Genomic DNA, 71713 nt, shown 5'->3' on the forward strand with positions numbered 1-71713 from the left:
GTTATTGGAATGCTGATTCGCATACTTTCTTTTTATGCGTTGCCTGTCTAATCTGTCTGCGGCTATTCTTACTGTGAATGGAGCCCGAATTTGCTTTTACGGCTAAATAGTGTTCATTGGCTTCCTTTGCCCGACGATACTTAAAAAAATTCATTTTCCGCGAACCCTATTCCCGCAAACTTTTGTCCTTGACTGTAGAATATATTCAGTAAAACTCACTAGTGCTGAGGCAACTCTGATGCTGAGGTGAAGGAAACACCATAGTGGGGGATAAGCTTAGTATAGCCATGGCTTTCGGCATTAGGTGACAGTAGGTAGTGCGCATAATCAATATCCAGCTTAGAGAATGGTTTGAAGTGCGCTGGAAAAGACTCACAAGATATACAGCGAGGCCCAGGCTGGTTTGTCCTTCGTCTTCATTTCAAATAAACTACTCCGAAAAATCCATTTGCAGCTTAGGGAACCGCTTGACATCATCCAGCCTGTTTAAAATATTTTGTGTTTGTAGAAATTCACTGCTGTGGAGAGATATAGCTTTGTCTTTAATGTTATCGATTCAGCCACCTTTCTTCGGCGGGACACAAAAAAAATATCCGCTCAGAAAAATCAAACACACGATCAATGGACACCTCTTCATCCATTTTCTCCAATTAGGCATCGATAAGCCGAAGCTATTCTAAGCAGAATGATTGCGTCTTAGATTCACCTGGTCCAGTATTTCTTAGTGCACTCTGCTCCATCGGAGGCGTTGCAGCTGCCTTCGCGTGTGCCTCCGCACCCATTGGAGAACCAGTACCAAGGTAACTTGTACAGTGATACGGGAGGTACTACGCCTCGGCGTCGACACCTTCTTTTGGTGAGGGGGTACATTTTTCTTACCCGTCAGCAACCCTCCAGAGGGGCACCGAACCTAGCTTTGCACTAAACCTTCGCTCGCACACCAGTAGACAATTTTGCTCGCCCAGTAACTTCGAAATGGACCTCGTTAGTGCGATACGCTGCTTCTTTTTCTCATCATTGTGTTTCCGCAACTGAAAACATATAGCCTTGTAGAGGTCAATGTGGAGGTCACCCACGAGGCGATCGCGGCCGCGTTTATGTGAGGTGCTGCCTGAGAGGAGATAGTGGCAGAGGAGCGGAGGCAGCATCCGGCCGAGGCCGAGGTCCAAGCGTTCTCCTTCTCGCCAGCCAGCGTTCTCTAGCGCGTGCTGGCCACTCTCCTTCCTCTTCGGCATTTTTCCAATGTCGGCCACGCGGGTCGCTGCAGGGCTTGGAAATCAGATATGGGCATCAGTGATGTACAAATGGATTGCCACAAACTGCTTCCCAATGCGCCAACAGGTCCGAAGGAGTGGCTCAGGCGGGCAACCCTGGCTGAGGCGTTGCGGCCGAGCTTTCGAAGGGTGTCGAGGGACGCGGGTGAGGGATGCGGGTCAGCCTGCTAAGTGGACCCAGTGCCGGTGGTGCTGGGGCGACAGCTGGAGGGCAGCGCACGAGGCGCGGTGCAGCAGAAGTACCTAGGTGGGCGACTACGGGAAGCACAGCGAGGTGCAAGGCTGGGAAATGGCTGTGGTGGACTGCATGGGGCTGCTGGTACATGCTGAGAGAACACACATTACCATAATCATATCATCTGCTAAGAGATCTCTAGGCTTCCTGAAACGGCATCTTCGCCATGCACCGCAGCATTGAAACTTCTAGCTTACAAAACCCTTATTAGACCTAAACTCGAGTACGCCAGTCCCATCTGGAATCCACACCAAATATACCTAAAAAGTGCACTCGAATCAGTTCAAAACCGCGCCATTCGCTTCGTTCATTCTGCATATTCATATACGATCAGCGTTCCATCTCTAAAGAATAATTCTGGTCTCGAAAGCGTTGAAGCTCGCCGTCGCGTCGCCTGCATATGTTTGCTCCACAAGTTTTTCCATAGTACTCTGAATCAAACACCTTACATTTCTGATCCGACCCGCATATCTCACCGCACTGCACCCCCGTTTCAGATCGCCCGGCTTCTATCGCGTACTGCAACTTTTTCAGGTTCCTTTTTTCCCCGCACCATTGTTGACTGGAATACCCTCCCCAGCGATGTTGCCGCCATCACGTGCCGATCTTCATTTTTATCAGCTGAAACCACTTGTATTGTACTGCAATGACATGTATTTATTATTGTTGAACATATTAACCCACCCCTTATGTAATACCCCCTGAAGGGGTCCTTAAGGGGAATAAAGTGAAGTGAAGAGTACCGTACTCTGGGACGGGTCCCATATACCGTTAGCCGCACACGATGGCTGTACGGACTTGCAGCCACGCGTACGTACGAACGCTCGTCACGCAGCGGTGAGGGCGTCCCATGCTCTTCCAGGAGCATCTTTAGGGGAAAACGCGAGTGAAGAGACAGCACGTGACAAGGGCTCCGCTATGTGACGCACACTATAGCAGACGTGGCTAGCGGTCTGCGGGGAAGCGCAGTTCAGCTTTGGCTCAGGTGCGGCCCCTAAATTCGTTGTTCGGCAGTGGCTTCGAGGATAGCATTTTCGAAACTTATATAGGTATTGCTTACAGTGGGCTGCTTGCCTCTCAATTAATGACAAGCGTAACCCGAAGAGAAAGCAAAGTAAGTAACTACAGCCAGAGAGTTAGCACATCTTAGCCTTATTCAGATGATCACCAAGCCGGACATTGCTATGCCGAGAAACGCACTCTTAGCGAAAACTGGTTTTGAACAGTTCCGAACAGGCTTACGTGATGCATCATGTACGCCTATATACTTCAACAGGTCGGCGGACAGATACTGAAAACATCACTTCAATTTCTGACTAAACATGGTCCAAACGGGCCTAAACTTTGTTGCTTCATTCGAACTGAATGGCTGCTCACGCGCGCCGGCTGGACGTGTAGCTCACACGCTGAGCTTCTTCGCGGTACGCTGATGATGACAGCGTCTCATGACAAGCACCCATTACCACTTCGACAGCTTCTTCTTTTGTTACTGGTGGTCGTCTTCTACGTTTCGATCTGGGCCGCACTTGCTTTTTTGACGTGTCGGCAGCATCAGTCAGTGCTGTGCTAGGGATCATTTTTAAGTACATAGCGTCTGGTGCTGTGCCTTCCTGTGAACTGCATACATCCCCATTGCAAAATATTTCAATACTGCAAGCTGCGAAAAAGTTGCCCCAAAAATGCAAGCAGATGAATTAGATTCAATCACCAAGAAGACTTTTGCTGCCCATTGATACGGAGCTGCCATGCTCCTTCTTAGGTTGCCATCCGGTATTCCCTAAATCTGGAAGCTGAATACTTGCAGGGTTATGCGGATGGAAGGGCTCTACCTCATGGGAGCGCAGCAAAAGTTTCAAATGCTTCTGTGGGGCACACTGACGGTTCCCAGGAAACCTCAAGAGATATAACTTGTTGGTTTTTGTAAAATGAAGGCCACCCTTACCATCTCACGTTTCGGTGTACATTTCAACCATGCCGTGAGAGAAGGCATGAAGGAGGAAGTAAAAAAGAGAAAGATGTGCCGATGAGAATAATTTCAACCACCTGACGATCCTTAAAGACCACTTAAACCGCTCAGCACACGTGTGCCCTTGTGCTTCACCTGCGTCGAAACGTGACTGAGAAGGGAATGCAGTTCCCGGCGTACCTTAGTCAAAGAATTGTGCGCAAGAGTAACGACCGGATATCATACACAATCCAATGCCTCCAGCAATTTAATGCTTAAACACGACCTTCACCGGCATATCTTCATGAACACCCACTCTCAAGACAATACCTTGGTGGCCATCCAGCCCTGAAAATCTTGTTCCACAGCACCACTGCGAAGGAGAGAACCTATATGACTCCCTTCAAGCTCGTGTCCGTCAGAAAAGCTACGACCACCCTCGACGCTATGCTACCACAATAACGAAGCAAGCCTAGATGTTGCCGCGAACCTACAGCGTGCGAGAGAGTCCGACAGCTCGGCCAGCGACCCTTTAAGATTCAGCAGCGAACCGATTCCCGACGCTACAATTTGCATCAATCGAACATGAAATAGCCCGGTTGGCATGTAGAGCAGCGGGCAATGACTAGCCGCCCTGGCCTTTGTGAAAACCATATGCGCTTTTAGCCGCCGCGGTGGCTCAGCGGTTATGGTGCTCGGCTGCTGACCCAAAAGACGCGGGTTCGATCCCGGCCGCGGCGGCTAGAATTTCTTTGGAGGAGAAATTCTAGAGGCCCGTGTACTGTGCGATGTCAGTGCACGTTAAAGAACCCCAGGTGGTCGAAATTTCCGGAGCCCTCCACTACGGCGTCTCTCATAGCCTTAGTCGCTTTGGGACGTTAAACCCCATAAACCATAAACCATATGCGCTTTTATTCCGGGCCATCTAGGACGATTTGACAACTGCCCGAACAGGACTGTAAACTTATTCCTGACGGACAAACAGCATCCCAGAGCCAGCGCACACACCCAACAGTGTTGCATGCCAAGCGTCTTAAGGCATATTGGAGACAAAATGTAGACTTGTGTCTGCATTTTGAGTTTTCTTCTGCCTTCCTTTCTTTTACTTTCAAGCAATGGTCCAAAACTTTCCTCCAGAGGACTGCAGTGTCGGCGAGCGCTCTGACTAGATAATGTGTTTTGATTAAAACCGTTTTAGCGCTCTTTGCAGTGTTTTCTACACGAAAAACGAACAGAGCGGGCTTCAAGTACTGTGATGAAGTGGACATTTCAGAGCCCGGCTCTAAAGCCCTAGTTCATGGCTTGTACGTCGTTGTCGTTGTCGATGTGACCGGCAGAGCCATAGGAAAGCGGAGAGCACGGCGAATGATTATATTTGGGCGATAACGAAGAGACGGCGAGAATGAATAGGCAACGGAGGGATAGCGGTAGAAGAGAGTAAGGCGGTACGAAAGGTCTATCTAGAGCAGGAAGGTACGGGAGCGAGAAGGGTCGCGCTTATTTACCACCGGCTGTTACGTATTGACTTCCTAAACCAGCCTTCATGCTTAGAACGTGGACCGTAACCACCTGCGCGAAAAGCGACTGCGGTCAATGCGGCAGCAGGCAGCTACATCATCAGTCTCTCCGATTCAGACGTCACATGCTGGTGATGGTGGTAAAAACTTTATTGGATGCTCTGGGGCGAGGTTTAGAGGAGAGTGAAGGGTTTTACCGCTCCCTTGTCTGGTTGGTAGTCCTCATTCGGGCACACCAATGGCGGTAGCCGCTGGCCGCGCTCTTTGAACCAGAGCCCTCTGGAACTCCAGGTCCGAGCAGTTGGACAAGGACGCCTCCCAGCCACTCTTTCGTTGGCGGATTTACTATCTTTATTCCCGGAGTGTTTCTGAAAAATTGGCGGGGATTTAACCATGGTTACACCCAAATGTCGAGTGAAAGTTCTGCGCGTGGCTTTGCAAAGGTTTAACTTTGCATTTCGACGTTTTTTAGAATGAAGGAAGAACGTCTTGCGATCTGTAAAGTAATTTGCCACCGTACACATCTCACTTACACAGTGCACGCCGGTTACAACACGTTCAAAGGCCAAATCTATGCAAGTGTTCTACTCAGTGGTCGGCATGCCCGGACACAAGGTTAGCGTGAGGTTCAGATCTTTTTTTGCGTTCGACGAAGCGTTGTCCTTTTTGTGCATTCCTAGACAGACTGCCATACACGCCAATTTTATATAAGCCCGGAAAGAACTGACGTCATCCTCAGACACCTTGTTCTGTATCCCAACCGTCATATGGGGTAGGCGGCGCGGCTGCAGCGGGCGCCGTGGCATCATTTAGAGTGGTAGACTTTTTGGCCATTTCAGTGCGATGAAGACCGCCGCCTGACGCTTGCTGCGGCGGGCTTGCGTGGGCATGTTTGACTGCTTCATGTCTTCGTGTTATATACCTTAATACGAAGGCTTGTCAAAACACGGTGCTTGGGGTTTACCTGCGCCGGCGTCACTCTTCTCTTCGGTCTCTTCCGAAGTCTTTATGTTTTCCTCGGAACTGCGACGGGATAGGAGGAAGATATACTTGATTTCCGCGGACAAATGTAGCAGACGGTGCAGGGTTATAGCCCCATCAAGTGGCCATGAGCCCCTGGCGTTCGGCGACTTCTTGGGTTCTTTTTACTACACGAATCTGTGTGTCCGAGTCGGAACTCAGCAATGTGGCCTACCACTAGCCTGGATTAGAGAGCTGCAAACCTCGAGGAGCGGCGTCTTGAGGGCAAGCCCAGAGTATGTGGGAAAGAGTGGGATGTTGGAAACATAGTTGACAGGAAGGGCAGTAGACGCCAGGCTATATGCGGCCATATATCGCGGGGTTAGGGAAGGTGTTCGTTTGGAGTTGCCTCCACGCAACCTCTTGGGGTTTGGTGAGGGAACTATGTGCGGGGGATATAGAAGTCTGCCGAAGCGGTAGTGCATGGTTATGTCATGATATGTAACCATACGATCTCTCGCCATCCGCAGGAGGGGTGACACCACATCCGTGTCGACGAATCATCGGGCATAATTGTGGGCCGCCTAGTTCCCTGTATGGTATGAGTGCGCAGCGACCCAGATCAATTGGATCGGGCGGAGTTGGAGGTTGATGGAGAGGAATAGGGATAGGGTGACAGGGGAGACCCGGCGTTTGGCGAAATTACGAATCGCAGATTTATTGTCGCTATGGCCGCCTCTTCGGCCTCTTCAGGCGATCTGACGGGAATGGAGCACGTAACCAGTGGCCGTCCACAACAGTTTACAACCGCTACCGAAAAAGCTTTGGGGTCGGCGTATTCGGTGGTGTCGACATAGACCGCTGTCCTATCTGTTAAATACTTTTTGTGCAGAGGCTTAGCCCTGTCCTTGCGGCGAGCGACATGATACTCTGGGTGCATGTTTTTAGGAAGAGACGTAACGATAAGGTTACTGTAGATATGATGCGGAAGCTGGGCCTTGTCGGCGACGGTCGTTTCGAAGCGTATTCCAAGCTTGTCGAGTATCTGAAGCCACGTGGAGGTGTGGGTGAGACGCTCGTACTGAGAAGTGAGATGAGCTTCTGAGAGCTCTGTCACGGTGTTCTAGACCCCTAATGCCAGTAGTTTCTAAGTGGGGGTAGATGAGGACCCGCTTTGTATGCCTGTCTAATAAGGCCGTCAACGCGGACCCGTTCCTGGCAGCTAAGGTAGAGGTAAGGGAGGGTATATGTTAGGCGACTGATAACTAACGCCTGAACAACACGTCGGAGGTCAGCCTCTCGCATGCTTCTACGTTTATTAGCAATGCGGCGAGTTAGACAAATCGTCTGCGAGGCAGAGACTAAGTTTAGCCAGAATGTAGGTGTTTTTCCGATTGCTCTGGATGGGGAGACCCAATACCCTAATGGTGGATACTTCGCGTATAGGCTGGTAAGTAGCAGTAATGCTGATGGCAGGATGGCTGTGGAGGCCTGGTTGACCTCGGATGAGCAGCAGCTCGGACTTCTGAGGGGAGCCGGACAAGTCGGCTCCGTCTACATGGCACTCAACGGCTTCGACCGCTTGTTGAAGAGTGGATTCACCCTCAGCATCGTTGCCTGTTGAAACCCAGAGGGTAATGTCATCTGAGTATAAGATATGGGATAGCAGGGCGATGGCGTGTAATTTAGAAGGTAGCCTGAGCTAGGCGTCATTGAATAGAAATGGGGAGAGAACGGGGCCCTGGGTGGTGCCATTGCTACCGAGGGTTATAGGGTCTGGAGGAGAGAGCCGAAGCTAAGGTCAGCTTTCACCAGAGAGGAAAGCGCGTGTATACTCGTAGGTACGGCGACCAGTATTCAGTAGGGAGAGGTTCGCGAGAATAGCTCCGTGCGAGACGCTGTCAAATGCTTTAGTTAAATCAAGCCCTAGAATAGCCTTTGTGCCCGCTCTAGTAGTGGGGCACAGTATCTCTCGTGAGAGGTGGAGCATAACGTCTTGCGTAGAGAGATTTGAGCGGAAGCCCATCATGGTGCCAGGTAGGAGATGGTTGCCTTCAACGTGATGATTGAGACGGTTGAGAATGACGTGCTCCATCAGTTTTCCAGCACAGGACGTGAGGGAGAGGGGCGGAGGTGTTCGAGAGCTAGTCGTTTGCCTGACTACGGTATGAAAGTCACGCGTGCATATTTTCATGCTGCGGGTATTTCACCCTTTCTCCAGCAATCATTCATAACGGAAATGACGGCCTCAATGAACGGGTCATCTAAATTACAGAGAGTTTTGTTGGAAATGCCGTCCGGTCCAGTGGCAGAGTTAAGCCGTGCTGAGTCAGAGCGAATCTTGCCTCAGCCTCCAAAATCTCCGCATCGAGGGCAGGGTTGGCACCAACCATGAAGGGCGTAGAGGGTCCGGGGAAGTAGTATTGAGATAGCGTACACGAAGTTCATCGAGAAAATCCTGGTCTTAGCCGCGGTGTTGATGGACTATGCGGGAAATGCTGTCTTGTTGGGAAGTTTTGCAGCCGTCTGGGTCTAAAAGGTATCGAAGGAGGAGCCAGGTGCAGGTTAGCCCTAGCTGTTAACGCATGTTGTCAAAAACGTGACCCCATTGCTGGGTAGTCAGTGCGATAGTGTGCGCCTCAATCTGTCTATCTGAGCTACTCGACGCCGAAGCGTTCTACTGTGGCGCTGTTTTTTCCAGCGGTTTTGCATGCTTTTGCGGACCTGCCATAGGTGCAGGAGACGGATGTCTCTATTGGATTAATCAGCCGTGATAGGAGATTCTTTAGTAGTAGCAGAGACATCTGCCTGCAGTTTGGAGACCCACTCGTCCAGGTTATTAATCCGGGTAGGGGCGTTCTGAGCTCATAGAAAACGAAACTTGTCCCAATCCGTGATTAGGGTCGGGCGACCTTTCCGATGAAACGGGGCCCTGCTGAAGGTGGTCGCGAGGAGGTATCGGTCGCTGCCGAGGGTATTCCCAGTGTTGAGCCACCGATCCATCAGCACGTTCTAACAGAATGTCAGATTAGGTGAAGTGTCAACAGGCACGCTGTTTCCTACGCGGGTGGGAGTGTGATGGTCTGTAACAAGGGTGAAGCCCAGTTCCTTTGCTCGTAGCCACAGATTGTTACCCTTTCGGTTGGCGGTGCGGTAACTCCAAGGCATTTGAAATCTCCTACAATTAGGAGACTTGAATGGCGCGCGAGCTTGTTGACACAGGAAAGAAGGGGGGTGAAGTCGCGTCTTGTCTTTTGGAGAGCTATAAAGGTTGAGAATGAAGGGACTTTGGTCGCCCCTTTTACGAGGGAGGAGTTCGAGCAAGACGCACTCGACGTCAACGTCGTCTAAGGAGTGTTGGGCGGCCGTCAGGTTGCGTTGGATCAAAATAGCGGTGTCGGGAGCGGTGACATCTAGGGGAGAGTATGGTTTATAGCTGGGTAGTTTCACTGGGCCATGAGTTTCCTGGAGGGCGATGATATCAGGGGGATGTCCAATTTTTGGACATCCTGCTGCAGGTTGCCTCGCTTCCGGCGAAACCCCCTGCAGTTCCATTTCCACGTATTAAGTAGGTGGTGGGGCGCCATAGTGAAGTGTGGGTAAAGCTAAGGGAGGTTTGAGGGTTGGCGCGTGCGGAAAGTGACCATATGGATTAATTCACCCCGTGTGGAGGGCGGTCGTTGCGTCTACCCTAGCTTCAAGGCCGGTGACGCGTATTTGGATTTGTTGCATGAGGGTATTAAGTTGTTGTTGGATTTGGTGCTGCATTTGTTCTTGGAACTAGAGAGTTTGTTATTGGATTTGTCGGCAGAACTCAGCAAATTTTCCTTCGAGCTTAGCATCAATTTTAGCATCTAATTTTTCCTCTAGGGGAGCCTCAAATTCCTCGATGTCGGCAAAATTAATGTCGTGTTCTGAGCAGGATGTAGCTTTCCTCTTAGAAGATGGACTGGAGGTAGTATTTTTGGGTTGCGCGGCAGCAGATGGGGGCGCTTGAGGTGAGATGGTAGGAACAGGTTGAAGTGGTAGAGTGGTATTTGTTTGAGGTGGTGGATCAGCTGCAGTGGGTAGAGGCTTTAAAGAAGCGTTTTCTTGTTGCAGTCTATGGTTGCTAGCTTTAAGGGCTGTTATCTCGTCGCGCAGGGCTTGAAGCTCTGAATCGCGAGACTGAGAGTGCTGAGAGTGAGTAGCGACAACTGCTCAGCTCACCTGATTTTTCGTGGAGGGCTCTCGGTGAGGAGACGACTTGGAGTCCAGATGTGGGATGGACCGGAAGCGATTCCGGCTGGAGCACCGGTAGTAGGAGGAGGTGCGGTTGGAATCCATTTTGGCCGAGGTGTTTTCTGCCCCTAGGCGACGGGTCCGGGATCGGGAACGATGGGAGGTGGAGACATTGTCTGATGTAGCTTGTAGGTGGCGTTTCAGTACGACAGGAGGCACTTTGTACCGGCGTTTACACTTGGCGGAACCAGTCTGGTGAGGACCAGAACAAACTACACAAGTGGCGGTGCATTCATGGGCCTCGTCGGGGTCGCAAGCTCCGCAGTGAGGACACTTGGAGAGCTTGGGAGACGGGCAAACGTCCTCTCGGTGTCCCGTTTTCTGACAGTTAAGGCAGGCTTCCACTTTACTCTTGAAGATGTAGCAGCGCACAGCACTGCCGGCGTAGAAGACTTGGCGAGGGACCTTTGTCCCTGCGAAAGTGATAACAATAGATTGGATCTTGCCTAAACGGCGGGCGTAGAGAATGCATTGTTCTGGATTCTGGGATATCAAGTACTCCATGATTTCCTCCTGGGTCTCATTCACGTATTGACGGTGGTTGATACCTCATGACGTATGCGCCTGGTGGGGCCCAATAGGTGGCAACTAGGTAGCTTGTCGGACCCAGGATGATTTCCTGGAGCTTCGTGTAAGTGATGGCGCGGTCCCGGTTCGGGGTGCTGAAGGTGAGGGTGTTGTAAACGAAATTCACCCGAAGGTGGTCCTCTGCGGTATTAGAGTAGGTCAAACGAAGGCGTGAGGTGATTGCTCTGGGCAGAGCGTGCCACCCCAGCCACGCAGATTCAGGCCCCCGCGAGGGCGAATGATGACTTTAAAGTCTTCAAGAGGGAAACGTGGCAGCGACGGAGCGCCACGAGGTATCTCACGTGACGTGGAGGGAGGTAGCTGATGGGACGCGGTATGCTGTGCGGACGCGGAAGGCGACTCCATCAGCGGTCGCTTGGGAATGCATTTCGATGAAGCGGCGGTGTCGCATTCGTAGTAGCGGGCTACGTAGGTTCAGTCCGTGTATATATAATCTCGAGGAGCTAAATCCTCCCCATCTACGGTGACGACGTCCATGCTTGGCGAAGCACAGGACCCGGCTACGAAGCGGAGCCTACGCCAGCGGCGGTAGGCTTAGCGAGGCTGGCGCTGGACTCGGTGGAAAGAAGTGTCCATGAAGGTCACAAAAATGGAGTGCCGGTTCCAAAAATGGGCTGGGCAGGTGCCGGACACCTTCATGAACTTTGGGGGGCACAATAAAATTCGGCGGAGGGTCAAAAGTTGGACAAAGTAGGAAAAATGGTCGGAGGCGGAAACAAACTCGCTGCAACGCGTTCTCGCAGGGAGAAGTAGACGTGGGAGAGTACGCCGCAACTTGGCAAGGGTGCCACCCTGCCGCTGTACGCCACTGAGGAGCGTTCGCTCAGTGAGATACTTTAGAAGCCCTGTCGAACAAAGCGGCAATGCTTCGCATTCCACTCTCGAGGGTAGCTTGATCGTCGTCCATATTTTCTGCTACAATACATATGGAAATCAAGCTTGACCGACGCACCGCAGGCGTCGGTCAAGCTTTTTACCACGTTGTACAGTGCATGCGGTGTTTCAAGGACATGATACCTGGTATTGCACCTAAACCTGTGAGTTATACGAAATAGGCTTTTTGAGTTAGAACAGAGCTTCCTTCAGCATAGCAGTGTCAGCGGTGGTGAGCATCAGAGAGCAGCTAAGACGGGTTAACTAGAAGGGTGGTTAACTACTGCTAAATAAACTCCTTACCTATTGCAGTTACGCTTCACAATTATTGAGAGGCATGTACGCCACCGTAAGTAATATTCACGTCACATTCAAGAGTTTCGAAAAACTATGCTCTTTACCCCTGTAGCGCAAAGAATTTTGCGCCCGGTAACGACACAAGGCGAGACAAAGCAGCTGGAAAACGCGCTGGCCACGCCTCCGAGAGGTGTCGCTACAGTGCCCAATATTCCAGAGCACTGTAGTGTGGCTCAGCAGCGCGCCTGTCTGCAGCGCCCTGGTGGGAGCGGTGATTGGGCCAGCTTGTTAAGAGTGCGCCGCTTTTTGAGCTCCTCTGATGGCATTTAATTCATGTTAAACCCGCGATTAACCGTTATCTCATGAATATTAGTCGCCGCCATTGGCAGGAGCCCCTTTTCTTGAGTAGCGTTTGCCGCTTCCTTCTTCATTTGTATAAGACTATAGCATAAGACAGGCGGCAACCCAGCGACAGCTTTCATTCGACTTAGCGTGCTGCATGTGGCAGAGCGTAAGCACTTGGTAATATTTTCCTAGCGGATACTTATCAGATGAGCCGCCACGCTGGCTCAGTGGTTACGGCGCTCGGCTGCTGACCCGAAAGACCCGGGTTCGATCCCGGCCGCGGCGGACGAATTTCGATAAAGGCGAAATTCTAGAGGCCCGTGTACTGTGCGATGTCAGTGCACGTTAGGGAACCCCAAGTGGCCCAAATTTCCTGAGCCCTTCACTACGGCGTCGCTGATAGCCTGAGTCGCTTGAGAGCCTGAAAACCCGATAAACCTTTTCGGATACAAAGTTACGGATTGTTTTCGAATATGCTTCTTTATGCCCTGCTTTAGGTTCACCACGCTTTCAGGATAGTACTCTCCTATCTTTCCTGACACTAGGAGCTGGAATGATTGAATACTTGAAAACATTTTATTGAATGAGAGCGACAGCAATCATGCAAGCATTGCGTAAAAAGGACGTAGAATAAATCTATGTAATGCTGCTGCAGAGCATCTGCGCCGCGACGAAGTTTTCTAGCTCTCTGTGCAAGTGAAGACTGCACGTCGAGGCAATAGTACAATACAGGAAAACTTATGAAACACGAACTGGAAAGGGTTTAACGTTAGAGGACGCAATCCAGGCTTACAAGAGGTACTCAAGCCTTTTGGAGTTGGAACACTTGGGGATGTAAGTAGAGTCCAACCTACATATATTCAACTCCTAGGGGAACCCGAAGTAGTTTGATATTCCTGTGATTCATATATAAAAATGGCTTTAGCTATGCTTATTAGGAATGCTAGAAGAGGAATGAATTGCCCCGACGCAAGTGACGCGACCGTTTCATGGAGAGAGAGAGAGAGAAAACTTTATTTACAAAGGAATTCGGGGCACGCCCCAGGGTCCCCGCACGACCCCACTGCACTCAAGTGTTTATGTTCCTGAGGTCCATAACACTGGCAGCACGGCCGGTGGCGATGGTCTGCACGGCCGGGTCCTCCGAGTGCAGCAGGGTCTCCCAGTCCTCCCAGGTCTTGAGGTTCTCTAGGTCCCGCGGGGGAGGACCCGCCGGGCAGAGGGAAAGGATGTGGAGGGAAGAAGCGAAGGGTTCTGGGCATAGGACGCAAGCAGGAGTGGGGAAGGAGGGATGATAGTGGGTTAGGGTAAGGGGCGAGGGGAGAGTATGTGTTTGTAATCTGCGCCAGAGTGTTGCGTGTCTGTTATCTAGGGAGGGGTGGGGCGGCGGGTAGAGCTGGCGACAGGCTCTGTATGCCTGGGTCAGCTCACTGAATGAGTACATGCGATCCTTCGTGAATCCCCGATCCGAGGCCACCTGAGCCCGGCTTAAAGAACCTCGGGCTAAAAGGTTGGCGGCCTCGTTTCCGGGATTCCCGGAGTGCGCAGGCACCCATATCAGCTCCACTTGGCGGGGCGGGGGTGCATCGGGCGAGTCCAGTATGCCAAAAGCAGGGACATGAACTCGGCCTCGAGCAGAATTAGAATCGCAGTTTTAGAGTCAGTTAAAATATACCTGGCTTCCGTGCGGGTTATAGCAAGTGCAATGGCGGCTTCCTCTGCAGCCTCTGGGGACGTATCTGGAGGGAGAGGTAGTGTGAGGAGGGTGGATGAAGAGGAGTCCACCGCAGCTGCTGTCGCTTCATCACCCGTGCAGGCAGCGTCCACCCATACGGCGTCCGGCTGGGGGCCGTACGCTCGATGGAGTGCCTTCGCACGGGCTCTGCGGCGCTGCTCATGGTGGGACGGGTGCATATTCCTCGGGAGCGGCCTGATGAGAAGCTCTCGGTGAAGGGATCGTGGGATGGCGAGAAGGGTTGGGTCGTTGGCCGGTATTTTGATTCCCAGGGAGTAGAGGATATACCGACCTGTGAAAGTTTTTGTGAGCCTGATGTATTGGGCCTGTCGGTGGGCCTCCACCAGTTCCCCGATCGTGTTGTGGAGGCCCAGGCCTAGTAATCTGTCTGTGGGTGTGTTCAGGGGAAGATGAAGTGCTACCTTGAATGCCTTGCGAATCAAAGCATCCAAAGCGTTTATGTCATGTTTGGATAGTTGGAAGTATGGGGTAGTGTACAGTACACGGCTGAGGACAAAGGCATGAATGAGGCGACATAGGTCGCGCTCCTTCATGCCTCTATGATGTCCCGAAACCCTGCGGATGAGGTGCGATATCGCGCCTGCAACCTGCTTGAGTTTCTTGAGGGTAGTGGTGTTTTTGCCATCGTTCTGGATGTGCAAGCCCAATACACGGAGGGTGCCAACCTCAGGTACTGGGTAACCATTCAATTCAATGGCAATGGGGGAGCGGGGACAGCGGTGGTTCTTAGGCCGGATGAGGAGCAGTTCGGACTTCTCTGGGGAGCAAGACAGTCCGATGGTCCGTGCGTAATTTTGGGTGACGGTGGCTGTTTCCTGTAAGGTGTTCTCTATGTCGCCGTCACTGCCGTGGGTGGTCCACAGGGTGATATCGTCGGCATAAAGAGTGTGGTTGAGGTGGGGAATAGTTGCCAATTTCCGGGCGAGGGGTATGAGGGTTATGTTAAAGAGAAAGGGGGAAAGGACAGACCCTTGAGGGGTGCCGATACTCTGAAGTGTGTAGGAGGTGGAAGACAGAGGGCCGAAGTGTATCTCAGCCGTGCGGTCAGTCAGGAATGCTTGAATGTAGGCATACGTGCGCACACCCACATTCAATGGGGATAGAGCAGTCATGATCGCCTGATGTTCAATGCGATCAAAAGCTTTGGAGAGATCCAAAGCTAAGACTGCCTTGGTGTGACCTGGAAGAAGCGGGTCAAAAAGGTCGTGTATGAGTTGCAGCATGGCATCCTGTGCGGATAGATGAGGGCGGAATCCCACCATGCTATGCGGGTAGAGATTGTTGTCCGCCATGTGACTTGTGAGTCTCGCTAACACAACATGCTCGAGGAGCTTCCCGAGGCATGAGGTTAGCGAAATCGGGCGAAGGTTTTGAATGGTGAGTGGTTTGTTGGGTTTTGGTATAAATATTACCTTCGCGTGGCGCCAGGACTGCGGGAGGTTACCCTCCCTCCAGCACTGGTTGAAGTATTTCGTAATGTGGGTGATCGATTGGTCATCCAGATTACGGAGCATGGAGTTTGTGATTTGGTCTGCACCAGGTGCGGAGTTGGCGCGGAGAGTCAGGAGGGCCGCTCTGACTTCCGTCTCCGTGATGTCGGTGTCGAGTGTTGGATTTGCTTGTCCTGTGTAGTGCGGTAGAGGTATGGGGCCGCCTGGAGATGTGTACATGGTTTGAAGTGTGTCTAGAAGGGTGTCGGGATCGTCAGTGTGTTCATGTGTGAGGCGTGTCACGTGGTGCTGTGCTGCTGATTTGGTGCGTGTGGGGTCAATGAGGTGTCGGAGGAGTTGCCATGCACGTTTGCTGGACAGGTTTCCGGCGATGCCGTCACATATCTGTCCCCAGTTGGATCGACAGAGCTCCTCAGAGTGCTGTTGGATTTGTGTCTGCAGCGCGGCCCGCCGCTTTTTAAGCGTTCTGTTGTGTTTGTTGCCTTTCCAGCGTTCCAGGATGCTGTGATAAGCCTCCCAGAGGTGGGCTAGGCGTGTGTCAAGGGTCGATGTTTTGGTTGTAGTTTCAATGTGTCGCGTTTTGTGGTGAACGTCATGCTTGAGTGATTGCACCCATGCATCGATGTCTGCGATGGGAGTGTCTGGGAGGGCGGTGCGTGCAGCGCGAAAGGCATCCCAGTTAATGAGTTCGTGTGTCATATTTGCGTGACGGGGTGGTTTGTATGGGACAGTGATTTGTATAATGTAATGATCACTGCCCAGTGTATGTTGTGTTCTGTTCCAGGTAGCGCCGCGGATACAGCGGCTCAGCGTCAGGTCCGGACTGGTGTCCATGCTGACACTGTTGCCGATTCGCGTAGGCGTCTGAAACGTGTTGTGCACAGTGAGTTGGAGGTTCTGCAGGAGCAGCCAGAGCCTGCGACCTCGATGTGTCGTGGTTGTGTATCCCCAGTCAGTATGCTGACTGTTGAAGTCCCCACCGATGAGTAGGGGATGTTTCCCTGCTAGATGGTGTAGCTTTCGCAGAAGTGATTCTAGCGGGGCCATCGGCAGGGACGGGGGGTGGTATATGTTTGCTATAAATATAGAAGGAAGTGAATGTGTGTGACGTATAATTTCCCTGATCACGCAGGGCGTCTCAGACGTAATGTGATGAGTTTTGTAGGTGAGGCTGCGGTGGATGAGTGTGGACGCCCTGGGTGTGTTAGTGGTATCCGAGTGTGTAGATGTGTAGCTGGGGAGGGTTGCTCGGTGTGCAGTCTCCTGGAGAAGAAGTATGTGCGGCGTGGGTGTGATGGTGGGAAGGAGAAGTTGCAGAGGTGCGCGCTTTGCCCGGAAGCCGCGGCAGTTCCAAGTTATAATGGGGAGATAATTAGTGTTCCCCCCGCCATATTGGATGGTGGGGGGATTGAGGAGGGTATTAAGACGGGTGTCAATTGGTATGTGTGGCTCAGGGAAGGTGTTTTGTGCTTGTGGAGGTAGGATGGGGGGAGTGGAGGGGGTTTGAAGTTGGGTGAAGCGATGGGTAAGATTATGCTCCACGAGCACCGTCATCTTGGTAAGCATAGCGTCCATGCGCTGCTCAAATTTTTCGGTGAGGGCGGCGGCAAGGTGATTGAATCTGGCCTCGAGGCGGGCGTCTAGCTCCTTTAGTTTATGCTCAAATTTTGCTTCGAGTGCTGCTAATTTAGCGTCTATTTCTGGGGGCACGGGAGGGGGTGTGGCGTCTGTGGTGCGCTGTTTCTTTGCAGGAGGGGTGCTCGAAGTGTCTGTGGATGATGAGCTCGAATTAATGACAGGGGGTGCGGGTTGAGGGGGCATGGAGGGGGCGGGGGTGCTTAGGAGAGAGGAAAGGCGGCTTACCTCGTCACGCAAGGCCTTGAGTTCCTGGTCTCTCGGGTCTGCCTGGGAGGACTGGGGTGGTGGGGGTTGACGGGTGATTTTGCCGGAAACACGGTCTGCCCAGGTGAGACGCGTGGCGTTCTTGCTGCCATTCTGCCGGCTTGTAGAAGGCGACCGGGAAGCCGTCGAGCTGCGTCTGCTGGCTGTGCCTGGTTCATCGCAGCGGGAAAGCCGTGATGTACCCGGAGGAGAGAGAGCGTTCTTCGGGGACGCTAGTTTGCGGCCCCGTCCCTTGCAGTTCCCGGTGCCGGTCATATGAGGGCCTCCGCAGAGAATGCAGCTGGGGGTGCATGAGGGCACATCTTCCTTTGGGTGGGACTGCCCACAGCGGGGCCACTTATGGGATCTTGGCTGGACACACACGTCTTCCCGGTGACCAGGGACGCGGCAGTTAGTGCAGGCGTCTATATGCCCTCGATAGGGTGTGCACCTGTGGAGGGCTCCTCCAGAAAGGACGGCGCGTGGGACAGGTCCAGCTCGGAAAGTGATTAGGATGGAACGCATGGAGCCCATTCGGCGGGCGTCCACGATGAGGGCGTCTGGGTTGCCGGTGATCAGGTCTTGCAGGAGCTCTGTCGGGGTCTCATTCCAATAAGCATTGGAGATGACTCCGCGTACCGCTCCATCCGGCGGGGCTATGTAAGCTGCGACGGCGAAGTCCTTGCCTTGGTTTTTGATGCTGGTTACGCTAACCAGGGCAAGCGCGTCAGCTTTTATGGGCGTGCTTACGGTGCACGTATTGTTTACGGGGTGTACCCTGATTTGGGTATGCGTTGGTTCGTGTAGCTGGGACGCCGCTTGAAGGATGGCTTCCCGTAGTTGTCGGGGTGGAAGCAGGTCCAGCTGCAGCCCGCCTCGTGATCTGAACACGACCTTGTAGTCTGCAGCAGGAAGCGGCGGCTGCTGCCACGAACGCTGCGCAGCTGTGCGCGTTGCTTGTAGGTGCGCTGACTTGTCAAGGCGCGCAGACTTGGGGGCACCGGTAGCAGAGGCTGCGGCCTCCTGGCTTCGGGATGGTGAAAGGACGTCCTTGATGCGGGCAGGCACACTAAGAATGTGCGTCCAGTCCCTTGGGTCGTAGTCGTGGGGGTTAAGAACCTCTCCCTACACCTGCACCTCCATGATGGTGTTGGTGGCGGAAGCGTCCGACGCAGTAGGCCTAGCTCCCAGCGGAGTGAGGCCTAGCTCAGGCGAAGAGGTCACAAAGGGCCGTGGGTGCCCGAAAAATGGCTTAGGTGGGCCAAAAATTGATGGCGTGCGGCACTCACATTCGTAGATCAGTGGATGGTGAAATTTGGGCCGATGATGCTGGCGATTGGCGAATTCCGCTGTCTTTGTGCGGAGCCGATGTGGGGTGCGTCTGTACTACTCGGCCCCCTAGCGGCCAAACGTTTCATGGACGTGCCGCTCGATGGCATGCTGTCAGCGCGCCGCTCACTGGGCGTTTCTTGGCCTAACCTCCTGTGCAGGCCAACAGAAGAGTGTTGGATAATGCAAGCTTCCTCATTACGAATTAACAAACCAGACCTACCATTTCACCGATGTTATTAGCGCGTCAATCACCGTTCCACTAACCGCAGTTTTAAGGCTCAAAAGAACAAATGGCCTGGGTAAGGAAACATTGCGGAAATAAATAAAGGGAAACATGCAGCGCACGCAGTGAAGGACGCTGAAAGGATATTAGCATCACGTTTTGCTTTAAAACGAAATGTAGACCCCTTAGAAAGGAGGAAAACAAATACCAAAGTCGAAATTTGGTGGCTGTGCTTTTCAGAGATGAAAATTTGATCCCTTTCTGGCTGCCAAAACAGTTGTTGCATTCTGAAAAAAACAGAGGCATTGTATTTATTGCGGTACATTTCAAACACCCACAGCCTAGGATATCACTTTCAGTAATCAAGAAACACTGCTTCCTGTTTCAGGTACCTCAAAAGAAAGAGGGCGGCGATGCAACGTGCTTCAATGATATGATGCTTGCCAATCTCTTCAGGAGCTCCGTGAATCCGGCAGTAAGACGTCGCCGCTGATTCCCAAGAATGATAACTAACATAGAGACTACATGCAACATGAAAAGCGTGGAAAGAAGCAGACCTAATAATCTTTCATCAAGGACGACCTAACAAAATGGTGTTGGAATAAAATATGAAAATTTCCTCCTGGTTTAAAACGAGCATGCACCAACTAATGACAAGCACATAATTTCCTAATGCATTTCTTACCAGCAGCCCCCAGCATTCTCGGTCAGCGTCATGCTGACAAAGATGCGAATCGGTTAAGGTGGTCTGCTTCAATGCATATCCAGAGAGCACAGTTCAATGCACTACACTTGCTCTACAATTTATTATTAAAATTTTCGTTTCCTCTTTCCCTCTTGAATAGGCTTGGCTGCTGCGACTCTGGCGAATTTCTTGGACGAGTTGCTCTCCCCTGGGCAGGACGCTTCATTGTAGATCTCGAAGGCGAGATCGAAGAAAGCCCAGCCCACTCTCCTGAACACCTTGTTATCGAGGTCAAGCAGAAATCGTCGCAACTGCAAACGTAGGAAAAGTTGGTATGTTAGACGTGGGCTTGATTGCAGGGCGCGCAACCAAAGAACTCTACGTACAGTAACATCAGTAAATAAATCATCATTAAAATTCGCACCCTATTGTTCGCAGTAAAGTTATAACCACTCAATGCAGCTAAAATGTAGTACTTGAAACACTCCACTGCACAGTACTTCACCTTGCCTTATCATCGTCGTCATCAGCTACCCAACAACGTTCACTGCAAATTCCTCCATCCTGCGTATCCACTTACCGTGTCCTGCGTCATATGCGGCCATCTTCTACCCGCTAACTTCCACACATCCTCTGCCCGTTTGACTATCGGCCCCTCTTCCTATATTGGTCTTAGATTTCATTCTAATTAATTCCCTACCGAACAATCGGGTATGTTTTCTCGGCATTAAAAATTCCCTGCCTTTATGCCCACTTTATGTGCGCTGGGTGGACGCCGCGTGTGGTACAGACCGTTCAGTAGCTGTGGCTTATCATCCAGCAGCCTCCCCATTTACCCATTTCATAGACCCACCTTGTACCCCGGAAGAAGCAGAGGAAGCAGCTATAGCAATAGCCATTGCCCAAACCAATGCAGCTTATATACTAAGCGATTCCAAAACTGCCATTCTTAACTTCGCCCGCGGACGCGTCCATCCCCCTGCGTGGCAGATATTGAGAATGTGCACCCTAAATCCCGATAGGCGTATTGAGCTCGTGTGGGTGCCGGCTCACTCTGGCAATCCCGGAAATGAGGCCGCCGATAACATAGCCCGAGGACTTATTTGCCGGGCAAATGGCGACCCCAGCCGGGATTTCTCGAGGGAGCGGGCACACACGTTCTCAGAACTAACTCAACCAGCACGCCTTGCCCGTCGACTCTATCCCCCTCCCCACCCCCGCCTATCCCACTCCCAACAAATCCTCTGGAGGCGACTCCAGACCCGAACTCTTCCTACCCCTCAGCTTCTATCCCACTTCCGCCATGTTTCCCCCGAGTGCACTCTCTGCGGAGAACCGCACGCCACCCTAGACCACATCCTCTTCGGCTGCCCTGCCGATCCTCCCCCGCAGGGACAGCCCGCCATCGGTACATGGGAGGAATGGGAGGCTCTCCTTGCGTTGCAGGACCCGGACGCGCAACTTCGCTGTGTGAACCGGGGTGCCAGTGCCATGGCCCTACGTGGCCGGGACACATGCGCGTAATGTGAGGGCTGTGCGGTGGCCCTGAGACCTTGTACGGTCCAAACTCACTTGCTCAATAAAGTTTTCCATCCATCCAAGGCTTTATTTCAGCGCCTTAATCCTTCATCTTTCTTTATGCCCACAGGAGTTCCCTGTTTAATTTGTCGCACGCACCGCTCGGAACCAGGAAGGCTGAAAAAATTCAGGGGGCACTTTGTGTAAAGTGCGTAGAGGCCAAAGCCTTTACCGCACCACTGACTGCCTCTGTGGCACTGGTGACGTCACCATTGGATGACGTCACGCATAATTGAGTACTAATTACGATGTAATGTCAAATTACTAATTAATGACCATTTATTTATTAATGGCTAAATACTAATTAATTGTTAATTAATGACGCATAAGCTTCGCCTTTAGGAGTGCAACTCGACAGAGTGCTGTAGCGCTGCCAGGGAGTCCACGGAACGCCACCACCCGTTCGGCGCGATGCCTTGCCCTTTGAACACAACGCTTTTTACACAGCACTACCGTTTGCAACGAGCTAGACTTCCTCCTTATCCAGATACCAAGCCATTAACTGGCGCCGATTACAAACATACACCTTTCCAAGCCCGGCCCTTTGGAGTCTTATGTACCCAGGGCAACTGTCGGAACTACGAGTTGGGCTGGGCTCCCCCGCTTGCCTGGCGCATACTGGAATATAGCTGTCGATGAGAAGATCCAACTCCACGCAACCTGATTTGGGACCCCGGTCACCAGGGACTCCAGGGAAACGAACAGGCCGATCAGGCCGCCCGCGCACTCTATCCCCGGGCTATCTCCCTGTCCTTGGAAGGGTACTCCCAATCAGACAATCTGGCCCTTACATTCAAACCAATCACCAATTACTACAAGGAGGAGCACCGGCGCTACCCGGCCCCTTGTAAGGGTCTGGATCGCGCTGAAGAGCGCCTCCTGATCAAAATTCTTGCTAACACTGTACTGCGCCCGGCGGTGCTTAAACATTTCAATACATCCTTTGATGGTACGTGCCAGTTCTGTGGGGAGGTGGCTGGCACCTTCCACATGGTTTGGGCGTGTCAATCAAACCCATCTATCCCCCCCAACCCCAACCCCACCAGAGAGGACTGGGAGGCGGCCCTGCTCGGCTGTCAAGACCTAAAGAGCCAAAAGGCTTTGGTTCAACGGACGCGGGCGGCGTTGCTTGCCAATGGGGCACCGGAATAGGGGCTCCACCCAGTATTGTAAGGGGAAAGGGCCGATAGGGTCCTACCCCAATCACCTTTCTGTAAAAAACTTAATTTCCCATAAATGTTTTACACCACCACCAGACAAATGCGCAAACTGCGAACTTAGGTCCACCTTGGACCACATACTATGGGAGCGTCCTCATTCCCCCCGGGAGGGACGAGGTATAAGCACAAAAGATGAATGGGAGACCTTGCTACTGAGCTCCGACCCGGCGACTCAGTTACAACTCGTCCGACTGGCCGAAGCCGCCGCCGAGAGTCAAGACCTTTCCGCCATCGTCTAGGCGGGTAGCCCTCTGGCTACCCTCTTTCTGTTGGACATTCAAAGTTTTCCTATCCTATCCTATCCTTTTTGAGGAAAGGAAATGGCACAGTGATTGTTTGTGATCTCGGTAAACACCGGAACCGCACCGTACAGGAACGGAAAAAATGGGAGTGAAAGTAGAAAGAGAAAGAGGGGCCGTAATGATGAAAATGAGGATTGTATTTGAGGAAAGGAAGTCACGCAGCAACTGTCTCACATATGTCTCACACACACGTCATCCGTTTGTAGACGAAGGGAGGAAGTGGGATTGAAAGAAGAAAAAGAAAGACGGGCCATAAGGAAGAAAATGAAAATTTTTGAGGAAAGGAAATCGCACAGTACCTGATCACATATCTCGGTGGACACCCGTCAAAAGCGTGACACCTCTACTGACAAGCTTCTGCTGACAGCCTTCTGTCGACAACGATGACACATTAAAGGCTTTCGCCTTAATACAGACGTCTGTTTTTAAAGCGAAAGCCTTTAATGCCTCATACTGTCGTGACCTAGACGTGTTAGCAAATGTGTCCGCGTTTCGGACGCATGCCTTATGTGGGCATATCCCAATGAATAGCCAATCGATACTTAATCGGGTGCAATCGAAAGACATCGGTACATGATATAGAGGGATTTCATGATTTTATCATTGTACTTAATGACTAAATGACTGTTTGGGAATTAGTCGTAGTTAAGAAGTGGCACGTGGGACTGTGCACTGAGCCTGTACCTGAAAACTAATTAATCACTGTACCAGTTAAGGTCACGTTAACTGTCACTAACCATACATTAAATAGTATCACGAAGTGTGCAAGTCACGCTTAACTATCATTAACCATCGTTAATAGTTAGACGTTTCTACACATTTCATAGACATTGTGTCGAACATTCTAGAGAGTTCCATCACTTGAAATCACTTGACAGGTGAGTGACAGGACATGATGGATGGCATTAGTACAATGGTAAAGACCAATTAGCCTGTGCGCATGTGGTGTCTCCTTTCTTGTTAGTGTCCTTGTTGCGCCGCCGTTCATTTCATCGAGCACCAACTCGCCCTTCAGGCCATTCCTCTGGACCAGTTAGTCCAATTAACCTTTCTAGTCTGACCACATAAATAAATAAAACCGCGTAGGAAATTGGTCGAGTTGGGGAATCGAACCACGCTATCTGGAGTGCGAGACGAGCATGCTAACCACTCCGCATGCCAGCTGGATGGTTTGGAATGCACAAAGGCGCGTCTAGCTAAATACAGCGTCTTCGTTCACTCCGTCTTCCTCCCTTCCCTTACAGCGAGGTTCAGGTGTCCACCGAGATTTGCGAGAGAGGTACATTTCCTGACCTCAAAAACTAATTTACCGACGAGCGAGGCGTAGAACCGAATGGGCGATGGTGTTCTGTGGACTCCCTGGCAGCCTTGCAAGACGCTGTTGCGCTCCACTCTTAGAGGCGAAGCTTAACATCTTTAACACATATCAGTGACGCAAGCAGCAACACTGCACTTAAGGCTTCCGCCTCACCGCACTTTAGGTCAACAAAGTGCCTCCCTGAAGTTTTCAGCCTAGCTATTTATGCTCATTGGGTAATCATTGTCACAAAGTGCGCGCATGCCTTATTTTTCTTTTTTCTTTTCCAACCGAGGTGGCCACGGCTGGCCACGGCGCCGGTTGTATGCGGGCATGTCGCGACGCGGCGGAGGTAATTTTGCACCCCTCGCGGGGCCAGTTGACCGTTCGCGACACTGGAGGGTCAAGGCCGTGCCGCCCCCGCGCAACCCACTCGTATAGGTAACTCCGTTACAAGCGATACGTGTCCGGACCTCACCTTTACGAAAAATATTCGCTATGCAGATTGGAGGAACACCGAGGAATCCCTCGGTAGCGACCACTGCATAATTACCACTACAATCCATACCAAACCACTCACAAGACCACAGGCCAATGCAAAACTACCCGACTGGACCAAATTTAGGAGCAGCTACACCAATCCTCAATCAATAATGGACCAAGGATACTCAACGTGGTCCCAACACCTAGTATCCCACTTGAAATCAGTCGAGCAAAATGTTCAACTCTCAGAGGCGAGCCCGGCGGTGGATAACCACCTCCTCCACCTCTGGGAGGCACGACACAGCCTAGTCCGCCGCTGGCGTCGTCAAAAACACAATCGGAAACTCAAAATTCGCATCGCGGATATCACCCAACAGGCGGCACAATACGCGGCCCAACTCGCCGACTCCAATTGGGTGCACCGATGCAACACTGCAGCTCGGCAAATGTCGAGTCGGAGTACGTGGCGCCTCTTCCGCGCCCTTATTGATCCGGCTCAAACCCGTACTGAGACACAAAAACAGCTTCAAAGGGCTATACATAACTTCACTGGAGACACGGCCAAACTGGCCGATGCGCTCCGCGACAAATATTTCAGTATACACCAGGATCCCCGTGGTCAGGCGTACTCGTATGCAGGTTCCGAGAACGCGGATTTGGATCAACCGTTCCAGCTCCATGACCTAAAAGCGGCCCTGGCTAAAATGAAGCGAGGTACAGCACCAGGCCGGGACAAGGTGACGGTAAAGCTTATTGCCAACCTCCCAGATCCCGCCTACGAAACTCTCCTCGATTACTTCAACACTATCTGGATTGGAGGCACAGCACTCCCCATAGATTGGAAAACGGCACTAGTAACTTTCATTCCCAAGCCAGGTAAAGCCATTAACACCGACAACCTCCGGCCCATCTCCCTCACTTCGTGTGTGGGGAAGCTGATGGAGACTATGGTCCGCGACAGATTGTCGGCTTTCCTGGAACAGCAAAACATTTTCGCAGACACCATGTACGGTTTCCGCCCACACCGATCCGCACAAGATGTCCTGTTGCAACTTCACAAGGAGATTCTCGACCCCGTCGAGCACCCCAGCAATGATAAAGTAGTCGTCGCACTTGACCTGCGGGGGGCTTTCGACAATGTGACCCACGAGATCATCCTATCCCACTTGTCGCAAACAGACTGTGGGCGCAATACTTTCAATTATATCAAAGAATTCCTTACAGATCGCCAATCCTATATCCGGCTGCAAGACACAGAATATGGCCCATATCAACTTGGCACACGAGGGACCCCACAGGGAGCTGTCCTCTCGCCATTACTATTTAATCTGGCCATGATGAAGCTCCCTGCCCAGCTGGCAGAGGTCGCCGGTGTGCAGCACGCTCTGTATGCGGACGACATCACCCTCTGGGCAACACAACAATCGGTTGGAGACATCGAGACCAACCTGCAACAAGCGGCAGCTATTGTGGACGAATACGCTCGTCGCTGTGGTCTTGAATGCTCCCCGAGCAAATCTGAATTTGTGCACATACGCCCCAACTCAAAGTGCACAACCAAAATTGCCCTTTCCCTACTTAGCGGACCGATACCTGAACACGAGGAGATCCGGGTACTGGGGCTTTTCATTCATCATAGGCGCAAGATAGACACTACCCTAAACAAGCTACGTAAGGTGGGGGACCAGGTGGGTCGGATGCTCCGCCGGGTGTCCAATAAAAGGGGGGGACTACGATGCAAAGATGCCATGCGGCTAGCCAATGCATTCGTGACCAGCCGGATTTTATATTCGGCTCCCTACCTCCACCTACGCAAATGCGATGAGAATGCCTTAGAAGTAGTTCTCCGCAAGATTTATAAGAGAGCGCTCGACCTCCCCATAACGACGTCCAACAAGCGTTTCCTCGGTCTGGGGATGACCAACACCTTTGGGGAGTTACGAGAAGCTCATCTTAACAATCAATACTTGCGCCTAAGCAAAACACCTGCGGGGAGCCGCCTTCTGACCCGCTTACACATATCCTACGCAACACATACAGAAGAACGGGTCCGCATCCCTGAAGCCTGGCGCTTTGCACTCCAGGTGCGACCCCTTCCGAAGAACATGACTGCAGACACCCATGATGGTCGCCGTCTCGCGCGGGCGGAGGCTATTTCTCAACAATATGGCCATAAGCCAGGTGTCTTCTATGTGGATGCGGCCGGCCCACACCATGGGGGTTGGTACACGGCGGCCGCCATCCACCAAAACACTACAGTTCAGGGCCTTACTTTCCGTGCCCCAAACATTACATTTGCGGAAGAGATCGCCATTGCACTGGCCGCCGCAGATCCAGAGTCCCGAGTCATTATTACGGACTCCAGGGGCGCCTGCCGCAATATTGAGCAAGGGTATATTCCAGACCGTGCTTTCAAAATTCTCCACGCATGCGAATACACAGGGTTTCCGACCCATCGTACCATCGTGTGGGCTCCGGCTCATGCGGGTCTTGAGGGGAACGAGGCAGCAGACGCTGCCGCCCGCGCGCTTACTCACCGGGCGTCGCCTCATCCGCAGCCTGATCCTGAATTCAATTTCAATCCGGCCATCCATTTTAAAGAGATCACCTCTCTTTATCAAAATTTTCATGGTCTCTATCCCCCTCCCTGTAAAGGCCTCACCAGGGTGGAGGAGCGCTGGCTTCTCCGCCTCTATACCAATACTGTACTGTGCCCGGCAGTACTTAAGCACTTCAATTCTTCTTTCTCGGGCGCGTGCCCACACTGTGAGGAGGAGTTTTCGGACACCTACCACATGGTGTGGGCATGCCCTTCCAATCCTGCCTACCCACCCCACCTCCACCCCACTCGAGAGGACTGGGAAGCTGCCCTGCGCGGCTGCTCCGAACTCCATGCCCAACAGGCATTGGTAGCTAGAGCCCGGGCCGCTGCGGAAGCTACAGGGATCCCGGACTAGGGATCCCTCCTAGTGTTTGTAAGGGGCGGGCCCTTCCGGCTCGCCCCATCGACCTCTCACTGTAAATAGAAATAAAAGTTTTCCTCCTCCTCCTCCTCCTCCTCCTCAGGATTATCGCCGGGAAGCGAGTGCTTTCACGAGGTACAGACGGGAAGCGGCCGGTTGAATGCCCCCACCCCCTATTTCCGACCCTCGAAGGCCTCTCGTTAGGACCGTAGCTCTCCCTCACGTCCCCTTCAGTTTCTCCGTGTTTCTTCTCCCCCCTTCTCAACATCTGTAAATCGTTGGTGCACGGGGCCGAGAGGATTCGTTTGCTTTTGTTTGTTTTTTTGTTGTTTGTCACGGGAACGCGGTGGCGGGAAAATCACGACCGAGTTAGTTGGCTTACAGATTTCGGTGCGCACGGACGTGTATGAGGTCAGCCAGGGCAGTGGTCGGCAAGCGAGCCTAGGCGGGTGTCTGACGCGTAGAGCGCGGCGACGGCGGCCCCGAAAGACGCGTGGAAGACGCGTGACCCGTGGCCCAAGTTCGCCCGTATCCGCAACCCCCCATCTGCACCGCGCGCTTCCGCAGCCCGACGCTCCCTGCGACCGTACCTTGCCACTACGCAGCTAATCCACCGTTTCTCACCACTCGCTCTGCTCTTTTCCTTTGTTCTGTCGCTGTTCTCGTCCTATTCTTTGTACATTGCTTTAATCGTGTAGCGTTGCTGTATAGCTCTCACTCTGATGTTTTCCTCTTCTTGTTAATAGTTGTTTGTGTTGCTTTCTCATTCTGTGTTTGTAATTTGCGTCGCACTTGTGTATTTTCGCAATATTGCTTGGTTTGTTTTGTAACCATTTGTTCTTGTTTTTACCCAAGTAAAGGGGTTGCTGAAGAAATTTGCCTATACGCCTCATGCCTCTGGTTAACCGCTAATCAGGCGTGGCCCCTATCGCCGGTCAGCAGTCTAACCTCATCTTTCGCACGCGGGGTGGAGAGGTTTGTCGCTCCTCCCCCTCCGAACTTACGGAGAGTGCAGTGGTGGGCAGGTTGGCCCGATTAACTATAATTTCGGCGCCAAGCAAACATCAAGCCGCCCACAATATCTTGACAATCATGAACAGGCTATCATCTAAGCGCCTACAGCATTTGAACGCGTTCTGAAGTTCTGCGAGTATCGTATTACTTTCTACCCATGTCTCCAACCTTAATTTCACCGCCGGAATTTCCAGCCTGCATATAACAGATGTCATCGTAATGGGTCCAAATGATATCTTCGCCCCATTTCGTTTTCCTTTATAAATCAAATTCGTTCCACTCTGTCGTCATCTGCCCGGAATTTCCTTATTGGTTATGAATGTTTGCAGTGTTTTTAAGAACGTTTCTTTGCTTCTTCAAAAATGTTTATCAATCACCTTGAGTGAAATTTTGTCCGTGCCGGCAGAGGTGCATTAGGCTATGTTTGCCTCTGCCTTTTTCAAATGAAGATTGGTCATTGCTAAGCTTGTTTACTCTATCTGTTCCTGTGCAGCATCTTTATTCCAGGAGATTTCCCTGTCATCGCTCCTAAATGGCTCAGCCAATAACTGATGTAATGTGTTTCAGAGCGTTGTCTCTAGACGTTTTCCCTCGTCATCTTGAATCCGCTTCTGCTTTGTTTTATTCTTTTTAGCCGGGCAGCTCATATTGTTCAAGAACTTTCTTCGCCCACCTTTAGTCGCGTCGCGAACTTCAGCCATCCAGCGATCAGTGGACTGCTTTATTGTTAAATGGACGAGGATCTGTGTATCCAGTTTCTTTTGTCGATAACATTTCCACATCAGGACGATTGCATTTCAGAAAACTGTGCTCTCTAAAACGTAACACACCAAACGGAATTCATGGCACACAGAGTGAAACTCCATGAGTGCTGTCTACGTTGGAACCAATTGTGGCTGCGGGGCTACATTGCGGTTAGGTTAAATCAATTCGTTTTACACCAAAGTATACACGTAGCTGACAACCTTACACGTAACCACAGAAATTCCACAAGAAAATATGCTATAACCGAATGTTGCATTCATTGTGATAATCAGCCAGATTGAATCTGAGGGTCGGCCGTCCAAGGCACCGATGAATGCATTTTAATCAAACTGCTCTCTGCCGGCTTGCAAACTGTGGCTCTTGTCGCTTACTTTTTTTTCGATGGTCTCGGCCGTCTCGAAGCTGTATAGCGTGTCGCCTTTGAAAGCGACCGCGGTCATGCTGTCGGCGTGCTCTTCTTCATTGGGCAGCTGCTGGAGGCAGTACGCCTCCATGGACTGCAGGTAGTTGCGAACGCAGCGTTCGCTGAACTTCACCGGCTTTACTACCGGCTCATTCATTTGGTAAGCCACGAACACCAGGGTCGAGGACAGCACCACGTCGACTTCCTGCTCATCCCTCAGTGCGGACACGAGGAAGTCGAACACGTGCTCCTGCGTGTGGCCGCCGAAGAGAAAATGCGCACATTTGGGTTTTTGTCGTTTCAAAACGATTGCGTTAGAGCGCACATTCGGAAGCAGCATCGGTGGTTTGGAAACCAAATTTCTATTGGTTAATAACACTGTGACGTCACAAGCACATCACCTAGATGATTCAAATATCCCACAACTATCGCAGTGTACAACAGTGATGACTTGAATACACAATTCCTCATACATTGTCGTGACATCATTCCACCACCATTGCGTAGTGCCTCTGTGGGAGAGAAAGCAATGGCGCTGAAACAAAAAATGGTCGAGCCGAGACTCAAACAATTTTCCCATGTGTAGAGGGCCGGACGAACCACAGGCCTCCACAGAGAGTGTTCGCTTGCTAAGAAAACTGTGTACTTTCCAATCTTCGGCATAACTTTAAAACCGGATTTCTTCACAACTACTTGTAGGCACTCGTGTTTATCTTCAAGTCCATAGCTTAAGACAACTGGCAACAGTTCTTTATCTTTCGAGACAATAAAGCTGAGTATTTTATAGAGGCCGTTCTGGTGAGCTTCGTTTTGTTTTTTTGATTCCGAAGAAAATGAGAAAAAAAGTTAAGCGTTCACTGAGTTCAAGTGTACCTAGCCGACATATAACCCGCAGGCTTCCAAGCAATTGCTGGTTCATTTCAGTCTACCGAATGCGTGATATCCCGCATATGTACTCATCTACCGTCTTCATTCTTTCTTTCAAAAAGCATAGTGACGCATCATGATGGTTGTAGCCTTTGTAGTAAGCGTTGTTATTCCTAGCTGCAACGACAGTTCAGAATTGCATTGTCAAATCTGCCGCATTACGAAAAGATTTTAAGATTAGGTATGCGAGCAAGAAAAGCAAACAAATTCTCTGTGCTTCTTCTGCGGTAAGCTGATCAATTACGCAATGCATGGGCGCCTAACTCACCAGCGCTGGCCCCGTGGCGTTCTTGTAGACGCTGGACGACCACGAGCTGACCGGCTCAGAGATGCACGAGGTCTTGCCCATATCCTTCACGTTGTGCGTGATCAACACCAGTAGCTTCACTCTGCGGAGTAAAATCAGTGGGAAAACCAGATTATTCTGTGAGGACTAGCTCACACTTTCTTCCCATTTATTATTTATATATTTATTTCAAATGTAGAAGTGGCGGACTAAAGCTCCTCAATAATTTTAAAGTAAGGAAACGCTTTTATCCAGCCGCCGACGCCAGCGATTGGACGATCGACGACATGTGACCTTGCTCCGCCCCTCGGCGCCATGAAAGCTCCTGCGCGTGAGTGCGCCAGGCCAGCGCTGGCCAGGCGAAGAGCGCGCGTTCGCCTGTTCTGCTGTGAACGTTGCTGCGGTAGTTTTGTTCCGCAGGGGCAGAAATGCCTTGTTGCTGTGCGGTTGGGTGCCGAAATTGCTCGGAAGATGGCAAGAAGTTATTTTGCATTCCGCTTGGCAAAGAGAATCTAACCAGAAGAAAAGTGTGGCTGCGCAGAATTGTACGGAAAGACCTGGAACCGTTGGCATATACAGCATATACATATATACAGCAAAGCATATACGGCAAACCGCGCGATGATTCAACTCTACCTGGGGACGTTAAACGGTTCACGAGAACAGTCAACCGCGTTAACACACGCCCTGACAAAAGGCCACAACAAAGATAGCTACAACGCTCAATGTGGTGTGCCGCGAGAAAAGATCACTCTTGAAGCACGAACATGATCGAGGAGCTGCGATGACGCGATCCATACCACAGCTTTTGAATGTCAAGACAGTTGCACTGACTCGTAGCACTGAACCACAAACACGACACTCGTCGAGTAATCGTTGCACGACAGACATACAGCGGCAAGAAGACGGCGCACACGTTTCCGCACACAGGACGATTACTTTCCGTAAGGGTCGCAGGTTTCAGCGACGTTATGTCGTAGCTTTTCGATCCGAGCGACCGTCAGGATTTTTTTTTACTCGCAATCTTGCAACAAGGTGACCGGTATATGTATATCGCACACTTACAAGTAAAAGAAACCACAGGGCAAACAGAACTGTGAGCACGCGATCACCAAGGCTTGCGCGGATAGACACGAAACGGCATGCGAAACGCGTCGCGCGTTGTCTTCGGCTCCGACTTTGTGTTGTCTATCGTCGAATGCATCGACTACTTTACAAAACACTGCCAGGTCAACACCTCACTCTTATTTTTGATTATATACTGCTAATTTAAGGTCAAAAACTAATTTAACATGAGAACAAATCAACGAGATGCAAACATGCGGAATCGAGGCGATCAAGCACTCATTGTGCTCTCTTGAGTGAATTTTTCTCAGCGCTCATTTAAAAGAAGAGGACTGGTTTTCGCAGTGGGGGTCTTCTTTCGTTTTTTACCACAGTCAGACACCGGTAGTTTTATTTCTTCGCATGTGCAGATATGTTTTCACCTCATGAATGCCGCGGTAGCCTCAGTAGAAACATGGGCGTCGTCTGCTACACAGGAATCTTCTAGGTGGCGCGCGCGTCAGATGTCCCTACCTTAAAATTATAGAGGGACCTTATGGCGGACCTCCTAGGGTTGCCATCTGTCGTAGACAGAGCAAACTGCTCGGCGCCGCTGCCGAGCGTCGCGCTGATGGCGCTGCCGTCTGGCGGAGCGCGGCTGAAGCAACGCAGTTCAAGGTCATCCATCCCTACCGACCGGGGCTACGCGATGAGGCGAAACCTACAGTAGTATTGCTAGCGCAATAAAAGAGAGAACACTTAAGCTCCACCTTCTGGACATACAGCAATAGCGTATTGGGGTAATTCCCATATATGCAGAAGGTCATTCTCTATTTTAAGCTTTCATAGATTTCTGACAGTCCTCATACTGTTCCTAGCGCAGTGGTGCCGCGGTTAAGCGATGCGCCACTGCCCTCAGATCATCATCATCATCGTCAGCCTGACTACGCCCACTGCAGGGCAAAGGCCTCTCCCATGTCTCTCCAATTAACCCTGTCCTTTGTCAGTTGCCGCCACTCTATCCCCGCATACAGGATACAGTGATACAGTGCGGGGATACAGTGGCCCTCAGATGGCAGGCTCTTATTGCGGTATGCTTTGTGCGGCCCATGTCGCTCTTCCCGAGCGACCAATTATTAACTTAATGGTCACCTACCACGGCGGGCAGCTTGCTCACTATTCGATGGGCAGGTTGTGATGGCCCTGCACGGCCATGTGACCTAGGTGGCCAACCTGCCGCCTGGCTTGTTCTCGGCGTTACCTGCCAGTCATGCTCATGAAGTTGCACGCACGGCGTTACCCGGCTTCACCCACCAGAGCGAAGCTGTCGCTTCAAAACAGAACACGCCAAGAGGGTATAGAGTTCGCATTACAACAATACGTAATAATAAGAGACTAATTAATTACTCATTGACATCCACCCAAGCGCAGCCAAACGGCTACAAAGGAAAGCTATACAGCTTTCTCAGAAACTTCAGAAACTTCAAGAAAAATTCGTCCTGGTCCGGGGTTCGAACGCGGCTGCGCGCGGGTGGATGTCAATGAGTAATTACTCCCTTATTACAAATCTACTCCACCTTCGGGTATTCCCCTAAACATTACACCGACACATTTCCCACTTCGAGTTATTGGTCAGTTCGCTCTCGCCCTACCATAAGCTTGCCGTCCCGGTTAGCTCAACTGGTAGAGCGACTGCTCCCGTGAAGCGGTGGTCCTGGGTTCGAACCCCGGACCAGGACGAATTGTTCTTTAACTACGAAGTTTCTGGGAAAGCTGTGTAGCTTTCCTTTGTAGCCGTACGGCTGCGCGCGGGTGGATGTCAATGAGTAATTACTCCCTTATTACAAATCTACTCCACCTTCGGGTATTCCCCTAAACATTACACCGACACATTTCCCACTTCGAGTTATTGGTCAGTTCGCTCTCGCCCTACCATAAGCTTGCCGTCCCGGTTAGCTCAACTGGTAGAGCGACTGCTCCCGTGAAGCGGTGGTCCTGGGTTCGAACCCCGGACCAGGACGAATTGTTCTTTAACTACGAAGTTTCTGGGAAAGCTGTGTAGCTTTCCTTTGTAGCCGTACGGCTGCGCGCGGGTGGATGTCAATGAGTAATTACTCCCTTATTACAAATCTACTCCACCTTCGGGGATTCCCCTAAACATTACACCGACACATTTCCCACTTCGAGTTATTGATCAGTTCGCTCTCGCCCTACCATAAGCTTGCCGTCTCGGTTAGCTCAATTGGTAGAGCGACTGCTCCCGTGAAGCGGTGGTCCCGGGTTCGAACCCCGGACCAGGACGAATTTTTCTTTAACTACGAAGTTTCTGGGAAAGATGTATAGCTTTCCCAGACACTTTGGCGAAATAGACACTTTGGCGAAATCTCGCCACAATCCTAAGAAAACCACACGGGCCTCGATACCCTCTGGCGGCGAACGTTTGTACGCGCCGACAATGGCGGCCGGGTTTTGCCCGTGCACACAGCAATTATTTTGGGCAAAGCCATCCCCGAGCATTAGCTGGGGGAGGAGAGGAGAGCGCGCGTTGGCTGCGCTCGCTTCGCTGCCTGGAACCAGAAGTGCAGCGGGAAGGCGGGACGGGTCGCCGAGCGCATGCTGCGGAAGGTGACGAGAGTGTGCGGCAGCAACCACTCGCGACGCTGGCCAGATCCCGAAGAGACTTTCAACGGCTCAGCGGAGCTCCGGGTAGCCTTCGCGGTGGCGCTGCCGTCGCTGCTTCCGCTTACCCCATGATAAGAAACTACCTTCCTCGCTCAGCCGGTGCTGTCTTGACGCACGGTGATGATGGTCGGCCGCGTCGAACACAAAGGAGAGGAAACAGGTTTTTCACGCACAGGAGCCGATTATTCGGTGATGAACGGCGTATTCTCCGCGCAGCTGAGGAATGCCATGACCTCTTTGGACGGCCCACAAATTCGCACAGCAGGGGGCCACCTCATTACGCCATTGAGATGATGTACAACGCGAGTGACCATGAAAGGAAATATCTATCCTGCGACCTTCGTTGTGCTACGGCAATGCTCGCACGAAGTGATCTTGGGCATGAATTTCATTGACGAGCACCAGACGATCATCGACCTGCAATCCAAGTTTATCACGGTTTCGACGGACGACAACCATGGAGCAACATGTTGTTCTGAGTGTCCTGGATGAACAAACACTACAGAGATTCGCGGAAATACAGCGCAAGGCAAATACAAGAGACAGGAAAAGTAAACGGCAAATGGGCGCTGACTATCGACTTAATTTTATTTCGGAGGCACAATCAATATGTAGTCAACCAAGGGTGGGTACATGAAGATAAAATCGGCGCGGTCACCTGAATTCTGAGCAGTCGTGTTAATGAATGAAAACATGAGTTACGGATGACGAACACGATAAAATTGGTAAAAGCAGTAAAATCAATAAAAGTTGTGGGGTGTAAACGGCCACCTTTATTTTTCAGTCACTGCAATGACTACTCTGAATTCCAGTGACCACGCATTTTTTATCTTCATGTACCGCCCGTTGTTTGAAGGCGTATTGATTGTTCCCCCTAATTGAAATTCAGATGATATTCAACGCATGTGTGTTGTCTTTTACAGCTCTTGTCCCTTGTATTTCCCTTGCGCTGTATGTTCGCCATTAGCTGTAGATGCCCCGCTAGTGCAAAAGGCGTCCTGATTGCTGTTGAAGACATTACCTGTCCGCTGCTGCCTTTCTTGGTTGGGTGGTGGGTTGCGTGACCACCAGGTGTGTCACTAGCCAATAAGTCGTTTTCTCTACTGGTGAAGCCTTCAACTGCCACGGTCGGCAGTTGACAAAGTTTCGAAAGTCACGCTCTCTGCTTTCAAAGAAGAGGGAAACGGAAGCAGGAGGCGGAAATCCGGCTGCCACCTATATTGTCTAGAAAAACGTAACAAGTAGCCTGTAAGATGGTAGCACACATATTGTGCTAGAGACCTGCGTAGCATTTAGTTTGACGGAATAAATCGTGGATAAATATTTGTTCATAGGTGTAACGTTAAGAGATCAGAAGAGGGCGGAGTGGGTGAGGGAACAAACGCGGGTCAATGACATCTTAGTTTAAATCAAGAGGAAGAAGTGGGCTTGGGCAGGGCATGTAATGCGAAGGCAAGATAGCCGCTGGTCCTTAAGGGTAACGGAGTGGATTCCAAGAGAAAGCAAACGTAGCAGGGGACGGCTGAGAGTTAGGTGGGCGGATGAGATTAAGAAGTTTGCGGGGATACAGTGGCGGCAACTGACAAAGGACGGTGTTAATTGGAGAGACATGGGAGAGGCCTTTGCCCTGCAGTGGGTGCAGTCAGGCTGATGATGGTGATGATGAAATATTTGTTCTATACTTCGTACTGAATTACCTTTCAACCCTAAAATTCCAACGCTTTTATTTCTCTCCGGTCAACACAGCCACAAATATGAAAATATTTTCATGTTTACTTCAGTTTCGGATACTATTGGTTTCCTTCATACCTATTTCATAATAAGTCCGCCATTTCCCTACTCTTCTCTGGTCTGTATTGGAAGACAAAGTGAAAGAATGGAAAATAAACCTGTATTTTGTGTTCAGTCCTGAACCACAGAATTAAAGGCTTTAGCGCAGTAGCAATATCATTGTCGTGGCCACCCAGATCGTACAAGACAGCGATTCGAAGATCGCTATGACGAGCGACTGTGCGATAACAGCGAAATACGGAGCTCCGTTTTAGTGTAACGAAGAGTTCCGAGCTTGGTCATTAAAGAAGGGTTCTGCCAGGACTATAACGCAAGCAGATATGTCACCGGCGGCAAAGGTCCAAGCGATTGCAAATAACCGTGCGTTTATTGGTGAAGAGCACTGAAGTATCGCACATCAGCTGCCCACGTGGACGCCTGAGCATATTGTCGCGTTGTAGTGACGGCAGTCCAGCGGTCAGGAATACACCAACAAGACTTGGAAATGAAGCTCTTTATTTGGGCTGACTTGCGCCCGCAAAAGAACTGAATCACTCGGCGGCGGCGTAAGCAACAAACGTGATGGTCAATCGTCGAACTATGAATGCCCGCCGCTCGCGGCATCGCTCGATTTAAAGCTGGCAAGGAAACTTCCAGATAACAGGAGAAGATCATCTACAGTAATCTGGAAAAACCTAGATGCAGCCTTTCATGGCTGCGATCAACCGAGATTAGTCTGGTCGCTTGTCGCGTCAGGAACAAAAGTGATAACAACCCTTTCCTGCAGCCTTGTGCGTGAAAGAACAAACATTACAATGATACGTGGCATTACCCCCCTTCCAAAGAAGCATCGTCTCGATGCTTTAAAATGAAAATAAACACGGAGAATGAAAATCTCGAGTCCTTAGCGTTCATAATACGGCTTCTGGCGTACGACATGTACGACTTCCGGGCGTGAGATGCTGTCGTGCCGTCGGGGATGACTTCATAGTCGAGGTCACCGATGCGACGGAGAACCCTGTGCGAGCCAAAGTAGCGTCGCAGCAACTTTTCGCTCAATCCACGGCGGCGAACTGGCGTCCATATCCAAACCGGATCACCTGGCTTGTAATGCGTGTCTCGTCGGCGCAGATTGTAGAGTCGGGCGTCGGTGTGCTGCTGGTCTTGAATGCGAAGCCGCGCAAGTCTTCGGGCTTCCTCGACGCGATGAAGGTAGGCGGTGACGTCGAGGTTGTCTTCGTCGGAAACGTGCGGGAGCATTGCGTCGAGTGTTGTCGTGGGCTTCCTGCCGTATACCAGCTGGAATGGGGTAAACCTGGCTGTCTTCTGGGCGGCAGTATTATAGGCGAAGATCACGAAAGGCAAATAGAGTCCCACGTCTTGTGTTCGGCGTCGATGTACATAGAGAGCATGTCTGCGATGGTCTTGTTCAGACGCTCTGTGAGTCCGTTGGTTTGCGGATGATAGGCAGTTGTCCTCCGATGGCTTGTCTGGCTGTACTTTAGAATGGCTTGCGTCAGCTCCGCTATAAATGCCGTCCCTCTGTCTGTGATCAGCACTTCGGGGGCGCCGTGTCGCAAGAGAATTTGTTCGACAAAAAATTTTGCGACTTCTGTTGCGGTACCACTAGGCAACGCTTTTGCTTCGGCGTAGCGGGTCATGTAGTCGGTGGCCACAATGATCCGCTTGTTACCTGATGACGAAGTCGGAAAGGGGCCGAGGAGATCCATCCCCATTTGCTGAAAGGGCTTAGTTGGCGGTGGTATGGGGTTCAGGAGTCCGGCTGGTCTAGTCGGAGGCGTTTTGCGTCGCTGACACTCACAGCACGTTTTCACATAATGGGAAACGTCGGCAGCTAGCCGCGGCCAATAGTACTTCTCCTGGATGCGGTGCAACGTGCGAGCAATCCTGATATGCCCCGCAGTCGGCTCATCATGACATGCCTGCATAATTTCTTGCCTAAGATTCTTGGGCACTACAAGAAGATGTACTGTCGTGTTGGACGCAAAGTTCTTCTTCAGGAGGACATTACTGTGAACGACGACGGACGACAGTTCGCGCTTGAATCCTCGAGGAGGCGATGCAGTCTTGCCTTTCAGGTAATCAACTATGCTTTGCAACTCAGGATCGGAGCGCTGCTGCTGCGCGAAACTGCTGGCGCTTACCGGTCCTAAGAAAGCATCGTCGTCGTCTTCTTCGCTTGCTGCGTCGACGGGGGCTCGCGACCAGCAGTCTGCGTCGGAATGCTTGCAGCCAGATTTGTAGACTACAGTTATGTCGAATTCTTGAAGACGCAGGCTCCAACGAGCAAGGCGGCCGGAGGGATCTTCTAAATTGGCTAGCCAGCACAGAGCATGGTGATCGCTCACAACCTTGAATGGTCGTTCGTACAGGTAGGGCCGAAATTTCGACGTGGCCCAAATAATGACGAGACATTCTTTCTCGGTCGTCAAATAGTTGGCTTCGGCTTTCGACAGTGAACGGCTAGCGTACGAGATAACTTTTTCCTCTCCACCATTTTTCTGAACGAGCACCGCTCCTAAGCCCACACTGCTTGCATCGGTATGGATTTCGGTTTCGGCGTTTTCATCAAAGTGCCCGAGCACAGGAGGGGACTGTAAGTGGCGCTTTGGCTCTTTGAAAGCTTCCTCTTGCGGCATTTCCCATTTAAAAGGCACGTCCGCCTTGGTAAGTTGGGTAAAAGGCTCAGCGATTCGCGAAAAGTTCTTGACGAATCGCCGGTAATAAGCGCACAATCCAAGGAATCTGCGTATAGCTTTCTTGTCATTACGCTGTGGAAACTCTGTGATCGCAACCGTCTTCTGGGGGTCTGGGCAAACTCCATCCTTGCTTACGACGTGACCAAGGAACAGCAGCTCCTTGTAGGCGAAGTGGCACTTCCCTGGTTTCAGTGTTAGTCCTGAAGACTTGATTGTCTCCAGCACTATCCGAAGTGTTCTCAGGTGGTCTTCAAAGCTTGTCGAGAAGACAACAACGTCATCTAAGTAGACTAGACAAATTTGCCACTTCAAGCCTGCGAACACGGTATCCATTACTCGCTGGAACGTCGCTGGGGCAGAGCAGAGGCCGAATGGCACCACCTTGAACTCGAAGAGTCCGTCTGGTGTGATGAACGCAGTCTTTTCTCCATCTCTTTCGTCGACTTCAATTTGCCAGTAGCCGCTCTTCAGGTCCATCGATGAGAAGTACTTAGCGTTGCACAGCCGATCCAGTGTATCGTCGATGCGGGGGAGGGGGTAGACATCCTTCTTCGTGATGCTGTTCAGGCGGCGGTAATCGACGCACAAGCGACTTTCTTTTTCACTAGGACGACTGGTGCTGCCCAGGGGCTCCTCGATGGCTGGATGACGTCGTCACGAAGCATTTCCTCAACTTTCTTGCGGATAGCTTGGCGTTCTAGCGGCGATACGCGATAGGGGCTCTGTCGCAGTGGTCGGGCGTGTTCGTCTGTAACAATGCGATGCTTGGCAAGCCGGGTTCGTCGCATATTCGATGCTGATGAGAAGCAATCGCTGTACTTTTGAAGAAGACTGCGTATTTGATCTTGTCTGCTCCATGGTAATGCTGGGTTGATATCAAACGTTGGTTGATGGCGTTGGTCCGACGGTTCTACGGGTTGGTCGGGTAGGGTAAATGTCTCTGATGTCTGCCAGCTCTTCGAGGAAAGCGATCGTCGTACCTTTGTTTAGATGGCGGTATTCTTTGGTGAAGCTGGTTAGCAACACCTGGGCTTGGCCATTTCGGATTTGGGCGACTCCCCTTGCGACGGCCAGTCCTCGATCCAGGAGTAGCTGGGTGTTCCCCTCGATGACGCCTTCGGCAGTTTCGATGTCTCCAGTACCTATGCAGGCGAGGACACTCGATCGGGGCGGCACGCTCAATGCTTCGTCGAAAACGTTTGCAACGTGATGAGTTGCACTCGTCGCAGCAGGTATGGCGTTCTCCGTGGAAAGCTTGATCGACTTAGATGGAAGGTCGATGATCGCCCGATGTTCATTCAGGAAGTCCATTCCCAAAATCACGTCTCGCGAGCATTGCTGTAGGACCAGGAAGGTTGTAGCATAGGTTCTCCCATTTACAGTAACTCTCGCGGTGCAGCGTCCTGACGGCGTAATCAGGTTGCCACCTGCGGTGCGGATCAGCGGGCCATCCGAAGTTGTAGTTACCATCCTGAGTCGGACAGCGAGTGGGCCACTCATGACAGAGTAGTCAGCTCCCGTGTCCACCAAGGCAGTAACCGCGTGACCGTCGACCGTAACTTCAAGGTCACTTCTTCGCGTTCTCGTATTGTACGTTGTCTTCGGTGTCCGATCTCGGCTTCGTCGAGTAGTGAGGCTGCGGTGGGTGTACTCCGACGTTACTTCACTGGGCAGCGGCAAAAGTTTCAAGTGTGGCCGCGTCGTCGTCGTCGTCCTTGTCGTCGTCGGTGTTGTCGTCGGTGTTGTCGTCGGTGTTGTCGTCGGTGTTGTCGTAGTCGTAGTCGTAGTTGAGGCATGGACTTTGGTTTTCGTCGATGCAGGATCTTTGTACTTGCGCTCGGAAACAACCTCACCTCCAGAGGCTGCTTTATTTAGTTTAACCTTCGGGGGCTGGGGGAGCGTCCACGCACTGCGTAGCCTCGGCTAGGAGATACAAAGCGCGGTGACGATGGCGACGGGGAACGTGATAGGCGGCTGGGCGGTGAGCATTCTTCCCGACGCAAAAACTCCTTGATTTCGGCTGGTCGCTGGCCGGGTCGGGGTTGTGGAGCGTCGTAAGAAAACCCTCGGATGCCCATTCTCCTGTATGGGCAGTACCGGAGAATGTGACTGGCTTCGCCGCAGTGGAAGAATAGTGGGCGGCGCTGCTCGGGAGTTCTCCACTCGTCGCATTTTCTCGGCTGTGCACGTCGCTCGTAGGACGGGCGGGTTGGGGCGAGAGGGCGGCGGTCCAACGCAGCTGGCTGAGGGCGATAGGGGCTTGAGTCCCGTCGTCGAGGGCCAAGACGGTGCACAGCTGCGGCGTAAGTCATGGCTCGGGGCTGCAGAGGCTGCGTGGGTGTCGGCGTCACACCCAAGGCCTGGTGAACCTCGTCCCGGACGACGTCAGCGAGCGATAAAAGCTGCGGCTGCGTTCCCGTTGGCAGCAATCGTCGGACCTCTTCTCGCACAACTTGACGGATAACCTCCCGCAGGCTATAGTTGTTAACGGTGTCCAGGCAGTTTGCTGAGAAGACGCGCTGCTGGCGGTCATATTGGCGGGCTCGGGCGTCAAGAGTTTTTTCCATTGTGGATGCCTCTTCGACGAATTCCGCGACGGTTTTGGGTGGGTTCCGTACGAGGCCCGCAAAGAGTTGCTCTTTGACTCCTCGCATAAGAAGCTTTACTTTTTCTTCTTCTTTCATATCTACGTCGGCACGCCGGAAGAGACGCTTCATCTCCTCAGTGTACTTTGCAACGGTCTCGTTTAGATGTTGTATGCGAGACTGTAGCAGCTGCTGGGCTCTCTCTTTTCGCACGACGTTCTTGAAGATCTTCAGAAGCTGCTCCTTGAAGGTTTCCCAGTTCGTGAGGTTAGCTTCCTCATTCTCAAACCAGATTCTTGCTGGCCCCTTCAAGGCGAAGAAGACATACCTAAGTTTCGTAGCATCATCCCAGTTGTTGAAGATAGCCACACGGTCGAACTGCTCCAGCCATTCTTCGGGGTCGGCGCCAGGCGAAGCGTCGAAGGTTGGTGGCACCCGGGGCTGGTGAAGAATGATTGGAGTCGTCGTCTGGGGCAAGCTCATGGTGGACGTTGCTACTGGCTTTCGCTTCCGGGTAGGGTCCGGCCGAATCCCGAACTCAGGTGCGTCTCCTAGCAGACGTCGGCTTGTGCGGTGGTCTGGATTCAGGTCCTGCGGTAAATGACTCAGAGGGCTGGCGTCACGGCTTGTAGGGGGTGTCCGGAACATAAAACGGCACCCAGCACCTCCACCAGATGTCACGTTGTAGTGACGGCAGTCCAGCGGTCAGGAATACACAAACTGAATCACTCGGCGGCGGCGTAAGCAACAAAAGTGCTCGTCAATCGTCGAACTATGAATGCCCGCCGCTCGCGGCATCGCTCAATTTAAAGCCGGCAAGAAAACTTCCAGATAACAGGACAAGATCATCTACAGTAATCTGGAAAAATCTAGATGCAGCCTTTCATGGCTGCGATCAACCGAGATTAGTCTGGTCGCTTCTCGCGTCACGAACAAAAGTGATAACAACCCTTTCCTGCAGCCTTGAGCGTGAACGAACAAACATTTCAATGATACTTGGCAATATAAATACTTGCGAATTTGGGTAATTGCGAATAAGATTCGAGCAGGAATACTGCGACAGCAATACTATAGCCCCCAGCTCCTCCTCACTGATTGATTCCGCTCCTCAGAAAGGGCAGCAACTACCGGTTTTTAAAATGGGCTATATAAATCTGACGAGCAATTGTGATGAAAGAGAGATTTTGTAACAGATTTTCTCTTCAGTATTTTTACAATATTCTGTGAGATTCTTTGGGAGAATGCTGCAACATACCATAATATCTGAAAGACAAATATGTTCGTGTTTTCTTTGTAATTTTCATGTAAAAGCCATAGACTGTATCACATAGATGTCGAACTGTGGAGGTGGATCATTTTCTAAGGAAGTGCGGATACTTGGATCAACTTGGAAAGCAGTATCATTTTATGAGGAAGTTCAGACGTTTGACATCATACAAATTGTCGTTGGTTAAGAAAACGCAAAAAGAAAGCTGACTGATAACATGACACCTAAAAGTCAAATCACGGGTTCTCCAGAGAAATATGAACGCCGAGAAGCCTCCCTTGCGGAAATATTGGGGGGTCAGCCTTTCACCCCGGCCGCACTCCCTCTCCGCGGATGCAGCGTCTCCGCTCGCTAACCACGGATGATTTCGGGCTCGAGGGAGCAAAGGGAGGGACGACAATGCGTGTAGCCTCATATTATATTTATTACACTTGCAATGAATACATATAGCGGCCTAGTTAGCTACAAAACATCAACAAGACATTCCTCGGAGTTAGAAGGCTAACGCAAGAAGGGCTTGCGACTTAGCGGCTGTGCCAAGGGCGCGACATCGGGGGTATCAGCGGCGAACGTTTGTGAGCGCCGACAATGGCGGCCGGGTTTTCCCGTGCGCGCCGCATTCTTGGCTGTTACTTTTCGGGAGATCTCTCTCCTGTATCAAAACGCTCACGGCCGTTACCCACCCCCCTGTAAAAGCCTTAAGAAGGCAGAGGAGCGTTGGCTTCTTCGCCTCTACACCAACACAGTACTGTGCCCGGCAGTGCTCAAACATTTCAATTCGGCCTTTTCGGGCGAGTGTCCACACGGTGGGGAATTGTTTGCGGACACGTATCACATGGTGTGGGCATGCCCTGCCAATTCTGCTTTCCCACCCCACCCCCACCCCACCCGAGAGGACTGGTAGGCTGCCCTGCTCGGCTGCTCAACTCTCCAGGACCAACGAGCCCTGGTGACAAGAGCCCGGTCAGCCGCGGAGGCCACAGGAGTCCCGGACTAGGGATCCCTCCTAGTGATTGTGAGGGCCGGGCCCTTCAGGCACGGTCCAAGCAATACCTCTCTTGTACATAGTATAAATAAATGTTTTACACCACCACCACCGCATTCTTGGGCCGAGCCACGTCCGAGCAATTGCTTGGGGAGGTGACGAAAGCGCTCGCTTGCTGCGCTCGCTTCGTTGCCTGGAACCATAAGACCACCGGCGAGGCGCGACTGATCTCCGTGCGCCTGCCGTGGAAGGTGACGAGTGCGTGCGGCTGCAAACTGCTGGCGACGCTGGCCGGATCACGAAGAGACTCTCACCGGCTCCGCCGAGCTCGGCGTAGCCATCGAGGGGGCGCTGCCGTTGCTGCTTCCGCTTCCCCCATGGGGACACTTCCCGATACGCCCAGCTGGTGTTGTCATGACGCACGGTGGTGATGATGGTCGGCCGCGTCGAAACGAAGGGGGTAAACGGGTTTTTCACACCCTTCTCAACGAAAATTCAGTATGCTTTAGGAAATAAACCTTATTCGTTATTGCTACTTGCGTATGGCAACATGCATTGGTTTAAATATTTGGGTCTGAGATGTAAAACGCGTAATAATTTCGAACCGCAAAACGAGACCGCGCTTCCTGATTTGAAGCTTCGTGTAGTTTCGGTCATACACAGTTTTTTCTCGTAATTGCTTAGTGGCAACAGCTATGCATGCAGGTGTGCTATGCATGATTTCTGAAGACCTTGGGGTAAGTAATATTCCTTCCGCAAGTCTACAATATTTTTCTTTCGATGTGTGCAGTGAAACGTGTTCAGTAAATCTGCAATGCCGTCATAGCGGCTGTGATCACTCATGGATTGAAAATAAAGAACTTGCGTGACACGTTAACTTGGCGCCTATATCTTGCATCCGTATATACACCGCATACTAAACACACGTATAACGTACGTGCATCGAAGTTATTACTCGTAAAATGCTGGCATGCGGTCTGCTAGCGTATTAAATGGTCAGTGGTTAACAAAGTGGGTACAATTATAAGCAGCAATGCAACGAGTCAAGGCTTTGTGTAACATGAGGGGCACACGATCCTTTCTGCCTCTGCAAGGCATGGTGACATAACAACTTGGAACTCAGGTTCAATGCTAATGCTCTAGCTGACAGTGTCTGAAATGTCATTTAGGTTAAATAAAGAAGATCAAGGAACTCACTTCATTTTCTTGACCGTGTTGAAGACGTGTTTGGCGGTGTGACTTTTTGAAGACAGCTCCTTCCAATTGTCCTTGAGCTTGAGACCCAGGAAAAGCGTCCCGTTGTTAAGGTTCTCGGAAAACGAGGAAATCTCCTGCGCGTGGTCGGCACCAATTATCTCTTTCAGAAGACACCGGGGGCGATTGGATGAGAGAACGAGAACGCGTACGAGAAGAAAAATAACAGGGCACAATATAAGCCAAGGAGCGCCACCTCCAACTTTTATTCAGTCCTTGAAGGGATAACCTGGGTAAACGGAGTGAAAATATTTAATGGAAGATTACATTCAGGGTAGTGGAGATTATCAGCGCTAACCGATCCCCTTTTACTTGAGACTGGCGCATTTTCTTTGTATGCTGCTGTCACGTGAGAGTGGGTGGCGACTGTGTTTTTCAACGGTTAAACGAGTGTTTTATAGCGTGAGGCGGGCGCTGGCACGGACATCACCCCCTTGTTCCGGAGCGCGTTTTAGGGTAGCATCTCGACAGTACTGGTCCTCAATTCGACCAGCGGACCAGTCTCGGCTTGCTCCTCACGCATATGTGGAGTGTTGAGGGTACGACGCGCCGCCTCGTCTGCATGCACGGTACTCGTGCAACGCGACTATATTTCGTGTCCACATGGGGCAGAAACGTGGAGACCAACAAGGCGGGTTCAGCTTAAGTTAAGGACAATGCAGCGAGCTATGGAAAGAAAGGTGATAGGTGTAACGTTAATAGATCGGAAGCGGGCGGAGTGCGTGAGAACAAACGCGGGTTAATGACATCCTAGTCGAAATCAAGAGGAAGAAGTGGGCTTGGTCCGGGAATTTAATGCGTAGGCAAGACAACCGCTGGTCCTTAAGGCTAACGAAGTGGACTCCAAGAGAAGGCAAGCGTAGCAGGGAGCGGCAGAAAGTTAGGTGGGCGCATGAGATTAACAAGTTTGCGGGGAAACGGTAGCTGCTACTGGCGAAGGACAGGGTTAATTGGAGAGACATGGGAGAGGCCTTTGCCCCGCAGCAGGCGTAGTCAGGCTGATGATGATGACGATGAGTACAGGTAATTGTCCGAATATTGGAAATAGATGGTTTCACTCTTGTTCCCTGTAGGACCCACCTCTGCCCATATATTTCCAATACTGGCCTGATTAGATGTGCTGCTGCGTAAGCACTCGGGATGACGTGGCATGGAGTAATTTCGGCATATTTTCATGAGAGGTGTTTGAAGGCATTTGGCGGCGTTTTTTTTTTGACCATGCTCCAAACCAGAGAACAGCAGAATAACCGCGAGACCTTATCGACTGTGCCCACAAAGCGGAGCAACGATGTGAGGTTTGAGAGGAGCCCATGGGGCGGGCTTGGAAAGGTGGTAACATCGACTGATTATTTCGCGGGATCATGTATAACAATAATCATCTTTATGAGTCTGACATCGCCCACTGCAGCAGAAAGGCTTCTTCCCTAATTCAAAATTAACTTTTCCCTGTAACAAGTTAACCACGTGGGCTAGTTAGTGTATATCAGACATAACTTCACCAGCGAAAGCACGAGACTCAAGGAGAAGAACAACACAGGACAACCTTTTCCTTTTCCAGCTGCAGCCACTTTATCCCGTCAAGCTTATTTATCTCATTCCTCACCCAACTTTCTGACGCCTATGCTACGCTTGCGCTCTCTTGGAATCCAGTGTGTTACCCTTAAAGACCAGTGGCTATCCTTCTTCCGCCTTTCGTGCCCTGCCCATGCACAGTTCTTCATCCTAATTTCGACTAGGATTTCAACTCGGATGTAGAATAGAATATAGCCTGGGATGTAAAAGCTGTGGAAGGTGATTTATTATTTGACATACGAAGATCTATCAACTTCCAGGGAACCGAAAATATTGATTACATCGAGGAAAACTGTACGACGTGTTCTTCTGAGGAGGCCAGGGTTTAGCGGTTGAAGCAATCACGAATATGACCTTTCACCGTCAAGGTGTTCACCCTCTATACAGTTTTGGCCTCCTCTCCCTAACTCCTTATCCGTCTTGTACAGACGCACTGGGTGTGTCCCAAGGGCTTTCGAAAGGTTGGGTTGCGGCTTAGAAATATCTGCCCCAGTTTGCACGGTGTGTGCGGCAGAGCGTCAGTGCGCGGGGGTGGCGCCACCGCAATGAAGGGACGACATACACCTAGTTGCGTTGTAAAACCTGAGCCTGCGCTCTACTCACAGACAACAAAGACACAGCGAAACACGCGAAGGCGTGGTCAAGTGGCTACGACTACACTGAAGTTCGCTCCAGAAACGAGCCAGTAACTAAGATACTGTCAATTGAACATCAGATCAAGCGAATTTCATGCCGTCTTCTATTCTGGCGCACGCTTGTTTCCTGGTTAGGGGAAGGAATAGGGGTCCAGCCGTATTTCGCAGTTTAAATTCTATTAATTCATTTCGTCCTTGTGTGACATATGTCACTTTCGATTAAATGCGCTTTCTGGGAGCATTTGTTTGTCTTACTCTTGTTTTGGATGAAACGGGCCCGTGCTAAAGGCTTGCGCACTGGCGTCTTCTTGGAACCTAAGTGGTTTATATGCTTTGCGTTGTAAAGGTGAGCACGAAGCCAAGATTCCTGGCAAGCTCATGAGATCCGGTGCAATTTGTCAAAGGAACAAACTAAAGCGGCAGTACGAACATGCCGGACTTAAGTGCACAGAGTTCAGTCGCACTCACCTGAAACCAGCTGATGAGCCTCATCTCGTTGTTGAACTCCGCAGCCTTCCGCACGATGCCCATGACACCCACGGCGGAGATGCCATATTTGTTGAAAACCTTGTCGGCGATCTGCAGAAATCGCCTAGCCGTCATGCCACCATCGCCATCTTGTGCCAGCTGCGAGCTGAGCATGTGCGGAGAGTGGCTCAGCCCGAACAAGGTTCGCGTGGCACCCTTGTGCTTGGCCGCAACCTGCGCATTGAAGAATAAGCACTTGAGCGAACTTCTGTCTCCTAATATTACCTCTTTTTTAACTGTACCCAGTTCATTATCATCAGCGTAACTACGCCCACTTCAGGGCAAAGGCACGTCTCTCCATACGTCTCTCCATAGTTACAAAAACGTAAACACTTAGACAATGCAAAAGGCCTGCTTATACTCACACTGGAAGGTTTTGACGACACTTCCTCAAGAAAAATTATTTGTTTATCAGGAAAGCAAGTGACGCAGTAACTGTCTCACTTATTGGTGGACAGCTAAACCGCGCCGTGAGGAAAGGGAGCATGGTGGAGTGAAAGAAGGAATAGAGAAAACGGTGCCGTAATGGAGGGCTTCGGAGTAATTTCGACCTCCTGGGAATCTTTAACATGCACTGGCGTCGCACAGGCACACGAGCGCTTTTTGACTTTCGCCTCCAGCGAAACGCGGCCCCCGAGGCCTGGTTCGAACCTGGAGACAAACTACCCCAGACGAGTGAGGGCTTTGAAAAGTTGATAATTTGCACCGATACGCCCTCCCACTGACAGCACTTTTCCAACTCTATCAGGAAACTGCGTAAAACATGATACATCTGCAGAATTTTGCGCCATATGAAGGACCAGTGCCAGTGACCTCAGATGACTCTTATCAAACTCTTGGAAGGGAGCGTGGCGGCCGGTTATTATTTTTCCTGATCTACAGAGGACGCCTGGATTGAAACAGTATGTCGGGGTTACGGAGGAATCCTCCTGTGGTCTTCGAAAGTAAATATCGCTGGCCTTAAAATGCCACCAATAACTCGCTCTTATTTATCTATGATCAAAACTATGTGCAGCCCGAACAGTCTTCTTTAATGAAGGTGCCATCATCATCATCACCCTGACTATACCCATTTCAGGGCAAATGCATCTCCCATGCGTCTCCAATTAACCCTGTCCTTTGCCAGTTGCGGCACTCTATCCCCGTAAACTTCTTAATCTCATCCGCCCACCTTACTTTCTGCCGTCCCCTGCTACGTTTGGAATCCACACATGTAATATTGGAAGAAAATAAATATTGGAAGATATTTGTAACGATTGCACAGCTACTATAGTTCTTCATAAAGTCAGCAATAAAATTCCAATACGGAAAAGGTGTCAGGAAGGGAGACACGGTCTCGCCAATGCTATTCACCGCCTGCTTACAGGAGGTATTCAGGGGCCTGAAATGGGAAGAGCTGGAGATAGTTAATGGAGAATACCTGAGTAATTTGTGATTCGCTGATGACATTGCCTTGCTAAGCCACTTAGGGCAAAAACTACAAAGCACGCTCAATGAGTTAGACCGGCAGAGCAGAACGGTGGGGCTAAAATTAACATGCAGAAAACCTAAGTAATGTTCAACAACCTGGCAAGGAAATAGCAGTTGGCAGTTGGTAGTGACGTGCTGGAAGTATTTAGAGAATATGTCTACTTAGGGCAGGTGGTGACCGCAGATCCGGATCATGAGAGGAAAATAACTAGAAGAATAAGAATGGGTGGAGCGCATATGGCAGGTTCTATCAGATCATTAATGGCAGTTTGCCAATGTCCCTCAAGAGAAAAGTGTACAATAGCTGTATCTTACCGGTACTCACTGTATGGGGCAGAAATGTGGAGGCTAACAAAGAGGGTTTAGCTTAAGTTAAGGACAATGCAGCGAGCTATGGAAAAAAATGATAGGTGTAACGCTAAGAGATCGGAAGACGGCGGAGTGATGAGGGAACAAACGCGGGTTAACGATATCCTAATCGAAATCAAGAGGAAGAAGTGGGCTTGGGCAGGGCATGCAATGCGAAGGCAAGATAACCGCTGGTCCTTAAGGGTAACGAAGTGGAACAAAGGTGTGTAAAAAAAAAGCAAACGCGACAGGAAGAAAAAAAGCGCTCTCTAGTTTTGGAATACGGCAGGCGCGAGCACTGAGCAGGAGGCAGCCGACGGGGGCTCAGCATAAAATTCGAAATCCATGGCATCGGCTGTTGTGCTCGACATCGGCTGTTGTAAAAGCAGGCAGTCAGGCGAGCAAGGCCAAGTGGTTGTCAGTTTGTAATGCAGCTTTGCTGAGAACAACCTAGAAAAGTTGCCAGTCACTCTCACTTGAGCTTTAGCACAAACAGCCGCGGCAAATTGCGCTGTTCCGTGCCCATAAATTTTATTAACCATCTGCTACTTTGAATGCGAACGTAGGCTTATAATCTTCTTTACAAGCAGAAAGCGACAACAATGAGGTCTTAACTCGGTCTTCTCGGGATACATTCACGCACCTTAATTGGGCATCAACTTTGTTTGTAAGCAGTGAATTAGGCTTGCAATGAATGAAACTTCCCTGAGATATGGTCCTTGTGCTTTTCTCTCAAAATAAAGGAAATTCTATCAACCAAATCATCAATGCAACTTATGCAAGGCCACAATGATACAAACCTTTTCGTCGGGATCTATTTTATGGCTTAGTGGGGTTTAACGTCCCAAAGCGACTCAGGCCATGAGGGACGCCGTAGTGAAGGCCTCCGGAAATTTCGACCACCTGGGGCTCTACTCCTACCATCCGTCCGTCTGTATCATTGGTTCCAACGAGTGCGAGAGAACGGGGCAATAAAACCGTGCCAGAGTGAAATGAATTTCGAATGACATCATTATATCAGCTTGCTCTTCACGGATAACAAACCGATTTATATCATCATACGAACATGCTGTAATAAGGCATGCAATTACAGAGAAAACCATACACAAAACTGTCCGCGCTTGGAATATGGTCTTTAGAGTTATGTGCGTCCAGCGACGTTTTACGAAAAAAAAATGGCCGTGCCAATTTATATACTCCGTTTAGACATACAGACTGAGTGATTGATGAAAACTAAGCCGTCATGGTCCTGGAAAAATTCCACTACAGCGTGTCAACATACTGTTCCCATGCTTTCTCTGTGTTGCTGGCAGCATAAGAGACACGTAAAGGCGCTTAGTGGCACTTCTATCTCGTTAGCGGGCAGACATCCATGTATCAGCTTTTTAAAGATATATTTCAGCAACAAACTACTGCCGACAATATCTGAAGATGCCGGTGATCCATTAAGGCAATGGGGAAAAGTACGCAGTCCCTACACACCAGTTATTCTTGAACTAATGCGAGGCGCTGCTGCCGCATGGCGTCGGTTTTGTATGGATGGATAGATGGATGGATAGGAGCGCCCCCTTTGAAACGGGGTGGTGGCAATTGCCACCATGCTCAGCTTTTCTTTCTTTATTATTTTTTTTGTTTACTGTGTTCGCAATTCTCATTAAGATTCGCCATCATCTTTACCTACGGTTTACTACAATTCTAGCCTTATGCCACATCTCTGCTTTTCAGCCACCAATCCTCCAATCGCTTTTTGCTAACTTCCACTGCAGATTTATTTACATGACCATTGTTATCTTTAAACCCTAGGGCCTCAGGAAGAGTGACTGCACCTGCATCTACATCCGGATGGATACCATAACATTTGATTATGAGGTGTTCAATTGTTTCCGCAGATCTACCACACACTGCACATGTGTCACCTTCTTCGTTAAATTTCTTTTTGTAGCTGCGCGTTCTAAGACACCCTGACCTAGCTTCAAAAAGTAGGGCACTGCCTCTTGAGTTACCATAGAAAAATTCTTTCCTGATCTGAATTTTCCAGTATCGATATAGTTATACACTATGTTTCTTTTCCATTGAATTCATCCAATTTTTAACTTCCGCGTTTTTAACCTGTCGTTTAATTCTCTTTCTTTCTCCGTCCTCGAAGAAAGAGCGCCCTCTCAGCTGCGCATATGCATAAAAAACACAACCCCATCGTAGCTGCCCTCGAAACAGCAACTCTCCTGCCTTAGGGCGCATTGTCACGTCTGGATATTTGAGGGTTGCGGCTAGTGGGTGATGAACCTTCTTAGCGCAAAAAAGAAACGCAAGATTATCTATCAGATTACGCTACCCTGTGTAGAAAGGGCAAACTGGATGTTGCTTCAACGAGTGCCTAAGCGAGCACTGCAAGTTCAGCGTTTAGCGCGTTATTCTCTTTCCTATAACTGCAAATTTCCAAGGCTGTATTGGGATCGCCAGAAACTGCGACCAAGGGACCAGGGAGGGTAAATGAGTGCTGAAACGACGATGGTTGGCACTGAAAAGTATTCCAGCTTTCCATTCTAATCACTGCCAGAAAAATGGGCTAATTGGGTGCAGCGAAGCGCATTCGCATATGAAACTTTATCTTTGGTTTTCGAGACATACAGGTACTTTTGGCTATTTTGATTAACTTTCCGGATTCAAAGCATTTTCGACCGCAGCAATAAAACTTATGACATTTTTTTCAACTTCTTATAGAAGTCCGGTGCGCACCAAATAAACTCTCAAGTAGAAGTTAGCGCTCGCCTCTGGTATTTGTTCTCTATCCTTAGTTCGCTTGCGCGTTTTTGAGCTCCCTTGTGAGATCAAAATTAGAAAATTCATCACCCATTTGCAAACCCGCATCAGGCTTACCTAACCATTGCTGCTTATTCAGTTCATAACATTGTGCTAAGAATATGTTTTTCATGACCGTACATGAGTGTGTCAGCGTTGAATGAATGCTGTTACACCGCTGAGTTCGTCGCCATATTGTCAACCTTTGTTTCTTTCATAAATTTTTCCATGGTTCACTTCTTTGTGCATCCTACAATATCTCCAGCCCGCATATCTCACCGCAGTCGTCATCCTTTTCAAATTTCCCGACCACGCAGCCGTACTGTTACCTCGTTTTTTTCCCTTGCAGCTGCAGACTGGAACGACTTACGCAACGACACAGCAGCCATCACGTGCTTATCCAACTTCGCTGAAAATCTTACGAGCCATCTTTCGTTGTGTTAACTCTTGCTGACCATATATATTTTGTTCCTTGAATACCTTGTCGCCGAGTTTTGAAGGTAATAACAAAAATGGATAAAATATCATTCACATACAGATATAGATGCGTGCGCCGGCTTTCCTCATGAAGAAACAAACATTAAAATCATTAGCGTTAATACCGATTCTCACCCGCGTTTCTCAAAGTACGCGCTCCCTGTCTTTATTGCGGAGGTCATCGATTACATACAGACCTGATGTGGGAGTTCCCACACAAAAGGCCAGTTGCATCCAACGCTTCACTCACACTGGTTCCAAAACAATTGCGTCATACCTCATGAGGAAGCTAACACAACTAACTATACTGCTCCAGCTCGTCCACGGCGAGCTGAGAGAGCAGTGCTATAAGCACAGCCAAACTACATGTTGGAAATATAGCTTCCCAATTCTTCTCAAAATAATTTACAAACCTCCATGGCATACATGATACAAACGGTCCTGGGACTGCGGAACCTGAAATGGAGCGTGGCGGTGCGCGCCTTACAACTTTCGCTTTCACTTCATTATTCCACAAGTTGTTTGAAAGTTTGTCCCTTTTCCTTTATTAGTTCGATCATCAGATGACGCATATTTCGGGCTTACTGTAGTGTCTACTTTCATCGAGAGGGTGGATATATTTTGAACCTTGTAGCCAGTTAGCAGCAACACTGACCATGTGGATACAGGTATGCTTGATCGCGTGATTTTCTTCGCTAGGTCGTATGAATAGGCAATTTAAGTGACGCTCTAGGCTCGCAGTGCCGTTTGGATGCAAAGTACAAGGCCGATGCAGGGCCAATTATCTCCTTCCGACGATTCTGTCACTCAGCACTCTGTTTGTGCTGAGGCTACTAGTTACGACACTCAGAAGACTTATATGCAGCAAACGTATTTGCAAGATTCATGTGGGCGGCAAGGGTTTCGTGCAAACTAATTCTTGAAGATATAGGCAACTCTGCCAGAACTAAGTCGCCATAGATATAATACAAATCTATACGGCCCTTCCAGTTAAGCTTCGTTGACATAGATCCCGCAGCTTCCACAGTGCGTGCGGAATAGATACTCCGCAAGTGCAGGGTATTCAACGATTGCAGACTCGCGAGAAAAAGAAATGCGAACAGTGCGGCGCCTACATGCCCTGCTTTTCGAATTTCTATTCATTGCACTTACACCTGAATGGTAAAAAAGTTCCGCGAAAGTAGTCCATGATTGTATGCTGAACCCCCATATCCTCTTTTTCTTAACATTCAGGTGCAAGCGCGATAAAGAGGAATTCGAATACACGAGAATGCAGGCGCCCCTCTGTTGGAATTTCTTTTACCCCAACCTGTACGTCAGCGTTAAACTAAAACTTTGCGTTACGATGGTTGAATCCAACTTTTCTAGTGACCCACCTTAAGGAACGTCTCGTAGGACACGTTTCCGCTGGCCGACAGCAGGGTACCGTTGCTGGGGTAAACGTGCGTGAAGATGATGAAGTTGCACAGTTCATCCTCTATGGGATACATGGCCATGCTGTATCCGCTGTGGCCGATTGTGCACACCGTGTAGGCGCGTCCGGTCGAGGCTGGGCGATGATACGATTGTGATGGAAAATTGCTACATAATGCAATGATCCTGCGTTACTACACGCTGCATTTCACGACTGTAAAAAAAAAAGTGTTAGAGCACGGTAACTTTTTTGTTTTGGTTTTAAACGTTGCTACCTGAAGGAAATGAAGTATAACTGCAATGGCAGAGAATCGCAAGGGGTAAACGTGTAGATTGGTGAGAAACATTGCTTTTGCAGTGCAACAAATTCAGCACAGCGGGGGGGACACAGTAGATAGGTGATAGGATAACTTTATTTAGCTCTAGCACAAGTGCTTTTATGCGGTCAGATAAGTCTATCCGCAACGGTCGGTTGACCCTATTCCAGGGCTCCGCTGGATGCTGCCGTCAGCTGAGCTCGCCGTATCAAACCGATCTGGTCATCGCAGCAGTCGCTGGAGAGCAGACCCTCCCATTGCTCCGCACTCCGCACATGCCCATTTTATGTGATACAGTGCAGGCTTTCCATGGCACCACGGACAACTGTGTGGGTAAAGTGTGGGGGGAATTTTACTTAGTGTGTTTAGATTTGGATATGACCCCGTTTGAAGTTGTCTCCATGTGACAGCCTCTTCTTTGTTTAAAGATTTGTGCGGCGGTGGGTACCGCATCCTGCTGCCTTTGTAGTTGTTGAGTATGGCCGAGTATTCCTGAGGTACTGGCAGGGATTCCTCAAGGTCGTTGACGTTGGATGGTCGGTAGTTAGTATATCCTCGAGCTATCTCGTCCGCCTCTAGGTTTCCTGCCACCCCCGTGTGCCCTGGAACCAAGATATTCTCATGTTTGATCAGCTTGTATGGCTCTGCATGTGTTTGTTGCGTTTTGCAGTCTACAGAGCGGAGTATGCAGAACGCTCTGTGACCGACTCTGCTGCAAAGATAGTTGGGGCAGGCTGCTTGTGAGTCAGTAAGAATTGTCGGTGACCGCCCGGTCTGATAGCCTTCCGCTGCCGCTAGAACGACGGCCGCTTCTTCAGCCTCGGCTATCGTGCAGTCTTGCAGTGAGGCGCTGGTAATCTCGTGTAATTCCGAGTTGACTGCAACTACCACTGCGTTGTTGGTGCCTTGTCCCCTTGTCATTGCGTATGTGGCCGCGTCCACATACTGTTGTAAACTGGGATGCGTGTGTTTTCTGTAAGCGTACGGCCCTCTCCTCTCTGCGGTCTTTCTGGAGGTTAGGGTCCATGTTTCTTGGTATTGCTGCCACCCTGAGCGTGCTGCGGTACTCATCGGGAATCGTTTCAGTTCTCAATATTTATCGAATTTGCTCGGTGTAGCCCAGTTTCTTTAAGAGAGCTCTGCCTATGGGGGTCTGCTGTAGCCTGCGCATTTGGGCAACATGCTGCGCTTCCCGTAGTTCCTCGAACGTGTTGTGCAGTCCCAAGGCTAAGAGCTTTTCAGTTGAGGTGTTATGGGGTAGTCGAAGCGCGCTTTTTTACGATTTGCGTAAAATCGCGTCCGCCTGTTGTATTTCACTCTTGATATAATTGTAGCATGGGAGACTGTACGTCGCCCTGCTGACCACTAGGCTCCTGACCAGCTTGAGTGTATCCTCTTCTCGCATGCCATGACGTCTATGTGAGATGCGCGTAATCATGCGGGCCACTTGGAGTGTAGATGCCTTTAATAGCGCAAGGATGTGAGTAGAGCGTTTGATTTGACTGTATCCACATCCCTAGTGCCCGTATGAGTGTCTTCTCTGGTATTGGTTCTCCTTCGAGGTAGACTTGTAGTCGAAGATCTTTACTGGTAGGGACTGTTCAGCTCTGTTTTCCTCTCCACACCTGTAAGAGTTCAGATTTTTCGGTCGAGCATGCTAACCCTCTTCCTTGGATGTAGTTTTCCACGCAGGTGGCCGCTTCTTGTAGCCTATCCTCTTTCTCCCCGAGTGAGCCAGTGATGTCCATATTGTCACGTTGTAGTGACGGCAGTCCAGCGGTCAGGAATACAGCAACAAGGCTTGCAAACAAAGCTCTTTATTTGGGCTGACTTGCGCCCGCAAAAGCACTGAATCACTCGGCGGCGGCGTAAGCAACAAACGTGCTCGTCGGTCGTCGAACTACGAATGTCCGCCGCTCGCGGCATCGCTCAATTTAAAGCCGGCAAGGAAACTTCCAGATAACAGGTCAAGATCATCTATGGTAATCTGGAAAAACCTAGATGCAGCCTTTCATGGCTGCGAACAATCGAGATTAGTCTGGTCGCTTCTCGCGCCACGAACAAAAGTGATAACGACCCTTTCCTGCTGCCTTGAGCGTGAACGAACAAACACTGCAATGATACGTGGCATTACCCCCCTTCCAAAGAAGCATCGTCTCGATGCTTTAAAATGAAAATAAACACGGACAACGAAAACTTCCAGTCCTTTAGCGTTCCTAATAAGGTGTAAGGGCAGCGGTAAAAGCTTCAAGTCTGGTCGTGTCGTCGTTGTCGTCGTAGTTTTTGTCGTCGTATTTGTCTTCGTAGTAGTCGTCGTCGTCGTAGGGATCGTCATCGTCGTAGGGATCGCCATCGTCGTAGGGATCGTCATCGTCGTAGGGATCGTCATCGTCGTAGGGATCGTCGTCGTCGTAGGGATCGTCGTCGTCGTAGGGATCGTCGTCGTCGTAGGGGTCGTCGTCGTCGTAGGGGTCGTCGTCGTCGTAGGGGTCGTCGTCGTCGTAGGGGTCGTCGACTTCGTAGGGGTCGTCGACTTCGTAGGGGTCGTCGACTTCGTAGGGGTCGTCGACTTCGTAGGGGTCGTCGTTGTCGTAAGGTTCGTCGTTGTCGTAAGGTTCGTCGTCGTCGTAGGGGGCATGGTCTTCTGTTTTCGTCGATGGAGGATCTTAGTTCTTGCGCTCAGAAGCAACCTCACCTCCAGAGGCTGCTTTATTCAGTTTAACCTTCGGGGGCTGGGGAAGCGTCCACGCACTGCGTAGCCTCGCCTAGGAGATACTTAGCGCGGTGACGATGGCGACGGAGAACGCGATAGGCGGCTCGGCGATGAGTATCCTTCCCGACGCAAAGAATCCTCGATTTCGGCTGGTCGCTGGCCGGGTCGGGGTCGTGGGCCGTCGTAAGGGAACCCTCGGATGCCCATTCTCCTGTATGGGCAGTACCGGAGAATGTGACCGGCTTCTCCGCAGTGGAAGCATTGTGGGCGGCGCTGGTCGGGTGTTCTCCACTCGACGCATTTCCTCGGCCGTGTACGACGCTCGTAGGACGGGCGAGTTGGGGCGAGAGGGCGGCGCTCCAGCGCAGCTGGCTAAGGGCGATAGGCGCTTGGGTCCCGTCGTCGAGGTACAGGACGGCACACTGCTGCAGCGTAAGCTATGGCTGGAGGCTCCAGAGGCTGCGTGGTAGACTGGAGTCAGGTCTTCCGGCGAATAACTCAAAGGGCTGGCGTCACGACTTGCAGGGGTTGTCCGGTACCTGGAAGGCTACCCAGCACCTCCACCAGATGTCACGTTGTAGTGACGGCAGTCCAGCGGTCAGGAATACAGCAACAAGGCTTGCAAACAAAGCTCTTTATTTGGGCTGACTTGCGCCCGCAAAAGCACTGAATCACTCGGCGGCGGCGTAAGCAACAAACGTGCTCGTCGGTCGTCGAACTACGAATGTCCGCCGCTCGCGGCATCGCTCAATTTAAAGCCGGCAAGGAAACTTCCAGATAACAGGTCAAGATCATCTATGGTAATCTGGAAAAACCTAGATGCAGCCTTTCATGGCTGCGAACAATCGAGATTAGTCTGGTCCCTCCTCGCGCCACGAACAAAAGTGATAACGACCCTTTCCTGCTGCCTTGAGCGTGAACGAACAAACACTGCAATGATACGTGGCAATATTGTGATGTCGTCGGCATAAATGGCATGGTAGATGTCGTCTATTTGTTTTAGTTGCTTCGCCAGTCCGATCATGGCCACGTTGAATAGCGTGGGTGAAATGACCGACCCTTGAAGTGTTTAACGCGGAAAATTGGGCGTGTTGGTACATGACTTGAATAAATAAATAGCAGCGCAAGGAGACAAGGACAACAAGAGACAACAGGGACGGCGCTGAACTTCCAACTTTTATTTCTAACGAATCGTGCGAGCATATATGCACTCTGAACAATCCGGCGTCATCGTCAGTGCATGCGCAGATATGCCAGCTCTTTATCAGAAAGAGTGATAGAAGCGGAGCTAACACATGCTTCTCCCCGCTTATAAATCAACTCTGATTCAATGATTTCCCGCGTTATACGTTGATTATTCTTTTTTCTAATGATGGTGCTAGCAAGGTCTGGGGAACATTCTTCACACGTAAGACAGTGGGCGGCCAGAAGTCCTTCAAAATCTTTTCCTTTCAGGGCATTATCTACATTTTTGGCATGTTCCCTCAACCTGTCATTCACGCATCTCCCAGTTTGGCCGACATAAGTTTTGCCACAGATTAAAGGAATTTCGTATACCACACCTTCTGCGCATTCAACAAAGGGCCGCCGATGCTTCTTCCCACAGTTCTTTTGCTTCGCTGTCTCGGGATCTGTCATCTTGCACAGCTTTGACAGCTTGTGAGGAGCAGAGAAGACGACTTGCACGTCGTACCGCTGCGCTACCTTTTTCAGATTGTGTGACAGCTTGTGAATGTAAGGTATCACAGCTACCTTATGCCTACGCTGCGCGTGGGCGTCACACTTACTCACGTCAGTGCGTAACTTGTTGAGTAGGCCTTCAGCAACCGAAATGAGAAGGTGCTGCGGATACCCGGCACTGCTCAGCCTATCGGCTTGATGGTTGAACGCTTCTGCGGCGAGATGCGGGCAACTTTTGCTAAGGGCGTTTTTAAAGCAGGAGGTGGCGATGGCTCGCTTAACGAGCTTTGAGTGCGCAGAGTTGAAAGGCAGAAGCGGTTTATTGGCGCGCGGATCTAGCCCCAGCAGACACCATCATCTTTAAAGTGAAGCCTAATATCTAAAAATCTAATTTGGCCGTTCACTGGGAGTTCGTGGGTTAGGTCAAGAGGCCTCATCACTGTTCCAAAGGTGCCCAATATCTCTCTAGCAGCACGTTCAATTCCCTGCGCGTCACAATCAACAACAACTAAATAATCATCGACAAACCTAAAGACCCTGCGGACGTTTTGGTCATTGAAGGATGAGATTAAAAGACGGTCTAAATGAGCAAGTACAAGGTCACTAAGGGCTGGGGCAATGCAAGACCCGATGCATACGCCCTGCTTTTGCAGGTGCGGTGTCCCTTCAAACTGGATGTAGGTTGACTGTAAATAAAATTTTAAAACCTCTAAAAAACCTCGGACTGGAACTCCAGCAGCGTTCTGGAAGGCAATGCAGCCAAATTTGTCAATAGAGTGCTCAACGCATTCAAGGATTAGCTTGTGAGGTAAAGAATAAAAAAGGTCTTTAATGTCAACTGAGAAGGCTTGGCGGCCCTTGTCATGATTATGGGAGAAGAATTCTAAAACCTGGTTAAAGTTCTTGACCAGAAACGGATCGTCCACAGGTAAAAGCTTAAGTTGTCGTTGCAAAAAACCTGCGACAGAATGCTGCCATGTTCCAGCTTCAGAGACAATGGTCCTTAGTGGCATTTATAACTTATGGGTTTTCACGCTAAAGAATACATTTAAGAAGTTTTTCTTGCTGTTATCGATCGCCTTTACAAGCTGTGAAAGGTTTAACCGTTCGCAGAGTTTCTTTGCGTGAGTCTTGACTTTAATCAAGGACACCTTAGAATAGTTGTCAAGACTCACGCAAAGAAACTCTGCGAACGGTTAAACCTTTCACAGCTTGTAAAGGCGATCGATAACAGCAAGAAAATCTTCTTAAATGTATTCTTTAGCGTGAAAACCCATAAGTTAGAAATGCCACTAAGGACCATTGTCTCTGAAGCTGGAACATGGCAGCATTCTGTCGCAGGTTTTTTGCAACGACAACTTAAGCTTTTACCTGTGGACGATCCGTTTCTGGTCAAGAACTCTAACCAGGTTTTAGAATTCTTCTCCCATAATCATGACAAGGGCCGCCAAGCCTTCTCAGTTGACATTAAAGACCTTTTTTATTCTTTACCTCACAAGCTAATCCTTGAATGCGTTGAGCACTCTATTGACAAATTTGGCTGCATTGCCTTCCAGAACGCTGCTGGAGTTCCAGTCCGAGGTTTTTTAGAGGTTTTAACATTTTATTTACAGTCAACCTACATCCAGTTTGAAGGGACACCGCACCTGCAAAAGCAGGGCGTATGCATCGGGTCTTGCATTGCCCCAGCCCTTAGTGACCTTGTACTTGCTCATTTAGACCGTCTTTTAATCTCATCCTTCAATGACCAAAACGTCCGCAGGGTCTTTAGGTTTGTTGATGATTATTTAGTTGTTGTTGATTGTGACGCGCAGGGAATTGAACGTGCTGCTAGAGAGATATTGGGCACCTTTGGAACAGTGATGAGGCATCTTGACCTAACCCACGAACTCCCAGTGAACGGCCAAATTAGATTTTTAGATATTAGGCTTCACTTTAAAGATGATGGTGTCTGCTGGGGCTATGATCCGCGCGCCAATAAACCGCTTCTGCCTTTCAACTCTGCGCACTCAAAGCTCGTTGAGCGAGCCATCGCCACCTCCTGCTTTAAAAACGCCCTTAGCAAAAGTTGCCCGCATCTCGCCGCAGAAGCGTTCAACCATCAAGCCGATAGGCTGAGCAGTGCCGGGTATCCGCAGCACCTTCTCATTTCGGTTGCTGAAGGCCTACTCAACAAGTTACGCACTGACGTGAGTAAGTGTGACGCCCACGCGCAGCGTAGGCATAAGGTAGCTGTGATACCTTACATTCACAAGCTGTCACACAATCTGAAAAAGGTAGCGCAGCGGTACGACGTGCAAGTCGTCTTCTCTGCTCCTCACAAGCTGTCAAAGCTGTGCAAGATGACAGATCCCGAGACAGCGAAGCAAAAGAACTGTGGGAAGAAGCATCGGCGGCCCTTTGTTGAATGCGCAGAAGGTGTGGTATACGAAATTCCTTTAATCTGTGTCAAAACTTATGTCGGCCAAACTGGGAGATGCGTGAATGACAGGTTGAGGGAACATGCCAAAAATGTAGATAATGCCCTGAAAGGAAAAGATTTTGAAGGACTTCTGGCCGCCCACTGTCTTACGTGTGAAGAATGTTCCCCAGACCTTGCTAGCACCGTCATTAGAAAAAAGAATAATCAACGTATAACGCGGGAAATCATTGAATCAGAGTTGATTTATAATCGGGGAGAAGCATGTGTTAGCTCCGCTTCTATCACTCTTTCTGATAAAGAGCTGGCATATCTGCGCATGCACTGACGATGACGCCGGATTGTTCAGAGTGCATATATGCTCGCACGATTCGTTAGAAATAAAAGTTGGAAGTTCAGCGCCGTCCCTGTTGTCTCTTCTTGTCCTTGTCTCCTTGCGCTGCTATTTATTTATTCAAGCCTTGAAGTGTTCCCTTGTTAGGCGTTCGAAACTTCTCGGACCGAAGTTCTCCTATACCGATGGTTGAAGTTCTGTTTGATAGAAAGGCTTTGACGAAGCTGTGAAGCCTGCGCCCGCAGTTCAGGTCGTCCAAGCCCGTAAGGATTGCTTTGTGGCTGACATTGTCAAAAGCCCCTTTGATGTCTAGGGTCATTATTGCGTTTTCTCCATCCCCAGGAACGCTTCGAAGTACACCTTCATATAATTGAAGGAGTACGTCTTGAGCTGATAGTTTTGCTCTAAAACAGAACATGCCGTGAGGGATCAGTTCGTTGTCTTCCATATAGTTTTGAAATCTCTGCGTTACCACTCGCTCGTATAGTTTTCCCAGGCATGACGTAAGCGAGAACGGTCTGAGGTTTTCTATCTGCAGTTTCTTGCCTGGCTTGGGTATCATCACCACTTCGGCATGTTTCCGCTCCTCGGAGACAGTTTCATCTTCCCAATTTTTGTTGAGGAAGTCTGTCAGTTCAGCGACCAGTGCATCGCTGAGGTTGCGGATGAGTGCGTTGTTTATCTTATCCGCACCCGCGGCCGTATTTCTGGTGGTGTTTCGCCTGGCCGCGTAGACCTCTTCTCGTGTGATGGCTCTGTCCAGATTAGCGTTATCGTCTCCCCGGTACTCCCCTGTATAGGTCGGGGGGTTAGTGCTACCAAAGTATTTGGCGCGCACTCTGTCGATGAGTTACGAGTCAGTGCACTCGAACTGGTGCATCAACCGGTATATGGATTTATTGTTTGCAGCTTTTTTCTTAGTCGGATCGAGGAGCGCTCTAAGGATACGCTAAGTCCGTGTCGTGCTTAGCGTCCCACTAATAGAATCGCTGAATTGTTGACAATTTTGTTTTGCCAGCTGTGTGGCGTATTCCTCTGCTTTCGCTGTAATTTCGGCGATTTTAAGCGTGAGTTTCCTGCTATATTTTTGTTTTTTCGATCATCGGCTGAGACTGCGCCTAGCATCCCAGAGTTTGAGCAGCCGACCGCCGACCTCGGGTGTTTCCGCTGTTCGGTTTATGGTTTTGGTGTACTTGTCTTGCGTATCCCTTAGCATGCTTCCCCATTTCTCTAACGTCTGTATGCCATTCTCGGTAAGGTTTCTGTCGTATGCTTCGTGGAACGCACTCCAGTCTGTTATTTTTGACGTGCCCCACTGGCGTCTCAGCTCGTACTTCCGTCTTGAGTATGTAGTGGTCGCTGCCTAAATTTTCCAATAGGTCCTCCAATTGTGTTTCTCCGATTCCTCTTACGAATGTGAGTTCGGGGAAGGTGTCGATGCTGACGTTATTTCCTACCCTGATAGTGGTTGCTGGGTCCGTGAGTAGGTTGCAGTTGAAGTTATCTGCCTCAGCTAGCGTTTTACCTTTAATGCTGGCTTTTTGGTACCCTCAGCTCTTGTCCATGGGGTTGAAATGCCCCAAGATGATTAGCGTATTGTTTTTCGCTAGTCTGTGGGCACCGTGAAAGTGTTCAAAAAAATTTGCTTTTCTTTGCTTCGGGGGGCTGTACACGTTGACGATCTATACACTTCCCCCTTTCCTTTTATTTATCGGTACGATCTCTACAATCACATGTTCAATGTCAGTGTCGGGTATGCTGTCGTGATTGATGGCTATGACTGCCTTGCTCACTAAGATGGATGTCTTCCCCGTCATGTGGCTGCCGTAGCATGTGTATCCCGTGAGAGTGGGTGTCGCGCCCGTTTCTTGAAGTGCGATAATGTCAGGCGGTGTCAGCTGCGTGTGAATGAATTCTTTGATGAGGCTTTGTTTCTTGCGATAGCCCCTGCAGTTCCATTGCCATATGTCTAAGATGTCTTGTTTCCTTTGGTTCGTGTTAGCCATAATTTATGTTCTTGAGCTTGGGAAATTGTTGTCCGTTTCCTGGTATGTAGGTAGATTGGCGAGTGCTGCTAACGCAGGGCGGTTTTTTTGTTCGCGGAAGGCACTCCGTAGCTCTGCTAGTTGTCCTTGTACCTGATGCATCGTATGTTGCATCATTTGTTGCATCATCTGTTCTATTCCCGATTTGAGGTTTGAGCGTTCCTCATCGCTCATCTGCACCGAGGAGTGCGTTTGTGTGGCGTTCGACAGCGGGTGGCCGTTGGATTTTAGGTCTTGAACTATCTTTGTGAGTTCCGCAATTTGGCTTTCCAACTCGTTCTGTTTAACGCGGGCAAGTTTTAGTTCGCGTTCAAGTGCTGCTTTCTCTGCGTCTCCATGCTCAAGGTCACGGTTGCATGCGTTGTTTGCATTGGTGTTGTGTTTGTTCCCAGTCCCACCCGAGTGTGGAGCAATCCCGGGAGCATCGGCTCTCCAGCTAACCTTGTTGCTGCTTTTCTGGGCGGACCCGGTTTCTCCCTTCTTCCGGTGCTGGTTCCCGGCATTCATCCCCGCAGGGGGAGGCAGTGGAGGGAAACGAATGGGACCGCGAACGGTTCCGCGGTGAGCGGGATCCTGGGCGGCTCCCTGATTTGTCTCCCTTCGAGCTGAAACACCGCGGCTGTTTGCTGCGGTCACCGCGGCTGCGGCGTCTGCTGTCGCGTCCGCCGCTGTTGCTGGCGTTTCCACATTGGTTCGCTGCCTCCTGACTTTCTTGAGTCGTACGCGGCAGTCCTTCGACCCGGTATGGTGGGCGTCACCACAGATCTCGCACTTGGGAGTGCAGGAATGTTCAGTTGGTGGGTTTTGCGTTCCGCACTGGCTACACGCGCGCACATTCGGTGTGGGGCACACGTCGGAGCGATGGCTTTGCTGGAAACACACATAACACACTTGTCTCGTGGGGCGGTACGGGTAGCATGCCGTGTCGTCCCCGTAGTAGATAACATATTTTGGGCCAATGGAATCGTCAAAGGTGACGACGGCCGTCTTGGTTTTTCCTAACATCCGGGCGCTGAGTATGGTGACTCCTTGGGTGCGCACTCGTGAATGGGCCTTGAGTTCTTCCGGTGTCGTCCCGGGATCGATTCCATGCATCATGCCACCTTAGACATCGTCCGGCGCGGCCACGTAGGTGTTCATCTCAAATGCGCGTCCCGCAAAGGTGAGGCTGGTAATGCGCCTCATGAGTTAGGCAGCTGGTTCATATGGGGTGCTTACGATTATGATATTAGATCACGACCGGAGCCTTATTATGAAATCTTCGCCTTTGCATTGGTGGTTGCACGCTGAGACTACAGCGCGGGCTACCTCGTAGGTGTGAAGCTGTCTGACAGCCAGTTCGTTCTTCGGTCGTAAGATAATTTTGAAATCATTCTTAGGGAGCGGATGCAGCCTGCGCCTAGGCTGGTGTCGCGTTCCTTGTCCGTTGGCGTTTCTGCCTGCGGCGGCTGGCCCTCCGTCGGTCAGGGTGAGTTGAGTTGAGTTCTCTTCGCCGGGATTGTTTAGGGTGGTCGAACTGTTCCCCGCAGGGATCCGTCTGCTTTTCCTTTGGAGTTTCTTCTGGTTTGGACAATGCCAATTCCCAGCTGGCGTCATTGTTGTAATGATTGGGAGGCTCCTGCGTGGCGGACGCCGCGTCAGCGCTGCTCACCGGGCTCTCGGAGTCAGTGGTTTTGAGGTCGTCCTTATCCATCTCCTGCGCGTCTGGCAAGTTTTGGGGCAATCCTTCCATGGTCTAATCGAATGTGTAGTTCGCAGAGCGGGTTGATTCCAGGCCGCACCACCGCTGCCTTGTTAGGCCTAGCGGCCCATGTATTCCCGTAGTCGAAGACGGCCTGCCGGTAGGCTCGCCGAGACGCCGTCCGAATCGGAGCTTCCAAGTCCTATAAGGAGCCAAAATTTGGTCCTACCGTTTGGAAGCTGGTGTCCAGGTGGGCCGGCTTGTGAGTTCTCTCAGCTCCAAATAAAATTTGGTGGCGCTGTGGTTTGGTACGGTTCGGAATGGTCAAAAACTGCGGAGCCGATGCGACACACGTCCGCACCTCTCGGAAGCCATGACAGATCTCCGCGAGACAGTAAAAATAAAGAGGAAACTTTTAGCCAAAGGAATTAAAGGAAGTAGTGGAAGGACAGAAGTAGTGACGAGCTGCACTGCACTGGTGGTTGCGGTGATTTAAGTACTGGAGGGGGATCGAGGGTCCCTAGTCCGGGACTCCCGTGCCTTCCGTGGCAACCCTGGTTTGAGCCACCAGGGCTTGTTGGGCTTGGAGGTCGGAGCAACCGAGCAGCGCAGCCTCCCAGTCCTCTCGGGTAGGGTGGGGATGACGTAAGAAAAGATTTTAGGGGCCAGCCCACACCACGTGGTAGGTATCCACAAAGACCTCCCCGTAATGTGGGCACTCCCCTGAGAATGCCGGATTGAAGTGCTTTAGTGCTGCCGAGTACAGTACGGTGTTCGTGTAGACGAAGAAGCCTGCGCTCTATATTTCTCACGCCTTTACTGCAAACGGGGGGGAGGGGGGGGGTTGTGGTGGTGCAAATTTTGGCATACAAGTAAGTCCCGCTGCTAAAGGTTCATTCCTGGAGTTTTTGTCACATCTGACTCGCTTTGCTCTGCCGGTGCCGGACCAAAACAAGGCCCCAGGGAAGGTTTCGCATGCTAGATGGTGCTCTGCAATCCGGTAAGAGCCAAGTAATTTCCTGTAAGCATTGATATTGCAGAAATTACTCACTCGACGCAGGCTTCTCTTTACAATATCAACAGCAACCTCACTAACTTCTCGCTCATTATCTTCCGTTTTCTATATATTTCCAGAGTTAAAGAAGCTAATGGACGAGCTTTGTTCTTAGTGGAATTTAAGAACAATGTGAAGCTGAGAGCTTCCTGTTGCTGCCTAGGAGGAGCCTGCGAAAGCGTGTAACAATTTTCGGGAATAATAATACGCTATTCGCTATCAAGACCGACCAGCGATCGCCTTCCAGCCAGTCTTAAGAGCGCTCTGATATGAACGATGTGTTTCATTGTCTGAACTGGAATGAGGCACTCACTAGGACGCTCCGTGGTTGTCGTTCTGGTTGTTGTCGGGGTCGTGGACGTGGTCGTGGTCGTAGTTAGGGTTGTCGTCCGCGTAGTGGTCGTCGTCTCTGTCGTAGTTGTCGTGGAGGTTTTTTGCGTTGGCTTCATTGTCGTCGTTACCGTTGTTTTCACTGCGTAAAGACGGCGTTGCCAGCGAATCGAGGTTAGCAGTGCGATGCAGAAGTGCCTTCTTTACCAACTGTCGCTCACGTGACCAATTATTCCTTGGTGCTGTCAACGTTCCCCCCTTTTTTCCCACTGAGATCTACTTTCAACATACCAAAAGTGTCAGCACTTTAATCATTACGACGATAAAGATATCCACAAGCTGCTTCAGCGCCCATTTCTACATGCTCCTTATCAAACATTCACGGGTTGCGAAGGTGACTTCTTGTCCGAAGCCTGCTGCTTTCATACAGCTGATATGAAAAGCAACGGTGCTTATATTTGCACTTTATTCTGTTTGACATAGTTCTGCGCCTCTGCGCTATTAAGGGGGCACGGACAAGGCTTAGGCGTCATGTATGCGTCATGGGTGTGAAGCCCTTTCCGTGTCGCTGTACTTGCGTATCGATGCAACTCCTTGTATCAATTCTTCAATGGCTTTCAGTTTTTCTTTGTTCATTGCACATTCTTTTCTTCCATTGCTACCAACGTAACTAAACTCACACTTCAGTAACCATCGACTTTTATTAAAAAACACGTAATTTAACGAAACAACAATAAACATGTAATTCTACTAAACAACAATGCAGATCAAGAGGCGCTATCACCTATTTCTAAGATACAATTAAATGAGCACGCTTTCCGTTTAAATGTTTTGCCTCGCATAAGATACGATATTGCTTGCACATCACTAGCAGTACATTCAGGCCATGAATAGCTCACCAGGTAAGACTGTGTAGATATTTCAATGCTAGCGCTTTGACTTACTCCTTGCGAATTTTGTATTCGCACGCGTCACACCACCTGTTGCCATTTTCCTCATTTTGATTGCTTAAGGGGAATTAGGTTATACAGCCCCCTTTTTCACACGGGAAATATTTTGGTCAAATGTTTAGGGGAATCCCCCAAGGTGGAGTAGATTTGTAATAAGGGAGTAATTACTCATTGGCATCCACCCGAGCACAGCCATACGGCTACAAATGAAAGCTATACAGCTTTCTCAGAAACTTCGCAGTTAAAGAAAAATTCGTCCTGGTCCGGGGTTCGAACCCAGGACCACCGCTACACCGGAGCAGTCGCTCTACCAATTGAGCTAACCAGGACGGCAAGCTCATGGTTGGGGGATTCCCCTAAACATTTGACCAACACTGTTCCCACTTCGAGTTATTGATCAATTCGATCTCGCCCTACCATGAGCTTGCCGTCCTGGTTAGCTCAATTGGTAGAGCGACTGCTCCGGTGTAGCGGTGGTCCTGGGTTCGAACCCCGGACCAGGACGAATTTTTCTTTAACTACGAAGTTTCTGAGAAAGCTGTATAGCTTTCCTTTGTAGCCGTATGGCTGCGCTCGGGTGAATGCCAATGGGAAATATTTTGGAGGTGCTATCAACTTTGCAGTTATTTTCTGGGACATACTTGCAATCTATGGGAAGTATTAGCGATTAAAATGGTGTTAGCGCTATCACGCTTGGACATGCTCCACTGGGAATTTCTGGAAGATATTTTCAAACTACGAAAAGCGTAGGTGACTTGAACAGCAGAGTTTAGCCATAGAATAGCCACCAGAAAGTTGACTGTATGCACTGAACCTTTTTATGGTGATGAACTACCTTACGAACCATCAATTTTTTTTTTGTTTTGTGTGGTCTACTTTTGACTTTCATTGCTACCTGAGTAACTGGTCAATCACAAGGACAAATGGTTTTGGGTCTACCGTATATTAACATATTGGCAAATGGTACTTTTCGTTCCACTTGTTCACTATGCAAGCGACACAGCAGCACCTGCACATCATGAGAACTATAGTGAGACCATGAGTACCCGACTGCCTAACTATATTCATATCATCGAAAATTTCCACATTATGTGATTACTGGTATATAAAAACGAAACCAATAATTTAGGTATCTTTTAATCCTTCATTTCTTATCAGATTATGGCTGCCAGTTATTCAGAATCCCCCCTCGCCATGGCAATCACAGGTGTTTTCAAATGAGTACGTTAAAATAGTAATATATTTCTATTCAAATTTTGTATCGAATTTCACGTTAAAATTTTCTCCCCTCCTATATTTGTGCACCGTTTCACTAAACAGCACGCGTACTAATTTTCAGTACGCAATGTTTCTATGTCCGTTGCGAATACGAATGGATATTGAGACGTAATACAGGGTATTATTGTGTCATAGGATATTCTTTAGCGGCTTACCTAGAGCACCAAAATCAACAACTCGCTAAGTATTCTTCGATCTTTCGCCTGTCAATCCTCTATCGCTCATCGTTTTAACATTTTATATTCGTGAAATAAGCGCTTGCTTACTACTTTTCGTAAGAAAGGCGCTGCTTTCGGAAGCCTGCGTTGGAGATCTTTTTCTAAAGCTCGTACACTATATCGCGAAGTACGCCTTCACAAATATTTTCACGTACTCCTGTGTTGTAACTTGAAAGTCACACTCGGGCACCTAGCCAGCAATAACTGGAACCACGTCGGAAAAGAACCACCTTTGTGAGCGCCGGTGCAGCGCACGTACGCTTCGGTTTATAAGCGCCGGTATGTACAATACACGCTGCACTGTGGTGTGGAGCATATGCCTGACTAGGACTCCTCTCTGATGTCTTCGAACGCGGTCAGTTCGTGAGCTGCTCAGAACGCGTTGCTGCGAAGAATGAAACAGCACAGAAATGTCCTGAAACTGAATACGGCTCCCACATTCATACTTCCTGTTTTTTCCTATGACTGCGTGGCAACTCCATCGAGTCCTTCTGGAGTCTTATAGTGGTCGCTCAGTCATAAAATGATTGCTCACTGACACTAGTGCCTAGGCGTGCTCATGAACACAGATACCTGCACAGAATGCTCTATAAAAGCACCGCCAGTCGGCAGTGCACTCGTACCGGTTGTGGGATGCTCTGTGGGTCGAGGTGGCGGGTCCGTGCGGTACGTCACCTTTCCAGTATTGTCGCCCGGGTCATCCTTCTGGAGCTCGGAAGAAGTGACTGCAGGCAAACGTCGCGATGAAAACTGGTGTTTTGTCTACGCAGAGCAGTCAGCCACAGTCGGCTGCTGCCGTATCTGGGGCTGAATATTCTAACGGTGTATTTCCTCGCCGCTTCCTTTCGCTCTGTGCTATTGGTCGCTGCTCCCAGTGACGAGAGCGCGGCTGAAGGCGTCACTTTGTTAGTTACAAAAACATCTCCACGGTGGTAATTGCTTGCCTAAGAGCGGCACACGCAAATCTCACACTGGAAAACAGACGCCGGCTCCGATAATGACTGAGAATTGCGATGCGTTTGACACGCCTGGCGAGATTAATTGCCGCACAGCCAGTCACAGCAAACAAAGCGCGTGTGGATTTTGCCACAACATGCGCCGCGTGTTCCGTGCGTCTTAGCCGGCTTAGCGCACCTTGTTTATGTTTGGATATTTTCTTGCCCACCAGCTCTTGCTTTGGTCACAGTTGATGCCGTAGCCAAGTGAACAGTAGAACAGTGAATTTAGAAAGCATGGCTCCTGACTTTGCGAGAACAGTTAGCAACCAAAAAGCTGGCCGTCAGAATGATGTGTTTACCTTGGCGTACGCGCAGTGTGAGCTCATTTAGTATACGCCAAAGCATCAGGGTTCAAAAAGGAACGCAGATCTGTTTGTACATAATTTCTCAATAATCGCGGTCCGCCTGCGGATTTATAGGCCTGGATGAGGTGCTGGGTTGGGTGCGGTATAAGTGAGTATATAAGCAGATTTGTTTTTACATGTGGTGGCCATCACCGCAGCCGCCCTCCAGCTCTATATTTAAATTTAAGCACACACTTAAACCGACACAAAGACCGTTTGGTAAAGCACCTCTATAGATATCAGCGCATAACTGTTGTGTCAGTATTACTCCATTAATTTCATTATAGACCTTCCTTTTATTGACAACAGAGCTGAAAGCTGCTGCTAAAGGTTGCTAAATTTCCATCGAAAAACTTGTATGCGTCGAAGAATGAGGGCTGACTCATCTATGAGCAGAATGGTTCTTCGCAGGAGGTCTATTCGTTTAGCATATATGGGAATAACGGTTTCAGTCACAGCCGCCAACATCTCGTGAGAGGTTTGCTGGAGTGGAAAGTGCTTTCTTGACTGTGAAATGAGCACTTGCGGCTAGATATGCAATGTCCGGTAGGAAGCATGAATGAACGCTGGTCATAGCGAAACTCTCTTCCACAGTTTGCAAAGGTCAAGCAAGACAAAGAAATGAAGCGCACAACGACAATCAGAGAAATGAAGAAGCGCGATCGGACCTGAAAATACGTACTACCGCAGCGGTAGCCTGGTGGTTTCAGTATACGCCTCGCAGGCGGTATGTGCAGAATCCGATCGCTAGAGCCGTCGGGTATCACGGCTCATATAAGGAGTACAAGTTTTCTTCAGCAATCAATCCCTCCAGACAACAATCCCTCAGTTTTTCTTTGAAAATAAAAACCCCACCCTAATATCTTGCGTAGCAGTAGCACTGGAACTTTGCAATGCTACTCGTGAGATGCTGGGTTATCGG

The 71713-nt window shown here is 50.2% G+C and overlaps 1 protein-coding gene across 1 annotated transcript; it reads right to left on the bottom strand.

The window, feature by feature from the left end:
* Positions 1-19768: 19768 nt before the first annotated feature.
* Positions 19769-54513, bottom strand: LOC149337106 (uncharacterized). The gene is made up of 6 exons (XM_089554327.1): positions 54394-54513; positions 47864-48097; positions 45132-45265; positions 30864-30984; positions 29637-29918; positions 19769-19954 (listed from the first exon to the last, which is right to left on the bottom strand). Exons 1-6 carry the CDS (start codon positions 54511-54513, stop codon positions 19769-19771), a joined length of 1077 nt encoding a protein of 358 aa, XP_089410453.1.
* Between the last annotated feature and the right edge of the window lie 17200 nt (positions 54514-71713).

The sequence above is a fragment of the Amblyomma mixtum genome, chromosome 7 (assembly GCF_055824585.1).
Source record: "Amblyomma mixtum isolate Tamu chromosome 7, ASM5582458v1, whole genome shotgun sequence".
NCBI classification, from domain to species: domain Eukaryota; kingdom Metazoa; phylum Arthropoda; class Arachnida; order Ixodida; family Ixodidae; genus Amblyomma; species Amblyomma mixtum.

Bases quoted from the DNA above. Each gene is read 5' to 3' on its own strand.
- LOC149337106 (XM_089554327.1), bottom strand. From the start codon at position 54,513: ATGGCCATGTATCCCATAGAGGATGAACTGTGCAACTTCATCATCTTC. The intron at 48,098-54,393 runs GTGGGTCACTAG...TTCAATGCGCAG, and splicing joins CCTACGAGACGTTCCTTAAG to GTTGCGGCCAAGCACAAGGG. The intron at 29,919-30,863 runs GTGAGTTAGGCG...GGCCACACGCAG, and splicing joins ACGCCACGGGGCCAGCGCTG to GAGCACGTGTTCGACTTCCT.